Source organism: Spea bombifrons, chromosome 8 (genome assembly GCF_027358695.1).
Source record: "Spea bombifrons isolate aSpeBom1 chromosome 8, aSpeBom1.2.pri, whole genome shotgun sequence".
NCBI lineage: Eukaryota > Metazoa > Chordata > Amphibia > Anura > Pelobatidae > Spea > Spea bombifrons.
Window position 1 is genome coordinate 21880505 of NC_071094.1, and position 72089 is coordinate 21952593.

General features: G+C 38.7%; 1 protein-coding gene and 1 long non-coding RNA gene across 3 annotated transcripts; one reads left to right on the forward strand and one right to left on the reverse strand.

Annotated features, from left to right (window-relative positions):
* Positions 1-30410: 30410 nt before the first annotated feature.
* LOC128502901 (TSC22 domain family protein 3-like) lies at positions 30411-59263 on the reverse strand. 2 transcript variants are annotated; one of them, XM_053472849.1, is made up of 3 exons: positions 58736-59263; positions 32966-33017; positions 30411-31674 (listed from the first exon to the last, which is right to left on the reverse strand). In XM_053472849.1, exons 1-3 carry the CDS (start codon positions 59053-59055, stop codon positions 31426-31428), a joined length of 621 nt encoding a protein of 206 aa, XP_053328824.1. In that variant the 5' UTR covers positions 59056-59263; the 3' UTR covers positions 30411-31425. The 2 variants fall into 2 exon arrangements, with proteins under 2 accessions (XP_053328824.1, XP_053328826.1); XM_053472851.1 differs by lacking the exon at positions 58736-59263 and adding an exon at positions 33891-34179.
* Positions 44315-46096, forward strand: LOC128502902 (uncharacterized). The gene is made up of 3 exons (XR_008355180.1): positions 44315-44481; positions 45770-45855; positions 45995-46096. It is a non-coding gene; the product is annotated as an uncharacterized LOC128502902 (long non-coding RNA).
* Positions 59264-72089: the final 12826 nt, after the last annotated feature.

Sequence of the window (72089 nt, forward strand, 5' to 3'; positions counted from 1 at the left end):
CATCTCTGAACACACAACACGTCGAACCATGAAGCAGATGGGCTACAGCAGCAGAAGACCGCATCCGGTGCCGCTCCTGTCAGCTAAGAACAGAAAACTGCGGCTACAATTGGCACAAGCTCACCAAAATTGGACAATGAAAGACTGGAAGAACATGCCTGATCTGATGTGTCTTGATTCCAGCTGTGACATTCAGATGGCAAGGTCAGACTTTGGCGTAAACAACATGAAAGCATAGATTCATCTTGCCTTGTATCAATGGTTCAGTCTGATGGTGGTGTAATGGTGTGGGGGACACTTTCTTGGCACACTTTGGGACTGAACATAGTAACCTGTGTAAGCCAGTCTTAATTTAAGCACAAAATTCCCAATAGTGATGATATCAGAGGAGTGTTGGAATATTAAAAACATTCTTTTATTTCAGGTGTAAGAGGTCACGGAGGACAGTTTAAAATAATTTCCTGTGAGACCTTTGCCAGAAAACTCTTAAAAAATTACACTTTTCTTCCCTGATAGTGGAGAAGTCAACGTGCCATAATTTCGAAATGTTAAAAACGATTGTGTTAATAAAGATAGTGTATCATGTAAAACGAGGACTACAATATTAAAAATAGAATCTAATAATTATTTTATAATCTGATAACCATAAATATACTTAAGAATATATTGGTTAGTAAGGTCAACATATTACCTTTGTTAAATCAGTTGCCAGAACATTATCATATTTTCAAAATAATTTCTTCAATCATAAGTTTCACATTAAAGATGGTTTAAAAAAAAGCATTACCAAAATAATACAAAAATTACATTTGTGAAGATTGGGTTGTTGAACCACAATAATGGCATGCATTTTCTTTGCTTATCCCCTGCAAAGGTTTCATTCTCTACATATTTTCTCACATTCTGCGTAAAATGTAAAACAGGAGCCTTCAGTCCTACCAAATGGAGATACCAAATATCACCTATGTTGATAAACAGGACTGGAGGGGGAATAAAAAATAGCCCTGGAAATATTAAGAGACCAGCCCCATATATTTTATTGTGTGGTCGAGGTCATGTGCCCACACACTACACCAGGGATGTAAGTAGAAACAACAGGGCCCCAGTGCGAAAATTGCTCTGGGCCACCCCAACAAGTAACATGCCACACAGTGCCACATTTGCCCCAAACAGCTTGTATATGTCACCTTTGCACCCAAACATCTTGTTTGCGCCCCAAGCAGCTTGTCTGTGGCATCTTTGTCCCCAAACAGCATGTCTGTGCCACCTCTGCCACCTAAAAAGCTTGCCTGTGACATATCTGCCCCTTAACAGCCTTCCTGCGCCACCTCTGCTCCTATCCACTTATTTATTCATTCAGATGTAAGCTGTGTGACCATGTTAGACAGCCATCAGGCGCATAGACATCAGGGCAGTCCCACACCAGTAAAGTCAGTAGCAATTTTAAAGGATATTGTGCTGGTATAATCTATTTGTAATTTATTTGCCATAACCGAAAAGGAGCTCTTTAATTAGCTGATGTGTGCTTATCTCCTTCAATTTCCAAATATCCGGCATCATGTGAACACAGTAACTCCTTTCACTGATCGCCAATTAAATTGCAGGGACCCCTTACATAGTGATGTGCAGTAAAATCACACCATGTGTAATGTCAATATGGTCATTAAATTATATTAAAATAAAGATACAGACACAGAGGCATGGCGATAAAAGGCCTTAGTAGTTGAACATTGTGAATTTTAAGGTCAATATGCCATAATAAAATATAGAAAGAAACTTGACAAAATGTATAGCATGAACTTGCTAACAAGATATGTTCAATACATAAAACTTTCCTCAACTGGGAGATAAAGTGTGTGCCACAGTGTAATACTATTTGTTCCGTAATCCCCTGGAAAAGAACAGTTGAATTTATGAATATCAATGTTACCTCTGGAACAGTGGGAATTTTGGCAGAGGTAAAAAAAATGGTATAGCTTCCAGAATCCGCCAAGATAACCTTAGAGGAATGCTGGGTAGATTGACCATAAAATATGTAGAGGCATGAATCCAAGGTTTGGTAGGAACTGGTAGAGTGTGGAGTATACCAGAGGTTCTAATTAACCTCATAATGGGTACAGTCAGACCAGGTTTAAAGAAACCATCTTACTAAAAGGGTGAGAGTGGCCAACCAGAATGGAAATGGCTGACATGCATGGCCATTGGACATGGAGAAACTTCCATATCCAGTGACAGGAGAAGCGTGCCTCTAATGCAGAATGTTGGAGCGCAGATAGGGAGGTATGCATGTCAATAAAAGGCATTAGTTGAAGTTGCTAACAAGATATGTTCAAGGTTTGGTAGGAACTGGTAGAGGGTGGAGTATGCCAGAGGTTCTAATTAACCTCATAATGGCTGCATTTAGAAAAGGCTTAAAGAGACCGTCTTACTTAGGAAGCGAGAGTGGGCAGCCAGAATGGGTGGGATGTATGGACACAGGACATGGAGATACCTCCATAGCCAGTGACAGGAGAAGTGTGGCTCTAATGCGGGATGTTGGAACGCCGATATGGAGGTATGCATCATTTATTTATACAAAAAACAAAAACTGTCTGCGCTTCTTACCCTAATAAAGTTGGCAACTTTATTAGGGTAAGAAGCGCAGACAGTTTTTGTTTTTTTATACATTGTACAGCCAATACACTGTTTTTGCAGCATGCTTACACCTGTTTGGTAGGCCTCGTATTATACATTTGTATTATTTGAGCCTGTGACTAGCTTAGCGCACCAACATTTTTTCTTTTCCCTGTTTGCACATATTTGAGGTTGTTGGCTCCTCATCAGTCTGGTTGCAGCTTGCTGTCCAGGGGTTAATAGGGAGGAGGTTTAATTGCACCTCCCCCAACACATTAATAAGGTTTTGGTAGCAGTATAAACTGCTTTGTGTGTCCACTACGTAGGAGGTGAGAGTAGGTTCTCACCCTATTGAGAGTGTGCCTTGACGTGGCGGGTGAGCTTAATTATGCTTTGGCCAATTCGTATAACCAAAACCTCTCATTTATATTATGTTTATATATTTGTTGCCAACTTTATTAGGGTAAGAAGCGCAGACAGTTTTTGTTTTTTGTATACATTGTACAGCCAATACACTGTTTTTGCAGCATGCTTACACCTGTTTGGTAGGCCTCGTATTATACATTTGTATTATTTGAGCCTGTGACTAGCTTAGCGCGCCGACATTTTTTCTTTTCCATCATTTATTTATAATTCAGTATCATTAGGGAAAATCCAAAACCACACCGAATTTGTCTGGGTCCATTGTTAAGCACTGAGGTAGAAATTACGTGCTATAGGAACATTTTTCAAAATCACATTTCTCAGCCTTGGCATAAACAAGATGATGATCTCTAAGCCTCTGTTGAATGGCCTTAATGTGTTCTCAGTGCTCGGTTAAAGACCTGAAGTGAATGAGAATGTCATCAAGACAGACGATAACATGAGACAAAAGCATGTCCCTAAAAATATCTTTAACCAAGGCCTGGAAAATAGCAGGTGCATTGCACAAACCAAAGGACCTGGACTTAGCTGGACAAACCACAGCGATGTAACTCTTCAGGCCACAAAGGTCTAGATATGTTCTCCTGACCTTAGCATCAAAAAAACAGTAGGCTTAACCCATCTCCATAGGCTCCTTAGCAGATGGTTCATCAGAAGAAACCAAGAGGAGGTAAACACATTTTCTGGGGCTAGATGAAACACAAGGAAAGACCAAAGAAAGTTGAACGCAAATTGATTTGGTTTTCAATGTGTCTCATTAATTACAGTCCCTGATACCACTGCATTTTGCCCCCCTCACTTTAGCAGCATCCCTGTGGATTTGACATTATTAAGATCTCCCACAATTTTCTTACACTTTTCCAGTATGTGGCTGCACATCGAAGCATTCGATTGGCCACACCCATTACAAAAATAGTAAACTAGGTAAACTCCCAGGAAAAGAGCAATAGTGTGGAAAGTTTAGATCCAGAACTGTTCCAAAATGAGGTGTATCTTAGGACACCTGTCTTATGTCTCTTGCAAAAATGTGCTGCCAAGGCACTTCTCAGAACAATAATACAAGTGTTTGTGTAACAATGAACTTTACTAGAAAACATGATTTCATACTCTGCCAAGATATCATGTGTTCACTGGCAGCCTAGAGATGTTCTCAGGCATTTATTTTATTGCTGCCGAGTTTAAAAGAAGATTGTGTTGCATATGTACGACTGATATATATATCAACAATCAAAGATTGCCTTGGAAAGAACAGCTCACCTCTTCCTTTATAAAAGATGTTACACTAATGAGAGCTCAGGACTTTTACTTTTGCAAACAGCAAGGAGATAAATAGATTGGTTTCTAGATAAAGATAATCTGATATGCAGGTTATAAATTGTCCTGTAAAATTAAACCTATGATTGTAAACACACCTATTTATTTGATAAGTGGTTCAGTTTTTACGTGTTTTTAGACACATTTCAGACGTTGTGCATACACACTATATAAGCTGTAAGAGCTGTAACTCTAACTGTTTTAATTTAAAAGAGGAAAATATACTTCTTAAAACTACATATAGCGTCTCCTTTTTGTTTGTCAGTGTAGCTGTTTATTGTACATATATTTTAAACGTTCACCTCATGAAGAATGAGAAAAGCAGCGCCTTCTGACAAAGTTAATATTATCTAGTTAATTTTCTGTCCTAAAGTTCTCTTCATTCTCCTTCCCCAACCTTACAAAGGCTGCCTGAACCAATTTACAATAATCGGAAACTTAACAATATGAAAAAGGTAAGTTATTAGCCAGAAATTATCTTACAGATAATTCCCATCTTTCCTGTGGTATACATTAAAAGGTGAGTTTTAAATGCATATAGTGATCATTTTATTCTGTAAACCATATTATTATGTTAATATATAAAAATGCATGTTTTGGGAAAACCGACACATCTGCTTCAGATCTTTGGGAAGAAGGCTCCTAGTAATAGAGAGGGTAGTAATAAGGCAAGGCCAATGGAGTATTCTGGCTGATGTTGCCCTAGGACTGACCCAAGTGCCCAAGCATCTCCTTACCACTTAACCCACATCTCTCATACATTAATATGCATTCAGAGGAGAGGCATTAAACTTTGTTTAAGTGAACAGCACAAAAATATTTCCAATGTACATTGTTAATCCTCTTTCTAGTCCATGGGATGTTTGTGGACTTGCTTTAAATCAAATAGTTAATCCTTCCAGTTAATACAGGGCATGTTCCTGTAAAATAACTTGTGTTTATCACAGGGTGGCTGTTGTTCAGTGTCTAACAGACAGTGCCTGAAGCAGTGTTCCAAGTCATATACACAAAGAAAAGGCTTCCAGGAACTTATGAGCTCTGTTCATTGTAATGTATCTGCAAATACAGAGACTTCATAGCAAACGACCGTTCATATATAGAAGGAAAGTGGCCTATTCACTATTAAGTACTGTATCGTATTATAAACATACCTGAGATCTCTCCAGGATTCGCTGGGAAACTTTAGATGAAGTGCAGCTTCTCCAGGTCATGGTGCTCAATCTCCAGGTAACATGAGCATTGTTCCCCCAATCTTACTACCTACCTCAAGCCCCCCCTTTTGTGTTTTTGCCCCCGTTGTATATTTATCCCACTACCCAACCCCACTTTAGTATTTATTTATTGTCACCTTTCGCCGGCGGGTCTATCCGGGGGGCTCCGCTGCTGCCGTGCGTCCATCTCGCGTCCCGCTCCCTCAGGTGGGGGCGTCCTCAATGGTGCCCGCCGTCGGGTCCTCCAGCACTGCTCGCGCTGGGGATCACCCACTTCGCCGTCCTCGGCCGTCGTGGCGTCTGTCTCTCCTGCCGGAGGTCTGCGGCGGGGGTCCTGGAGAGGTTCTTCTTCCGTCCTTGGTGTGCTGGAAGTGCGCACACGTGCACACTGTCATGGTGGCCAGGAATCCCATACCCGGCAACTGTGTATGTCCCGCTTTTTATCTGATTGGCTAATTATTTGCTGGAGCTGTTTGGCACCAAATTTAAACCCCCTGCTCACTCTAATCTGAGCCCTTGTGTGGTACATACGTTATCACTGTCTCAGTGTGTTATATTCTGATTTACTGGTTTCCTGACTTCTGCTTTGTTCCTGACTATTCTCTGATCGCCGCCTGGATTAACTTCGGATTACTTTCCTGTTGTTGCCCCACTATACCTACTACTACTACCCGTCCTGATTGCTCACCATTCTGCAAACAGGACCCGTCTCTCGTCGGATTGTTACATTTATGTGATGCCCCCAGCCAGCACCCCCTTGTGAATAAAATACCCCCCTTAGCACCCTGATTGCATTCGCAGGATCTGCCCAACACCCACATTAGAAGCATAGGACTTGCCACCGTTGCCCCCAAACAACCTGTGGTATCCTCAAACAGCCTCCCTATGCAGTGCTTTTCCCCCACTTACACATCCATGCAATCACACACATATTAATTCATTTTCTCAATCACAAACATTCATTCACTCATTCATATATTCATTCCCTCATTCACAGATACCAATCATTTAGATATACTCAGCATTAACTCATTGACAGATATTCATTCATTTCCTCAATCACGCATACTCATTCATACATCCACCTCCACCCCCTTACCTGAACTTCAGATCTCGGAAGCCGGAACGCAGTGGAGTCATGTGACGTGACATGAAGTCACGTGACTCCGCTGGGTTCCTGCTTGTCCTGGACGGAACAAGAGACGTTGCTCGCACACGCTGTGGTGAGCAGCAGGGCCCCTGTGGAAGTGCAACGCTTGTGATCATGGCTGCAGGCTTTTGTCCCGCATTAAAGATGGCTAAGGCGGCCAGCCCGTTTTATTTACATTTAGGGTGGCCTGGGGGCAATTGCCCCCCTGCCCTCGGCCCTGCACATAAACCTCCACTTTTTTTTACTGTAGGTGCTGTGGAATGCACATCTCATGATTCCTAGCCATCCATTTAGTTGGGTGAACATTGTGACAAAAGTTACAACAAACAAAAGTCCTTTTTTTCCTTCCCTGTAAATGTGACACTTTAAATGTTACACTACACAACATAACATTAACTTTCCGTGACTGTAATTCCCATTATGTTGAGCCACCAATAGCAGGAATAGTAGCTGGTAACTGTAGATTGTGATGGGGGGCTAAAACAAGACTGTTCTTTGATCACTTTCTAAGCCCCATTAACCCCATAACATGGCAGGCAGGCAATTGTTATTAAGGGGATGCAGTTTCGTGACAAAATAAACTCTATAGTAAAGACACCAGATGTCTCCACTTTCAGAGGATTGTCCCATTACTGAAAATCCTACCTCTGGTTATTGTTTCACCTTTGCAGCCTGTGTATCCAGCAGGTGGCCTCATGCATGTCATTTATGGGACGCTGCCTTTAGTTTCTTATGGACCATAAGTGATTATTGGTAATTCCTTCAAAAGGTGGCTTAAAAGGTCATTATGCAAGGTCACAATCAGAGTACCATTAGATTGCTAATGCTTCAGTGCCACTAAATACAAATAACAACTTGTACATTTCTGGCAGAACTGCACAGGGATGCAGGTGAGTCCCCCAGCATGGAACACTGGATTATTCCATGTCCTGATTGTATTCCCTGTGTATAAACATACCCAATGACTGAAAAACCTGTACAAGCCTGATTTGACAAGATTTTCCAAAGAAAGCAATCAGGTTTAGACCAGCTGGAGACAATTCCTTTCATTTAAAAAGTTTTGTAAAGCTGCAGTATGAAGGATTGTCTAAACACAGGAAAGGTCACTAGTGACAAAGAATCTCTTTTCTTTTATATTAGTGTGTAAACAGTCACATGTTTTAATATAGATAATAACATGAAAACACAGGAAGACAAAACACATACTTAAAAGATATCTAAATCAGATAACAGATACATTTAAATGCATGTGCCTTCCACATATCATGACATTATATGTCTTTATGAATAGATGTGTATTAACACCTTCAAGCACAGCATGGAGGGGAGAGTGCTGTTGATTGGTCAGTGACCATTGACCAAAAATAAAAAAAAAAATACTCAAATTGCAACTTAAAGGCTAGCTACCATTCCATCCAGAATACAACAAGATAAATAAATAAAAATATACTTTATGATCAGCTGGCTTGCAGGCTAGATATAAATTCTGATTCATGCTGTTATGAAGATCCCATCCCGTACTTGGCAAAACCCTTCCAATAAAAAATAAATAAAAACACAAACAGATATTTTTATATAAAAGCTTTTGTTGTTTTCTAAGATTACCATTCAACATATGCACAACAAATATGCACAAAAAATTCATACCATAAATCATACCATAACAAGCATATTAATACAAATGTTGGGATGCTGCTGAAACATCCAATATGCACACGCAATAAAACAGGAGTCAACACACATCCAGTAAATACATATTATACCATATTTCAAAATGGGTATCTGAAACATAAATATTGGGGATGGTTATAATCTGCCATATTCAATAAATATTTTTATATAGGTGCTATATATATATATATATATATATATATATATATATATATATGTGTGTGTGTGTGTTTGTGATTGAGATTCATGCTATGCCTTTTACAACTTTTTTTAGGCCTTAAAAGTTGTGTCTGTGGGTTTACATTAGTTATACATGGGTGGCCTACTTGTTTCTATAACAAACATGTTAACCTCGACAGAAAGCTTCCCAAACATGAGTTAATACCCCAGCCATGACCTTGAGTTATGACACTTATACTAGTCCTCTCTACCTGCTACACTCCCCCCATTTGCTGCCAAGACAAATGGTTCTGGCAGGAATATGAGCATCTCCCACTTCCAAGGGCATCGAGAACGTCAGTTGGTAACTGGTTAATGTTTGACTGTAGATGCATGTTTGGTTTCCCAGTTGAGAAATACCAGGTAATCAGATGAATACTTGTTTGTTAACTTTCAGAATTCACGTACAACCAAAAACACTCGCAATGAACATTTGAATAACAGTTGTTGCAAATCCCGATTAATCACATTTTATGTCATATAATTGTATTTGTTTCAAAGCTATCATAGAAACATAGAGTTTAAGGAGGAATAGAAGGACCAATCGTACCATCTACCCAGTCCCTTTTTTCAGATGCAGAGATCATAGGTAATGAAGGACTCCATTGAGTTTCCACAGAGAGCTATGGTAAATTTCAAATGTGTTGTGCATTGCGATACCTTGCCCCAATGATGTCATCAATGCCCCGGCTGGCCCCTGTGTGTTAAGATGTGATTAGAGGCAGAAACGCTGGATACGTAAAACTAACGAGAAAAGATTACATCTACCCCTGCCTCAATTGGTTCCTTCCATGGGCATTCCCAGTCTGGAGTGTGTGTTGTGAGCTTTCTGTGATGGAGTCTGTGTGTGTCTGTCTGTATTAGAGGGACTGACCATTTTTGTTTCAATTCAAGTAAGTAAGGGTAGCACACTGTGAGTAAATTCCAAGCATGCCTAGGAACTTTCCGAGTGTCACTCGGACTCGGTAAGAGATTGTCGAAAAAGGAAGCGGTAGATGCTAGTGAGAAAGGGGAGAGCTAAAGAGAAAATAGAGAGAAATGTGAAGGAGAGATTAAAAGAAAGGAGAGAAACAGTGAGAAAGAGAGGATATAATAAAAAACAAGAGAGATGTATGGGCAGGCTTTTGTAAGGACAGTGTAAATGTGTGTATATGGGTTGTGTATATGTGTGTGTAAGGGCAGTGTATATGTTTGGATATGGGCAGTGTATATGTGTGTTTATAGGCAGGCGTTTGTAAGGGCAGTGTATATGTGTGTATTGTGAAAATCTATCCATTACTATTGCTATTTGGGCCCTAAAGGGAATAGAAGGATTTACTCTAACATGCGTTTAATCCAGTGAAATAATTTAGTATTGTTTTATTTTTTTAAAATACTTTTTATTCAAAGAGGATATGGTACATGTTATATACACATTATACACAGAAAGAAAGGTTGGAATGCAGCACTCAATACTGAAATGGTGCACGAGCCAGGGTACCACCAAGTCCTTATATAGAGAAAGACCTGTGTGTCAAAACGTTGCCTGCGTGAAATAAACTCACCTTATCATTTGAGTGCTGAGCCTCTGCTTCTTTATTTTGGATTTATATACACATTGTAGGCAAACCAAGAGAATGCACGTAAATGTATAGAAAGAACAGAAAATGTTTTCAAAATAAATTGTGTAAATAAAGTACATTATTCTTATTTTAAGTGTAAATTTCTATTATTAAGTCACAAAGCCACATTATCCCCAGTAAAGCCCTGCCCGTAGCCAAACCCCCTAAAACAAAACTTGGTCTCTTGGTCCATTTCTAATGTTGGCGGGTATGGTACAATGACATAAAGAACATCACATAGAATGTGTGAATTAAAGTAGATGTATGGATTTATTCTTACCAACAAATATTACATCTTAGCATAGCCCTTACATAGTCATGGTTGCTATTAAACATGTGTACAGATAATTATTCTTACTCATGGTGCATCTCATCGTCTTGTTTCTTAAACTGGACTTATTTCCATCTTACGTCTTAAAAAATAAAGAAATTATAAATAAAGTTTGCTAAAACAATTATTCAAAACTATAAAAGACATTGCAGTAATTGCTCTCCCTGGTTGCTCAGCTTCTTCCACAAAATTAAGCTTCAAACATTTTTTTATTCTGTTTTTACATATACTAACGCACCATGTGCCAACATAATCACATCCCTTGTGCTCTAATTTGCTCACAAACCCAAAACAGAATTACAGTAATAAGCAACAAAAGGGAATTTAAAAACTGGGTCAGTTGTTCCTAGAGCCAAAGCAAGATGATGACCATCAGCAGACTCAGATTTACTTGCTCCGTGTCAGCAAGGCCAATTGTCTCAAATGTATTTCCCTCAGTGTCAGGGGTGTAGCAGTTTTAAAGGGACATTCCAGCCATCATACACACTTTAGGCATTAAAACGAGCGTCCTATTTAAATGATAATTTTCAAACATATCTCCTGCTCGCCAAAGCCCATGCATTGTGTACTCATCGCTAGTCTGCTCCAGTGCTAGAGGAAATCTAATAAGACATCTCATGTTCATGCATGGAAAACGGTGTTGCTTCAAGCAGCCAAAAATTGTATGAAAATGGGTTTATGGAGGGGGCATTTTGCTGCAGCTTCTCTTAAAGGTAAACACTTAGAAGTACTAGGTACTTTGTTGGCCTATAAAAGCCATCAACTTCAACAAAAGTTGCAAAGGAAATACATGGGGTAAAAGTCAAGAAATCGAACACATGGTGAGAATGAAACAAAATACTGAAAAATGTTCAATAAAGAGTGGTAAATTTCCACAGTATACACCTAGAAGTACTAAGTACTTTGTTGGCCTACAAAAGCCATCAACTTCAACAAAAGTTGCAAAGGAAATACATGGGGTAAAAGTCAAGAAATCGAACACATGGTGAGAATGAAACAAAATACTGAAAAATGTTCAATAAAGAGTGGTACATTTCCACAGTATAGCTCTCCTCCACAGCTCCTTTAGCCACGCTTTATTCAGCGGGCAAAGTGGGCATTTGCCCAGTGGTCACTAACCTTCAAGGGCCCACTGGCAGCAGTCATACTTCTAGAAGGTAAGTGAACTACAAAGGGGGGGTAGATTGTGAGGAGGGAGAGGGGGTAGATTGTGAGGAGGGAGAGGGGGTAGATTGTGAGAAGGGAGAGGGGATAGATTTTGAGGAGGGAGAGGGGGTAGATTTTGAGGAGGGATGGAGGGAGAGGGGGTAGATTTTGAGGAGGGAGAGACGGAGAGGGGGTAGATTTTGAGGAGGGAGGGACGGAGAGGGGGTAGATTGTTTAGGGAGAGGGGGTAGATTTTGAGGAGGGAGGGAGAGGGGGATAGATTGTGAGGAGGGAGAGGGGGTAGATTGTGAGGAGGGAGAGGGGGGTAGATTGTGAGGAGGGAGAGGGGGGTAGATTGTGAGGAGGGAGAGGGGGTAGATTGTGAGGAGGGAGGGAGAGGGGTAGATTGTGAGGAGGGAGAGGGGGGTAGATTGTGAGGAGGGAGGGAGGGAGAGGGGGTAGATTGTGAGGAGGGAGAGGGGGGTAGATTGTGAGGAGGGAGGGAGGGAGAGGGAGTAGATTGTGAGGAGGGAGGGAGGGAGAGGGGTTAGATTGTGGGGAGGGAGGGAGAGGGGGTAGATTGTGAGGAGGGAGAATGAGGGGGTAAACTGTGAGGAGGGAGGGAGAGGGGGTAGACTGTGAGGAGGGAGGGAAGGAGAGGGGGTAGATTGTGAGGAGGGAGAGGGGGTAGATTGTGAGGAGGGAGAGGGGGTAGATTGTGAGGAAGGAGAGGGGGGTAGATTGTGAGGAAGGAGAGGGGGTAGATTGTGAGAAGGGAGAGGGGATAGATTTTGAGGAGGGAGAGGGGGTAGATTTTGAGGAGGGATGGAGGGAGAGGGGGTAGATTTTGAGGAGGGAGAGACGGAGAGGGGGTAGATTTTGAGGAGGGAGGGACGGAGAGGGGGTAGATTGTTTAGGGAGAGGGGGTAGATTTTGAGGAGGGAGGGAGAGGGGGATAGATTGTGAGGAGGGAGAGGGGGTAGATTGTGAGGAGGGAGAGGGGGTAGATTGTGAGGAGGGAGGGAGAGGGGTAGATTGTGAGGAGGGAGAGGGGGTAGATTGTGAGGAGGGAGGGAGAGGGGGTAGATTGTGAGGAGGGAGGGAGGGAGAGGGGTTAGATTGTGGGGAGGGAGGGAGAGGGGGTAGATTGTGAGGAGGGAGAATGAGGGGGTAAACTGTGAGGAGGGAGGGAGAGGGGGTAGACTGTGAGGAGGGAGGGAAGGAGAGGGGGTAGATTATGAGGAGGGAGAGGGGGTAGATTGTGAGGAGGGAGAGGGGGGTAGATTGTGAGGAGGGAGAGGGGGGTCGATTGTGAGGAGGGAGGGAGAGGGGGTAGATTGTGAGGAGGGAGGGAGAGAGGGGGTAGATTGTGATTTCTGATTTTCAATTAATATATACATGCAAAGCTGGGTTTGTTTGTTAAAGAAACTGAGCAGTTCAGTTGTTATTTTGAAATCATATTTCAATCATATTCTTTACTTCAAATAGATAAGTATATATTTAGTTAAAAATGCAGTCTGACATATATATCTGTGTGTGTGATCTCATGGGCTTCATAGTGTGGCCCGGAGTGGCAGAAATAAAATGTGGTCACCCTAGGTCAGCGGTAATGGAATTCGAAGATGGCCGCACGTCCAGCGGCCATCTGACTGTAGGGGCTCCCCTCCCCTCTTCCTCTTCTGACCACCTGAGGGCTTGCGGTGGCGTGGCGGACTAGGACGATGATTTCAAAAGATGGCCGCATACTCTGCGGCCATCTTTAATTCTATAGAGATTGAGTGCTCGCCTCCACGCGGCCCCAGCGGCACCTCTCAGCTCTGGTGTTTAGAGCTTGCTGTGGGTTACCACAGCAATGTTCTAAACACTAGAGCTGAAACGTGCAAAATAAGAATCCAGCCAAGAGCACATTGGACCTCCATTGCATAAGTATTCCCCTCCCTGCTGCCCAAGGTAAGCCAAGGGAGGGGGAATAACTACAAGCCCCTGTACTCCCCAGTTTTTGCATTTGATGGGAAGGCAGAAGGATGGGAGGGTGGCTCACTATTATATTGTTTGCCCAGGGCCCACCAGAGCCTTGAATCGGTCCTGTAAACACCCATTACTATTCTGCCATTCATGCCCCCTTGCACTTTCCTAGTTCCCATTTTGAATATTGAAATACAATTTCCCTTATCTATCAGAAATGTGTATTACAACCACAAGGCCAGGGCACCTCCAAGTCACTCCCCACCATCATCCCTATTAACACCACAGCCTATGTCTCAATGCCCATTTTCCATCTTTTTTTGTTCCTCCATATCTGTCATCCAGCCTCTCATCATATCTTTGGGAGGATGGAAGGCAGATTATATCAAAACAGTCCTGAAAAACGATTATTAAAAATGCAGGATTTAGCTGGAGTTAGTGGAAGCATTTTGGTACAAATTTAGTTAATGCAATTTACTCTTCAAACCTTATGAACCCTTTCACCTTTAAGTTATAAAAATATGTATTTTTCTACTCATGAGCTTTTCACCCACTTTCCAGATATAGCAATAGTAGATAAGATTGTTATGCTTGACTTAAAGGTATATGGTGCAATCATTTTGTGATATTAAGTTTGCGATACCAGTGTAAACATAGGTCTGGCTGGTCAGGGTCAGGGCTTCTTAGTTTCTAAATCAAACAGAAGGGACAGAAGATGGGCTAGTGCTACAGAATCTATTTGCTCACAATGAGAAAAAACATGATTGGATTAAAGGGAAACCCCTTCATCCCTTGAAGTCCCCTAAATAAACAATGGATATGACATTAATTTTATATGCATTGTACAAAGTTTAAAAAAAACATACCTAAAGAGGAAGCTGCAGCTTTACACCACTTGTATTGACTGCTTTAATATACCTAATACCCTCATACATTTTCAAGAGTGGTGCCATAAAAATTTTAAAGAGACCCCACCTATCATATGCATTTAATTGAATGTGGTGGTAGATTAAGGTAAGTAGAAATTGATTTACGTCCATTATTCATTTAATTTTATATTTGTTGGGTGTTGACTGTTCATGTGAAAAACCTGATTAGTAAAGATGCAGTCCCACCAGTGTCTCAAGCTTGCATTTAAAACCCAGACACCTACGAATTTTACATGCTGTAGTACAGCTGCAGCTGAGACTGTAGGGTTGATATACAGATAATGTTAATGGAAGTTAGTGTGGAAGTTTACCTTTGCACTTTTAACTACAGGTAGGTTTTATAGCCAGTGCATGCTCACATTTAAAATATTCTGCTGACAGATGTGTAACTTATCTGCGTCAATCTGTTCAATTTTTGTTATTTTTTTCTCTGTTCATTTATGATTATTTATGTCACCAATATCTCTAATAAAGCAACTATTTTCCTTATCATCCCTACAGAAATGGCTTTTTTATGATGTATGAACCCTATCACCTGAGAAAGTAAGCTATCTTTTTTATTATCTACTCATTTCATTTACACACTAAAGTATGTGAAGCAAACAGCGTTTACCTCACTGAAATCCTTCATTTAGCAAAACAAGTAGTGTTTCAACCATTTATTGTTTTACTTAGGCACACGTGATGCTGAGTGCACTTGCACAGGTATTGAGGCACACACTTTACTTCCATACATCATTTTTTTAGCAGTAGGACTCTGAATTGAACCCTGTAAAAAGCCTTCTAACCCAAGTGTTGGTCCAACCAAACAAAATAAGGTGAAAATGAATATTATGTGAAAAGTAACTGACTTGTGCATTTGGATTCAGACAAAGTTCGTCAAATTGTGCAAATCTCAAAAAAATGAGGTGGGGCCCCCAATAAAAATGAAAATGAAGCTAAGAGCTCTTTTATTGTTTTTTTCACTCACCCTCATTCACTTTCCCATGCTCTTTCACACTCACTCACACGCTGTCTGTATGTCTTCCTACCTTCCCTGCCGACCACTTCTGTGTCTCTGTCTCCTTGTCATGCAGGTCCATGCACACATGATGCTGAATTGACCAAAAACGAAACAAAAAATGCATTCAGATCATTTTGGTCCATTTGCACAAGTCTAAAAAGTAATAAAATATTGTTATCAGTTGATATTTATTATTCAGGAATGCATTATTTAACACTGAAACAAATCGATTTTTAAGCACTTTGTTAAATCTTTGTGGAATTGTCATTTATAGGAATATCCTCTTTACACACCTTGTGTTGTGTTGTGACACTACATATTGAATTCAAAGAGTAACATCCAGGCACACATGAGTTTTATTTGAGTTTTAATTGATATTGATTCTATTAGTGTGGTCCTGCTAAGGGTTTTGTACTCCTGTTGGGGCCTTTGAGAAGGACATCAATTAAAATGTTTTCTAATCATGAGAAAGGAGCTAAGTGAAGCGTTTCAAGGACAGGTTGTTCTCCTGAGTGCTGAAAAACTATTTCGGGCATTCGCAAATAGATTTTTTTAAACCAAATCATTTTCATCCAAAACAAGACCAGACAGATCTAAAGTTACCAGAAGAGCAGTATATCAAGCTAATATAAATACAGAATAGAACAGCATCAACATCTATAATTTTAAACCCAGTTGAAAGACGACTAGCAATGTGCAGCCTTGGATTCTCTGAGATGCTCTGAAAAAGCATTAGAATAATGTGGATTGTTAAATTCTGCACCTACTTGTAGAATTAGTACCAGACAGAGTTAACGCAGTCTTTACGACAAATGGTCACGGTCATATCAAATATGTTTGGGGGGGTAGTGCATGTGCTGAATTAAGTGTTTATTTTGAGCAGGGACATTTTAGGTTGATGACTAAGTTCCATTTAGTGTCAGTTTTTCACAGATAACATACCTAAAATTACAGGCATTACACTCTTCTATCAACAAGGCAATGTATCAGCAAACCCTCTGCAAAAATACGTAAAAGTATAAACACAATCCCTTTGGAATTTCCTGGGTTTCTGTATATATTGATCATTAAACTACATCACAGCAATATACAAACATAGTCTTCTCAAACTAATAGCACTCAAACAATGTAAGTGTTTATTGAACGCGCTGTGTAAATATTCACATTGCAAGGTTGAAAAATCATATGAATTCAGATTAAATAACTGGATGATCCTCCAGCAATAACCCCAATTAAATGTTTCCTTTAGTTGTGGATAAGGACCGTTCCCTTTTACAAACTGTTTCAGTTCAGCAATATCCATGCGATGTCTGGTGTGAATCGCTCTCTTGAGGTCATGCTACATCATCTCAATTGGGTTAAGTCAGGGGTCCTCAAACTGCGGCCCTCCAGCTGCTGCAGGACTACATCTCCCATAATGCTCCTTCAGCTAAGGGGCTGGCTGAGGAGTATGGGAGATGTAGTCCTGCAGCAGCTGGAGGGCCGCAGTTTGAGGACCCCTGGGTTAAGTTAAGGATTGGGTCGCTCCAGAAGTTGCATTTCCTTCTGTTGAACCCATTCTGTTGTTGTATTACTCCTGTGCTTTGGATTGTTGTCACCCACCTTTGGTGGATAGATGGCCTTACATTCCCCTGCAAAATGTCTTCATAAACTTAAGAATTCATTTTTCTATCAATGATATCATCAGCAAAGCAGCCTCAAACCATGATGCCGCATTCACTATGCTTTACAGTTGAGATGAGGTTATTATATTGTTGTGCTCTGCTTTTTTCCTACAAATAGATTTTGTGTTCTTCTCGGACTACTCACATGTGGTTTCTTCTGTCTATATGATGCTATGCCAAGTAGTGCTGTTTAATACCTATGCTGAAATGTCTCTATTTAGGGGCAACTTGTCTATGGGCTGATGAACATCAAGGCTCTTAAAGATAATTTTTTAACCATTTCTACCTTTGTGCATATTAACAATTATTAGTCTTAAGTATTTAGAGATCTCTTTTATTCAAGGCTAGGTTTAAAACAGACAAGGCTTCTTGTGAATATCAAAATGTGTAGGTTTTTATAGCACTCGCGTAACTACAGGTTGCAACTGCTGTGACCGGGCCTGTGCCTCCAGGGGGCCCGGTGTGGCCCCTGCGACCCCTGTTCTTCGGTGTGTGTGTGAGCTTGCATGTGTTCTTGTGTGAGTGTATGAGCATGGATGTGTAATTGTATAAGTGGGGTGAGATGGAGTGTGTGTTAGTGAGTATGAGTAAGTCCGTGTAATTTGTGTGTTTAAATATGTTGTATGTTGGAAAGGGGGCAAGGCACAGACTAGCTGTTGAAGTTGGGGGGCCCGGGGAAATTTTCACACCAGGGCCCCGTGGTTTCTAGTTATACCCCTGTTCAAAAGCAGCATTGCAAAGTGTGTTTGAGATTATTTATGTACTTAATATAAAAGAATGAAAACATATAAATTTCGCCTTTATTCAGGAAATTAATCATTCTGCAAGGTCACAGGGCGAGGTGATACCAGGAGTACAGCTGCTACACTTATCAAGAGACTGCCTTTCTTCAGTTCAAAGTTCGCATGCAAAAAAAAAAATACATACATAAAAAACACATTCCATAGAATAGTAAATTTCTTATCAGCTGGCATATCAAAAACTATGACGCATTCTCCAGGTTTATAGGTCCAGTCAAATACTATTATTTTGGATTTGTATTAATTTTAGATTAATTGCATATCTCAATATGTATACATATGTGTGTATATACGGTATTAGGAATCATGAAGTGGCATTCCTTGTGTCCTTATGTAAGCTCGTTTGAGCAGGGAACTCCTCACCTGTTGTCTCTGTAAGTCAAATTGTTATGTTACATACTACTTGTTTTGTCCTGTCCACCCATTGTACAGTGCAACAGAATTTAATGGCGCTATATAAAACAATAAATAATAATAATGATACACACTTCCTTAGGCTTCCTTAGGTTGGACTGACACTTATGTATACAGAGGAGATGCCACTTAAACAGTCTCCTTTGGTATAAGGAAGTAATGTAATATTTACAAGTATAATATATGACCAAAAGTATGTAGATACCCGCTCTAATTATTGAGTTTATGTGTTAGCTGCATTCATTGCTAACCGGTATATAAAATGAAGCGTATAGGTTTGCCATCTCTATAGACAAACATTTCCAGTAGAATACTACTGAATACTGAAGAGCTCAGTGACTGTAAATGTGGCACTGTCTTAGGATACCACAGGTGAGTTCATGTAATTTCTGACCTGCTCGAATGTAGTTGCTATTATTGTTAGATAGAAGCATCTAGATAGAGTATCAACAGCTCAGTCATGAAGCGGTTGACCATGCACACTCACTTAGCAGGGCCACAGAGTTCATCTTTCTCTTGTAGCATCACTTACTACAGAGTTCCAAGCTGCCTCTGGAAGCAACCTCAGCACAAGCACTGTTGGGAGGTACATGAAATAGGTTTTCATGGCTGAGCAACTGCATACAAGCTAAAGATCACTTTGTACAATACCAAGGGTCAGCTGGAGTGGTGTAAACCACCAACCACTGCGCTCTGGAGCATTGCAAATGTGTGCCCCGGAGTGATGAATTACACTTTATCTCAAACTCTGATGGCCGAATCTAAGTTTGGCAGTTGCCAGGAGAACACTGCCTACCAGAATGTGTAGTGCTTACTTTGAAGTTTGGTGGAGGACGGATAATGGCCTTAAGCTATTTTTCATGGTTTAGGTTAGGCCCCTTAGTTCCAGTAAAGGGTAATGTATACACATACATTTTTGTTAGCAGTGAACCACTATATGATCACAAGTATGTGGACACCTAACCATCATATCTATATGACCTTGTTGTTCCAAAACCATGGGCATCAATATGGAGTCCGGGCCTTCCTTTGAGGCTATAACAGCCTCCACCCTGTCTGGAAGGCTTTCCATCAGATTTTGGAATGTGTCTGTGGGAACTTGTGCCCATTCAGCAAAAAATAAATATTTGTGAGGTCAGGTACTGATGTTAGAAGAGAAGGCCTGACTCACAACTGGTGTTCTATTTCATCCCACAGGTGTTCAATGGGGTTAAGGTCAGGGCTTTGTGCAGTTCACTCAAGTTCCTCCACACCAAACACATTAATCCCTGTTTTAATGGACCTTGCCTTGTGCACAGTGACACATTCATTCTGGAACTGGTACCACAAAGTTGGAAGCATACAGTTGTCTAATTAAAAATTGTTATATATATTAAAGATTCCCCACTGCCTTCTGAATGTCTGATTAAGTGTGGTACATAATTGTTGTCCGTAGCAATCTGCCAGTCTAAATGGAACAATAACAAAACTAACAATTCCCCAAATTAACTGATTATCGTATTATTTAATGAACCCCCCCCCACACATTTTCCCTTGCAAACGCATGGATGAATTGTGAGAATCTCCCTAAAGCATTTGCTTTTTTCCTCACCAGTTTCTTCACTGGCATAAGAAGTGGGATTTTTAAGCTCTGGAGTAGGAAGTTTCTCCATAAGGTGTTTTTTTTTTTTAAAGAATAATGCATTTTAAACTACTCTTTGTTGATGGGACTGCATAGGATGTTAAGCTGTCTCTGTAACTATGACAATGTGGGTGTTAATAATCTCTGTCTCAACTAAGGCTTATATAAGTAGTTACATAAGGAAGCAGTCTGCCACCAGATATGTGCTTACATAACAATCTAGTAACATAACCTTACAGAGTTCTACTTTTCCTGAAACTGAGTTTCCAGCCACTGCATGCAAAATGCGTTCTTGCCTTAAGGACAATACATATTTGTGTAACAAAAATAGTTTTCTTACTACAATTTCCAATGTACTGTAGGAGGTTTGGTAGCTGACTAGAACATGAGAGTAATCTTTCCAAACCATCACTGTGTGTATTTATTAAGTCAAGAAGTTACAGTCTCTGGACTTTGCCAAATTATTAGTTCTTGACATTTCATTCTCCACTTGAGTAGCTGCCAAGTAAGAGCTGTTTGGTGCAAAGTCAGTGGCACGGACAGACAGATGGATGGATGAGATATACACTTAAAGTAGAACATCTGTCATACTGCATGATGAGTTTAGTTTTTTTTATGGGATTTTGTTAGACTTCACTGGAGATTTTGAAGAAAAGAGTGGGTAAACATGATGGACTATGTAATAGACCGCTCATACTAGATCTAGTTTGAAAGGCATCAGATCTCTTCAAATTTACTCTAATCAAGAATAATAAGGAAAAACACTGTACACACCTGAAGTACATCTATTGAAGTAAGCATTTTTTACTGTGATATAATGTAAACATTACTTATTGAAGGTCCATTTGTTTCTTTAAATGCTGTATGCAGAGATGTATTTATGTGGGGTACCCTCCCAGTATTTTATGTTTGGATTGTTATTCTTCCTCACATTATGTGTGCCCTATTATAGACATTGGGACATTAATTTGTGTCCACAGGGGGTGGTGACAAGTTAGCTTATGCTGCAATCCTCCAAATATATCACCATTATCTCTATCTATAAAATAATTCACATATCATCATTAACACTGTGGAAAAAAGGGTCATGGAAAACATTCAAAAACCTTAAAGCAGTCATGCAGTAGCTTTTTTGAAATTCTTTGATGGGACTGTACTGTTTTAGTAGTTATAGCAATGGAAGCAAAGTGTTCTAATGGTTAATCTTTTCTGTAACCAAGTTATATTCATGGCAGTTTAATACTTAGATGACCAGAGTATTTAAAGACCAAATTTCACCTTCTAAGGAAGGACTTCGGCAATACTGGTGCATAATATGTGGAGAGTGTCCAGATCAGCCTTTCCAAAGTTTCCTGTTTTGTTTTAGGCAAGAACAGTCTGTACTTCCCTCTCATATAGAAGCTCTGCCAATTCTTACAAACACTTTCCAAGAGAAAATCTGCCAGACGATAAAGCAGGCAAAATTAACACAATACAATTGCTTTCTCTGCTCTGATCCGCCACAAGTAGCATCTTCAATACAGGAAATATTTAAAGTTTGCCCCCATGCACCACCTGCCTTTCAGCTAGAAATCTATTTGGTCATTAAAAATCTCATGTATTATACGCTTTACAAGGGTGCATGTGTGCGTCATCCATTTTGTTTTTGTAAGTCACTGCAAGGAAGCAGTTACAAAGGACACTTGGATTAATTTCACTTGAGTCAAATGAGGATAGATCCAGTAAGGAGGAGTGGTTAAAAGCTGTTGGTGCAAATAAAAGCAATACATGTTCGAGCTCCATTTTATGTTTACCATGTTTCTTTATCTTTCAGATATATTTGTATCTTGTCATTAACCCCTTAATGACAAGACCGTTTCTTACTCGCAGTACATTTTTGGGACAAAGGCTCTTTTAACATTTTTCAGTGTTGCTGTTTAGCTGTAATTTTCTTCTTTCTCTTTTTGTGCATCCACACACATTATATATTGTTTTTTTCAGGACAAACAGGGCTTTCTTTAGAAACCATTATTTTTATATCATCTAATTTACTATAAAAAAAATGATAAAATATGGTGATTTTTTGTTAAAAAAAATGACTTTTTCTCTCTTATTTGTTTAAAAAAATATATTACTCATCTGCAAAAACTAATGAAAAAACCTGCTAAATAGATTCTACTATTTGTCCTGAGTTTAGAAATACCCAATGTTTTTTAGGTGTTTTTTGCTTTTTTTCTGCACGTTACGGGGCAATAAGTAGCAGTAGTGTTTTGCTATTTAAAAACCATTTTTCCCCCAAAGCTGGTCATTCTGCGCCATGTGCTATTTCGGGTATCTTTGAAGCCGGCCAATTAAATTTACCCCATCAAACCATATATTTTTGAAAACTAGACACCCCAAGGTATTTCAAATGCTGATATTTTAACCCTTTCCATGCACTAATTCTATTACCAGCCTTTGTCAAACTTTATAGTAGTAAATATTTTTTGCATTTTTTTCATACACGTTGTACTTCAAGTATGTATTTACCGCTCCTGGTATATGTCACCGCCAAACACCCCAATATGTGTTCACAAACATTTCCTGAGCGCAGTGATACCCCACATCCATGGATTTGTTGGATTATTTGGGAGGTAAAAGGCCACAATTGTGAGGTGTGTATTTTTTTGCCATTTAGACATCTGGTCACTGTGCCCACGTCCCATATTTGGGACATCTTTGAAGCCAGCCAATTCAATTTACCCCATCAAATCATACATTTTTTAAAACTAGGCACCCTATGGGCATTTATAATGCCAATATTGTAATTGTATATTGTATAATATGTTTATTGAAACTAAATATCGTATAAAAACAACAAAATTAACCATGTGTCCACATTTCACAATCTATCTCTAAATATTCAGCTACGCAGAGAAAACAACACAAAAACTGTTATTTACCGTTTAATGCAAATAGATGTTTCTGTCACAGCATATTTTACTTACATAGTATAGGTGTCATGTGGCTAACTTTTAATGACTATGGATCTTTATGTACTTATACAGCTGCTAAGGGATGCTAATTATTTGTTTTGTGTGATGTCAGATACTACAATTGGCAAGACATAATTACCATGTTAAACAGACGAAAGATAAATCATTGTCACATTTTCCAAGCTATATGTTAATTTTGTATTGTAATATGTATTTTGGATGAGAGCTGTCCTATATGTGAGTACCAGGAGTACCATGATATCCTATAGTGTATATGGACAATGGAGCTCCATGGAACATTGCAATGCTGGCTGGCCGATCTGCCCTCCAATTAAGCAGCAGAGGGCTCTCGCCCTCCTGGAACTGCTGCCCTAGGCCTAGTGGCCTAGGTCAGAATATGCCACTAGTTTGTGGGCGTCCAACCTGCCGCCCTCCAGCTGCTGCAGGACTACATCTCTCATCCTCCTCAGCCAGCCCCTTAGCTGAAAGAGCATTATGAGAGATGTAGTCCTGCACCCACTGGAGGGCCGCAGGTTGGACGCCCCTGCCCTAGTTAATATTCATTGAGCCCATACCTCACAGTGACATAATGCAATACTATTATACAAAAAGTAACAGTCCTGGAATTAGAACTACAGGCCTGGGGTGGAGATTTTTTTTCACTGCCCATAATACAAAATAATTACATCTTTTTCTAAATGCTTTTTCCTTAGATAACTTTGGTGGAGGGAGGTTCTCTTCATATCTTGCCTCAAGCAACAAAATAACAAGTGTTAACTATACTTTACATAATTACTTTGTGTGCAATTGTTTTTGGTTACATTATTATAGCTGTCTGTCATTACATTATTCTTCTTGACACATTTAGGACAAGTTGAGAAAAGGAATCATGAATGCCCTGAGTAGGTGTAGTGTGTTGTGTTATCATTATCCAGAAAACCTGTCTATTTTATCTCAGTTTTACACAAAATAAGCTCATGAAAAACCACAAACCTCAAAAGTGGATTGAAGACATTCTGTTCCGGAAATCTCTGTCCGCATGATGCAAACAAAGGCAGTCTTCGGCAACTCATATTACTACCCCTGTAGTGCCATCCTCACCCAAGCAGTCACTCATCTTATCTCTCAATCCCCCTGAATCACCTACTAGACTTTAAACTCACAAGAGCAAGGCCCCCTTCTCCTTTTTAACAGTATGTCTTATGTTTGTTCATATTATATATTATATTATACCCTACCTAATATATTGATTTCACACTACTACTCTTTGCAGCCCCTTCTTTAGTGTTTATTTATCAAACTTTGCTTATAGACCAATGGATTACTCCCATCACTGACGTATCTAGTCTCAACCTGGGGTTTGCTGTACTCCCGATTGACTAACTTCCCAAACTGTTCAACCTAAACTAGCCGGCTGTTCTCTCCTCCAGCCCACCAATACCCCACACCTGCTCTTCACAAAAAACAACCAAGGAGGGTAGGTGGAAATGTTCACTGGTTGCTCCCAAAATGAAAAGAGGGTATAATTCCCTTCCCCCCTACATTATTAACTCCCTCCCTATACTGCATGTGCATATACCACACCTCCTCCATTCTATTTGTGGAGAAGTGGAGGACCGTTTGCAACCTTCTCTTACAGAACAACTAGATACTTATTGAATATAGGCAAATGTTTGTTTCCGGAATATTTGAAATGTGGGAGGGCCCCACCATTAAAGAATAAATCTTAAAGGTTCAGGAGATTAGGGTGTTGGAGGAGCAGGTCACGGCAACTGTCAGTGGGTGGGATAAATTAGGCTAAATTAGTAAGCATTTCATCCTCAAAGTTGATGTGTTAGAAGCAGTAAATATGGGCAAGACAATAGATGAGCTACTGTAGCTCAAATTGCTGAAAAAGGTTGTCATGCCCCTCTCACCCTTACCTGCTCTCCCCAGCTGTCCTCCGTTACTGCATGTCATCCAAAAGCTCTGCTTTTTGGAGTAGGTCGAAGCCTGTAGTAGCGGCGTCTACCCGCGATAGTGCAGGAGGCCAAAACCATGGCCTAGAGTTTCAGCAAACCCCAGGTGTTGCCCAAGCATCAACACAATGCAGTATACCTGTAGAAGGGAGGTAACACCTGTAATCCCATTACCTCTGGATTTACCTCTGCCTGTTAACCAATCCAGTAAGGATCTTATTCAGCACAGGGGAGGAGTAGATACCTACAGCACTATAAAAACCCCTCCAACTGTGAACACTTTACTCCAGTGTTCCAGAACTTTGGTTCCTGTTTGTCCGTGGACTTCAGCTTCCTGTTCTCCTCTGCTCGCTCTGCTACAGACCCTCTATTGGATTCTTCGTTACCTGACTTTTAGCTTCCCTATTGGACTACCCCGTTTGCCTGTTACCTGACCCTTGCCTGGACTAACGTTTATTCTGATCGCCGCCTGCCCTTGACCTACTGCTTGATTACTGACACCGCTTTGAACTATCCTCTGCTCTTATGCTCCCAGCTCAATCCTGACAAAAGTAATGCTGGTTCTGATAGAAAGCTTTCAGAGCAGTTTTTTGCATATGAGGTGCATTGCAGACTAGTCAGAGTGCCCATGCTGACCCCTGTCCACTGCCTATAATGGGCACGTGAGCATAAGGGCAATGGAAGAAGGTGGCCTGGTCTGATGAATCACATTTTCTTTGACATAAGGTGGATGGCCAGGTGCGTGTGCGTCGCTTACCTGGAGAACACATGGCACCAGGATGCATCAATGGAGGCCCCACTTAGTGGAGTCCATGCCTCAATAGGCCAGGGCTGTTTTGGCAGCAAACGGAAATATTAGGTAGGTGATCATAATGTTATTGCTGATCTGTGTATGTGTATATATATATATATATATATATATATATATATATATATATATATATATATACTTGCATACATTGTTCTATAACCAAACCTGCCAAGCCTTTTCACATATTATCTTAAAATAATATGTTACATCACAGGATGCAATTTATTGTAATCATGGGCCAATATTTCAGTTCAAATTTTCTGTTGAAAACACAGATGCCTCTTAACCAAATGTGATAATAACAAGGAATTAGACGTAAAACTAGTTGGCAGGGATATAAAGACATGTGAAAGCAGCAGTCTAATGTGCAGAATAGGGAAATCATTTTCTATAGAGATACTGATCTGTTGATTTTGTCCCTTAGTAACTGCCATAATAGGCCTGGCTTTAGTTTAATATGACACTAATCCTACGTTTAGTCACACAATAGGCAACTACAGGAAACACATTTGCTGATGCACTTCCTGTTTCATGACCATTATGACATTATCTGGGCGTTAATGACATATATGTGTGTGTAGGATCATGGTGATTGAACTGTGGTTCTTCTATTTGTGGTTCCTGAATGAATACCTTGGAATATGTTATTGATATACTAAGAATATTCATTTATTTATCTTAATCATTTTAAGATTAATCTCTGGATGGATTCATACAAGAAACAATTTAATGCAACAAACTCAAAAGCAAAGCTGAAAAGTAGAAAGAACATTTTCCTCGATACTACAGTATATTACTTAATATTATATTAAATTCAATTAATCTTGCAGCCTTAGAAAGAAAAACAAAAAGGAGGGAGGCCACTTCATGACATAGAGATAATTAGATATTCAGTGCTTGCTCACATGGTAAAGAATGTATGTTCTTTTCCTATGTTATTTAATTGTTTTAACGTGTCTCTTTTAAAATGAAAGAATATTGTTGCAACCTTTTTTTCTTTTTTAAGAAGATAAACTCTGGACTGTAAGCTCATTTGAGTAGGGCCCTCCTCATTTGGTTTTTTGTGTATGTCATCTTGTTATGTTATATTCTAATTTTTATGTCTAATTTTTATATTCTAACCTTTTGTACAGAGCTGCGGAATCTGATGCCGCTATATAAAACAATAAATAATAATATTAATGAACATGCACAGTAACAGTGTAGCATGGGTAGCTAAGCAGGATTCCTTGTGCATAAGTAGATGGCAGTAACTGAGTACCTTGAGGCTTTACATCAGGTGAAGGTGAGGCCACTGCAGGTGAAGACCTTACCATATGCACCCAGATTATGGGTCTGACTTCAAACAGTACTACATTACTACAGCATGTGTCGCTCCCTGGCACACCTTCCTGAGTACTGCTAAGCTGGACTGGACACATGATAAAATGGCTCATAAACCTTTACCGCTGGCACCTACATTTTGTGGAATTTTATACTGATCTGTGTAGATAACTACCTCCCCAGCTCATGAGAAAATAAGGCTGGCTCATAAAAATGTTACATGAATTTGTCTGGCATGTATCTACTATGTCCCAATTTTTATTCTTGCAAGCGGCAAGAGCAGATGAAATGACTAATTTCTACATGAAGCATAAATATATATTAATATTTTTGATGATTAATGTTATGATGTTACTCAATCAGTTATAAAACAAATAATTGCACATGCCAAATAGACATCAAAATATTACACTGGCATTGTGATGAAGAGGAAAATTCCAACACAGAAGAGCAGATAATCTGTGTATCTGAACTTCTGGATGAGGGATACAGATAGAATGATACAAATCTGGAAGTATTTGTCTGTCAGTCTGTCCCACCCCGCAGGAGGTTGAGACGGAACACTGTGTTCAGTTTGGCTGCCCAGACTCCCGATCTGGCAGAGAGAGAAGGGCGGGGTACAAGAAAAGACTAGAACAGCCGGCTAACCACAGCAGATAAAAAAACTTAGCAAAAACAGATGTTTATGGGGCAATGACAGAACATGTAGACGAGTTAGCTGTAGCACAGAAGCAGTGCTAATGTTACTGAAATTCATCACTGTAGTTTAGCCGCAATGGTATGGTAAGAGTATGCAGGTAATGCAAGAGGGGTATGGTGCAGTTATTTAGACACAAAATACGGTACATCTCCCAGCCCCCGACCACAAGCTTGTCATGGTCTTTAGCAATAGAATAAAAGGCCAGGCCTGGAAAAAGAAAGGAGACCAGAAAACCACATTATTTAGTAACCATGGAAATTCAATCATAAACAAGATATATAGAAAGATCATTATTATACTGCCTGACTCATAGTCTGCTTCCTACACTTCTTAGTATGACATGATGCAGACGCAATATGATCCTAAAGGACAGTAATGTAACTTGTAACGTGCTACCCTTGTCACAATTATCAATTCACTTCAATAATACTTTGTTAGCATGTTTCCAAAGAAGCATTCACAACAATAAACATTCTGCAAACAATCCTGTCAACTCTGTCAACCTTTATTGAATAGATCCCAATGAATATTTATTGGTATCTATCTATTATCTGTCTGTCTATCTATGTATCTATGTATCTATCTATGTATCTATCTATCTATCTATCTAGTAAGTGGTATGGGATCAGGCATTATCCAGATATTGTCACTATTGTGATGATCTTTCATGGCTGGAGGGCTTTCACATCATCTTGGCCTGCATGTTGCAAACACAACTGATCGTTTAAGAAAACTCTAAATAGATTGCGATTAAACCTGTTTATACACATTCTGATTGTAATCATTTTCTTTTTAATTAAGAGGGAATCCTACTTTGTCTGGGCCTTATTAGTCCATACAAACCCAACAAGTTCATCTGGATTTATAGGTACATAAACTATGTCCTTTCTCAGAGAAATGAGATTCACTTTGAACGAAAGTGTTAGTAAATATGTTTAAACTGTGGTCTCCTCTACCATTTTCTCTTTTAAGCATTCAACTTTTACCTTATATTTAGTAGATTAGCCAAATAAGTCTAAAAATAATTGCTTGGATTGCTTTGCAATGCTCACAAGATATCGCTTGTTTAAATCTTGCATTTCAAAAGTAAGAGAAAAGCAATAATTTAATTTAGCAGGAAATTTCACAGGTTTGAAAACTGTTGTGTTGGTCGCAATCCCAATATATCACAGGTATTTACAGCAACACTTCCTATAATGTCATTTGTGTTTAATGTATAGTATGTGTGCATAAAAAAAAGTATATTTTCCTTGTTAATGACAAAAAATGTACATCTCTTATTTATACCGAGTGCACCAAAGTTCCAGATAAGTGCAGGACATCATGAAACCATAGACATCTCATACAACAAAAATATATAATATGCAAGTGTGTATTGCTTAAATGTTGAACATTATTTAATTATGTAATAAAAGCTTTATTTAAACCTACTCAAATCCTTAATTTGCTCAGATTGTTCTCTGTTGTTGTGTCCAGCTAGGTTTCTGAACTGATAATCGACATTTCCGAAAGAGGTCAAAGTCCCATTTGGAGCGTGCTTGTTTGCGTGTCTGCCTAAATGCTGGTGTTAACTCCAGTTCACTTGGTAACAAAGATACAAACAGACTTTACGATAACATCTGACATCTCTGGAAGGCTGGAGTTAGTAATACTGGTTTCCCCTTGCAGCCACACCCCACGTCATCTCTCTCATACTGGCGTTGCTAGAAGAGCAACCTAATTTTGAACGTATTTTTCAAGAAACTAGATGCAGCCCTCTTAAGTGTATTACTCACCAGTTCTCTCTGCTATGGAAAAATATCTACTGTCTTCATGAAGAAATTGTTCTGTCTTATGCCAGATAAAAAGAGCTTGTGTAAATATTTATTTTTGTAAATTGTTTTTGGGAATCTGTGATCATGTTGGGGCACTGATGATGTTAAATATGATTATTCCAGTCATTCACCTGAGTTAACATTGACATAGCGGAGATAATTCAGAGGAAGGCTACTAAAATAGTAAACGGTTTGCAGGATAAAAGGAAAGACTGAGGGATCTCAATATGTATGGCTTGGAGGAAATAAGAACGAGGCGATATGTAATATAAAGATTTAAATACTTGAAGTGGTCATAATCTAAAATTAGAAGGTCAAAGGTTTGGATGTAATTTAATGAAGTCTCACTTTACTAACAGGATGGTGGATAAATGGAGATGCCTCCCATCCAAATTGGTAGAAGCTAAGGATAGGATATCCTATAGGATAGGCATAAAGCTATCTTTAATCTAAGACAAGACCAAGGACTGATTAAAGCCCAAGTCTTTTCAACAAAAGACATGGGCAGACTAAATGGGGCAAATGGTTGTTATCTGCTGACATATTTAATGTTTCTATAAATTCATTAAAAAACTTATTGAAATATTAGTTTTTGCAATACACTGGTATTTAAATGTGAATATTTAGGGTTTAAGAGAAATAAGCACTGGATACATTGATTACAAATGTTGTTTTTGTTAGAATATTGTCTATATACAGGTTCAAATTTGATAGCTAATAAAAGCAAGTTTGCTTGTAAGGGGCTACAAAGAGATAAATCCAGGAATGCCATGTATACTTTGTAAAAAATCGTTTATTGCAGGTTCAGTTAAATGATGTACATTGCAGTTATCCCTCTGGTATTAAAATGAAACAGCAGGAGATATTAATCCAGTGAACCTTGTAAGGTAATCATTTGGAACCTTAGTCCTAAAGTCATTAATATTGCAGCAAAGTCCAAAGTCTATTAGTTTTCCCGGAGTTTAAAGTGTCTTGTGTGAGTTTATCAAGAGGCCAATTGTCAGCCATTGTGCTCTGGCATGGAGACAGATGAAAACCAGAAAGACAAAGAGATACATTCTAAACTAGACATGTATAAAAACACAGAAATGAATACAGAAGAAAATATTGTCCATGTTGACAAGCAAGTCTTCAAAATAACTTCTTGGTAACTGCTTAATCAACATAATTAATAACTGTATAAACCTATACTATAAAGTCCTCACACGTATGGGGGTTTTAAAATTCTACCACCCATCATTACTCAGGAAAGCAATTGTCAGATCTCCATTTCAAAGCCCTGATCAAGCCATGCTTTGTAACGCAACCAAGAACAGAGCAACTGTTCTTCACCAGTCCCTTGTTTTGAAGGTCACGTCTCTCCGCTTTCAACAGTGGAACAGTCCATGTTGGTCCACAGAGACCCTTGTATTGACTTAGTATTCCATGGCTGATGAACTCTGGCTAAAGCACTCCGTGGTCTTCTTCAGAATCTGACGCTATCATCTTGGCTTCACATAGAAAGCCTTGCACCAGGAAAGGCCAGTTCCATAATGAACAAGCTCTCTCTGGCTAGAACTCTTAACGAGTTCAAGAATGGCTTCTCTTACTTTTCTGTTTAAGAAAAGACTTCTGAGAAGACCCACGCTAGCCCTGATACAGTGCTTAGTGCCAGTTTAGGCTAGTCAATGACCCTCCAGGCCATAATGACACTTTAAAGAGGGGGGAAAAAAATTACATTTTTTTCTCATTGATCAAAGGAGGCAAGTAGGAAAGTTCAGTGGCTCTGCCCACTCCAAAGACAGAGCCACTTAAACTGCAGAGCCGGCTGAGCGTGGTTGGGATGATGTATGTAGGAAATCCCGATTTGACATTCCTGTTGTTTCATCAGAAGGCAGTTTGCTTTGGAACTTCTTCATCTGTTCTGGGCTGGCCAAGTTCTTGAGTAGACAATTCTCTTTTTCAAGCTGAGAATTCTTCTCTACCAGTTCCTTAATCTGTTCTTTGAGGACCTCTACCTCTTCACGTACAGCATACATAAGATGGTTTTTAACCAGATCCTGCAAAAGACATAGGACATACATCAGAAGAAAGGCAGACTTTAAGTTATCTTCACAATTCAACCAATTACTTTAAGAAGGAATACTGAGTACCAAACATTAATACAATTGTAAAACATGAAGAGTTTGCTGTTGACTTTAGCTTTCTAAAAACAAGAAAACCTCTGGACATCTCGCAGTGCAATTTATTTTGTTTACCAGCCATTCACTGTCTTGAACAATAACATCACATCAAATGCATTCATGTCTTTGCTACAGGTGCACTGTGTAATATATTCTAATCAAGAATATATTCCATCAAGAATGACAAGGCACCTCCGATACAGCTCAGTACTCTTCATCATGTATATTCTTAGTTTTTCTCAGTTAAATGTGTTTTTAAAAACATTGTATAAAAAAATTATTCCAAAAATTAAAATCTCATAAGGTTTAAATTAATTCATAATGAAACTGTTTCTACTGTGTAACACTGACCTGCCTGAGTAATCAGACACTTGTACATTAAACCCATTCAATGGAATTCGTCTCCAGTGGGTTGTTTTTTGGAATTACCACTTGCCAATAATTTTAATGCATGTGGAAATATGTATTAAGTTTTTAATGCAAGTACAGGGGTTGGCTACAAACCATGCTATTGTTTGATACAAAGCAAATTTTCATCTGATGGAATGGGGTTCCCTCATCCTTAGCATGGCACTCTGCAGTTTATACTGCAGTCCCTTTTCATCCAATGAGGTCTCAGTGTTTCGACGGGGAAATCTGCTCAGCAACAACAGGCCAGCCACAGGATACATCCATAAGGAAAGGGGAGGGACCAAGACCCCAGTCTGCACACATGCTATGCAGTCTATGGGTTGTTTGTGCACTGCCTGTATTCTTATACAAAGACCTTGCCACGTTCCTATGGATGTAGTTCATTTAATACCGTTTGACCTGGTTGTTTTTTCTCATTTTCCTTGCAATATTCATGTAAACAATTGTATTTAATATTTATAAATTATAGCGCTCATTAATCCAGAAACATTAGCCTTTGATTTTACTATTATTAACAGCAGTTATTTTCTGCATGTTTCTGCTGTTGCAGAAAAAGCAGATATGTTATTATCTACCAAGGTAGAGGCCTCTGAGGTCCAGGAAGCTTATGTGACTTTAGATCTTTTGCTGTGTTGGCCCAATAAAAGGTATCAACATTGACTAAGGACTCTCGGTTCTCTTGGGCTAATACGACAATAATCGTTATACTAGATCTACCAAGCGGGTTATCTATATGGGTGTAAGTGGCGATACTCACCATGGCTTGCTCAATTTTGTTATCTATCGCAACCACACTGGCACCCGATGCACTGCAAAAAGAGAACAAGTTTTCGTTAAAATCAACAATAATTTCACTAGGTTATAAAAACATTACCATTGTTTTGATGGAGCGAGTCTCATTTATTATTTGTATTACTTAATATAGTAACCGTCTTTGAAATGCAACCTGGGTATGACTGTTGCATGTATAGTGCCCTGAGGGGAAGGGAGGGGGGGTTATACTGTCTTAGCAGCACAGACAAAGCAACAGTCGCCTACAATTCTGTAACAAACAAGGAGGAGGAAGCAGACCAGGCTGTTCCAGCACAAACCAGGATTATCCTGCTCAAACCGACCAGGAAACATCACCCTGAACAAGCTCTGAAGCCGCGCTATATCACCCAAATGGATTTAAACAAATACAATGTATATAGCATAACTTTGTTATTTAAATAACCATTTCAACTTTAAACACAGACATATCAAAAATCCATAAAATTATACTTGTATATAGTGACACAATAAACAAAAAAACATTGCACATGCCTACAGCATATAAAATGCACATATATATATATATATATATATTTTTTTTTTCCTAAGATAAGGTAAAGATGAAAATTAATAAAAATGTAAGGCTTCATTTATCACAGACATTTGCAAGTGTCTTAAATTGGTTATTCTGCTGTTATATGTTACACAAAACCTATTATGTCAAGGAATGGATTTGGTCCACAATGAGCTGACTATGCAGGTGTAACTGCTGTCCTAGAAATAATCAATTATTTTAAACAGATGCAACATCTATACTTGCATATTATTTTTATGGCACATAAACTCAACGCTTTGTGAACTATGCTTGTGTATACATCGTAAAGAATAAATTAAAAATAATAAAAAATAAAATATTCTAAAATATGTACCTGTTATCCAGCTTAACAGACACGACGTCTGCTCCCAGAAGGGAAGAGAAAAATGAAATAGAAAAATTGTGCAGCTCATACACAGCTACCTCCATTGGAACTTTGTACATCTCTGTGCTCATGTTTGCTGGAGAGTTTTTTTTTTAATTCCACGGAAAGAAAATATCCTTTTAGGTGATATAAATCCTACAGTGGATGCTTCGGTGTTTGTGTGGAACTGCTTTGCTTCGCTAAGGTTCGTGCAGCTGCTGATGCAATTCGCCACAGACTGACTGCTATTTCTGAGCTCCACCTCTTTAAATAGTTTCTGCTGACATCATATGGTGTCACCCCTGATATGCAAAATCAGTTGACATCGTGATCGCCCCCCCCTTCCCTAAACCTCAAAGCCAACAAACAACCTCAGTTGCTGCGCCACTCTCTACGTTTGGAACATGCAATTGCAAAATATGAATCAGGGTTGTTATGGAAAGTTTTGGGTGTTTTGCATGCTTGTTTTTCCATTAGCTTTTTAGATAGACCTGAATCTGATTTCAGCCAGTGCATTATTCCATGCTTGCTATGAAATATTTTTTGCCTGTTATATTCCACCAAAGCATCCCCAGTGACCCCATGTATGTCCCTCCTCACCTGTATTACTTGAAAAGTGTAATAATAGGCAGTGAAACCCTCAGTGTTCGTGTAGGGGAATTTTTTGAGGCTCCAAGAATAATGTAGATACATTGGAGTATTTCTTTTAGTAAATCAATCGATTTGTGTATTCTGCCTTTCTGTGTTAAAATTCAAATTATGCCCCAAATTCTGGGTGTGTACGTGTTACTGCATTGATGTTATTGATTAATTTGTTTACATAGCTACATCACCAAAAAGGACATTTACAAAATACAGGTGCTGTTTATACTACAAATTTAGACATACCTGAAGAAAAGGTGGAGGCAGCGCTGCTTGAATTCTGCAGTACTGAGAATTGCTATAATTTTGAACACTGCACACATTCTATAAAGGTGTGCATGGTGAGAAGCATGCAAAAGATAGCTGCACTTATGAAATGTTTATTCATTTGCATTGTAACCACCAGGTCTGCTTTAATTGTCGTCTGAAAATAAGACACAAAAACTTTGTGTAGTGTCCTTTGGGGCATTATTATCATTATTATTATTATTATTATTATTATAGATTCCTAGATCTTTGCCATCTGTACTCTCAATAATTTTATGGTTTATGCCGCCCTCTGCTGGCAGGTCACCGCTATTATAGCTACGCTTAACACCATGTCATGTTTACACTGGGTTGAAAGAACACAGTGTCCTCTTGTGATATGGTATAGCCAAAACATTATCAGACTCAAAGAGTTTGTAATTTTCCAAACAAACAATACATTTTGTTTTCACGCGTATCTTTAGTTACTTTAAAGGAGTGTCCCCTTCTAATGTGAACTCAGCATTATCTAGTCTAAGATTTAAATAAGCTATTTATCTTGCTTTTATTATTATTTTAAAATTTTCCATTGAGGATTCATTACTAGCATGTTGAAGGCTTTACGTGTCCGATATATAACCAAATCCCTGACACTGGTGTAAAATGTTGTGTTTCTACTGTGCTGAAAAAGTAGTCTTCTCTGAAAGGGTGGTGGACAACTAGAATAACTTCCAAGTAGAGTGGTAGAGTTTAATACATTGAAAGCATTTAAGAAACCATTGGAAAGATGTCCTCCTCAACATGCTTATCATATGCGGTTGTCAAAAATTGTCTAGTATCCTCTGCATTTCTTGTAGTGTTTTATGTTGGGTTCATATTAAAGTATGTAAAGTCCCCCCGATTTAAGTGCAAAGTGTCCATACTTAATAACTGAGAGCTTTCTTGGCAAACCTCACTGGAACACTGAAAGAGGGGTCAACAGCGGGGATAACATAATTTATATACAAGAACTAGATTTTTTTTTCTGTCCAAACCAGATCCACTGTGTGCAGGACCCCACCAGATCCACCTAGTGCAGGACTCTACCAGATCCTCAAAGAGAGGGACCACTGTTAGATCTGATAACGGCTTTTTACTCATAAATGTAATAGTAGAAACAGTAGTATTAGTTTTTACTTATATTCTAAAATATCTAATTACAAGTGAAGATTTAAATTCTAGTATGCAAACCTTATCTAGAGTGAAACGAGGGAAAGTTCTCTAAATTGAGTCACTGTTTTAGCTCCAGAAGCTTGAACAATAGCACCTGCATTATAAAACACCAGGCTAGACATTATGCAACCGTTTGAGAAGTATATATTTTTCAAAAGTAATTATAATTGGAAATCGACCACAAACTGTGAAGAATTAGACATGTGTTGAGGTGCCTTCTATATCTTTATCTGACACCAGCTGGTAAAGATTGGCAATGCACTATTTTACAATGTACATACAGTATGTGAGTATGAATTACATATAGCAACAACGGAACTCTTCTTTTTGGAACACAATCTTCAAAAAAGCGTATTTCTACATTATAAATAAAAACAAATATTTTGATTTGCATTCTGCTTAATTGTTGATTTTTCAACAATACACATTATGAATGATGACTGGCTGAAACTATTGGCTATCTCTGATTTGAAGAATCTCTTGTCATTTGTATACTGGAAATATGTCTAAAAAATTCTCTTCTGGCCAAAATTAGCATGTGCTTAAAAAGGTTTTCTTTTTGGCCTTTATCTGGATCCGTTAGTCTCAAGTAAGTGAACTCATTAGATTTATGTTTTTTCAAACCTACTATGCAACTGATACAGGCTCTTTTCTGGGATTAAGCTATCGTGTGGACATATTCAGGACTTTACAAGAACTTCCTTAGATGTAAACAAATAGAGGTCATCAGACTGTTAGTGGAGGACAAAAACATTTTCTTCCCTGTGTGAAGATGTTATAAATAGTAAGCACAGAGTGCAAACAGCAGCAGCAGGAAGGGAAACTCGCTTTACCACTGTGGGTGCATTCCAGGAATTTCCTTACATCCACCCGACTGCTCCATTTAATGTGTACATGCACACATAGTGAGGGGCTATGTCATGTCATGAAAAATTGAGGGTGCAGCAAAAACTCTGAAACTGTTAACCTATCATAAACAAACACAACTTCAAATATGCCAGAAGCAAGAAGACGAAGTTACAATCACAGTGCCCCAAGTAACATCCATGGAGATGTTTCAAATGCGCTTGAATTTTTCATTTTAGTATTGGCACATCATTATCAATGTGTTACGTTGAATGATTTTAGAATGTGAGAGACTCACCTACTTTGCCGGATTTTACACTTTTACAGTTAGCATAAGAAACACTATTCCTTGTACTGATAAAAAGCCTCAGTTGGAGTTACTGATCCGCACTTCCCATCACTGAGTTAATGCAAAAATAGGCCCACTGACATCACATGGTATCCAAAGATACATGCAAGCTGACATCAGAACTGGTTACGTGATGTTGCATACAATATGACTTAATATAAAGCAACCAAATACAATGCTTCATTCCTTGACAGTTGCTGCAACATGTCTTGTATTTTAAATGAACAGTATGGCAGTAGCGTACCAAAAGGGGGGCGGTTCGCCCCAGGTACCACTCATCAGGGGGTGCCCGATGGCCGCTTAACACTGGCCTGCAGCTTACTGCTGCCGCCCACGCACTGTATGAGGAAACTCTTTTCCCGCACAGGGGGAGCAAGAAAGTGTCTACATAGACGTCTGCACCCCCCCCCCCAGTGAGGTGCAGCCGGCCTCCAGGCCAGTGAAATCTGCAAGAGAAGTAAGGGGGTACGGTAGAGTGAATGGGTGAGTGAGTGAGTGAGTGAGTGAGTGAGTGAGTGAGTGGGTGAATAAATGTTAGTAAAAGTTGGTAGTGAGTAAGTTAGTGTTTAGGGGCAGAAATGGCACAGGCAGGCTGCTTTGGGCGGCAGAGATGGCACAGGCAGATTGGGGGGCAGAGGTGGCACAGGCAGGCTGATTAGGAGGCAGAAGTAGCATAGGCAGGCTGCTAAAGGTGCAAAGTTGACACAGGCAGGCTGTTTCAGGGGCAGAGGTGGCACAGGCAAGCTGTTTCAAGGGCAGAGGTGGCGCAGGCAGGCTGCTTTAAGGGCAGAGGTGGCGCAGGCAGGCTGCTTCAGGGGCAGCAGTGGCACAAGCAGGCTGCTTCAGGGCAGACTTGGCACAGGCAGGCTGTTTCAGGGCAGACTTGGTACTGGCAGGCTGTTTCCAGGGCAGCAATGGCACAGTTAGGCTGCTAAAGGGGCAGCGTTGGCACAGGCAGGCTACTAAAGGAGCAGTGGTGGCACTGGCAGGCTGTTTTAGGGGCAGAGACATACCACGTCAATGTCTGGCTTAGTATATAGTAATAGGAGTTATGCTTCACTACCGTCAACGTCTGGCTCAGTGTATAGCGGTGGGAATTACGCTGTACCATATCAGTTCAGTAAATGTTATTTATTTAAATTAATAATGTAATTAATTTATTTTTCCAGATTTAGATTTTTTTCCAGTTTTATACAGTTAAATATTTGTGAAATAAATATTATTTTTTTTATGCCTGTGTGTGTGTGGGGGGGTGCCACATACAGGATCCGCCCCGTGTGCCCAATACTCTAGGTACGCCCTTGACAGTATGTCCTGTCTGAATAAACTCAATTGAGCCTCATTCCTTGACAGTGAAATATAATGGCTCCCTTTCATAAAGAATATGACTTTGTGCCACAATAAAACCCGATTGCATATGTCCAGTTTAACCTATATGAACATACATTAAATTATGAAATTACATCATATCTCAGAGTTGAGACTCAATGGGCTTGGTGGTGTCTCTGATACATTAGTGGTTACAGTTGGTAAAGTACATGCAGTATAGTTACACAAATGAAAGGGATCACGTCGCAAGTAGTGATTTTTTGATGACACTTACGTTTTCTATACTAATTAATTGATTACACACTGCTCACCTTCTAGACTGGAATATTAGACTCCCTTACCTGTATTGATCCACACATTTTCCTGAAATCTTGGCAACAAAAAGTCAAACTGCTGTTTGGAATTAAGTACATTCATTATCAGATCTTTCTCTATTCAAAATGTAGTCCATTCCTCCCTCTGACCTATTTTAAAAGCATTAATGTATTTGGAAGATTGCATCATATTTCTTTTTGCCCTCTCTCCAGGTTAAAACATGTTAGTATAGTGATGCCCTGATGAATGATGTTATATGTTTGCCATTATTCAGTACCAAAGTTGGAAGGGTTGCTGATTTCTGACAGGTATATTAGAAACAAAGACTGCTTACATAGTGATTGGCAATAATAACAGTGCATTGTGCTTTCTGCTTCTAACTATTAAAAAGCCATTAATCATAAATCTACGTATTAAATTTTTTTATTTTATTATCTAGATTCTTTTTGCTTTTTTCCAGGTAATCCATAATAAACCTTACACGGTAACTAGAATTTAGATATAGTGTAGAAAAAGTTTTGATAATTTTTGTGTTTCACAGTTACATACCTGTCGTGAATTAGTCTAGACATGGACATGTCAAGCTTTGCTAGAAGGTGTCTGTGTTGATTTAGAGGGAGACAAAAACCTATTATCTCTTATTATGTAAGTCGCCGTGTAAAATTAGTGTTTGTGCTCAAACACGAGATTAAAACCCTTTGAAGGTCAAAAGGCTGAGTAATTCATTGCAAAGCAACATGTTACAAACTTGATTGACAGAAGGATTACACCAACATACCTTCCAAAATATGGAGTATACTGATGTTGTTCATGCATACAACAACAGGGTTAGAGATGGTAAGGCCCGGAAAAAAATGGAAAAACAGGTTTTTTCCAAAGCTGTTTTTTTCTTAAAAAAGCCCAGTTGGGTAGAGTAGGTTAGAGTAGACTTTGAGATATCTTTTAACTCTTAACCCCTTAAGGACAATGGGCGGCCCCTAAACCCATTGAAAACAATGCATTTTGAGCCCGTACATGTACGGGCTTTGTCATTAAGGGGTTAAATAAATCTGCAGCTCTATGAGAGCACTTTCGCATTTTGGAAAAATATTTTTATATACTTTAAAAGTGAATATATGTTATTTATTGACCCTTATCTGCCTTCATTGAACACACATCCATCTTAAGGAACTGGATCCAGAAAAGGAAGAGCACAGCTACCCTGAAGGTCTCATTTCCATGTGAAACATATGAGCAGTACACTGCTCAACAAAGAGTGAATTGCCATTGCCCACATTTAATTATAATTTTTTTTGTTGTTGACTATATTAAACTACCTTATTTGCTCGATTGTAAGACAAGGTTTAATAACCATCGTCTTATATTCGAGGTCATCTTCTACAAGACTAAGATCCAGATCCCCCGCAGTGCTGTCTAGGGACAAGTCTAGGGAAGCACTGGTAAGTCGGGGGAGGGTAAGAGTGGCATATGGGGGTATAAAGGCTTTCTGGAGGCAGAGTGGCATATAGGGGTTAAAATGAATATCAGGGAGGCAGAGTGGCATATATGGGGTTAAAAGCTATATCAGGGAGGTAGAGTGGCATATAGGGGGTCGAAATGAATATCAGGCAGGCAGAGTGGTATATAGGGGTGTATAAGTCATATCTGGGAGGCAGAGTGGAATATAGGGGTATAAGGCATTTCTGGGGGCAGATGTGCATAAGTGGGGGCAGGTTGGTAAATAAGAGGAAATAAAAAATACATTTTTCTCAATCATAGATTTTATTAAATATGAAAAAGTAGTTTACATGTGAATTAATATTTACAAGTAAAACTTTTCCGTTATAGGGTAGTCTTATGTTTAGGCTTTTTCTTTTTTATTCTAAATTAATATTCACATTTTTGGGGGGGTCGTCTTATAATCGAGCAAATACGGTATATTGTGTTTTCTATTTTTAATATTTTAAATATATACATATATATGTTTTATGCTTGGAATTTTTAAGGTGTCACCTTTTTCATTTTTAACACTTGATGCGCATATCCTAAATTGATTTAATATACTTTTTTATATTTCTGGTTGAGACAACTGGAGGGAAGGGGCAGCTGGTGTGGTGAAAGGTGCAGTGCACACAACACTGTTCAAATGTAATAATATATTTATGCCATGGTATTAAGCTACACCACATGGACTAAAGTAATGGGACACCTGACTATTACGACATAAATACATAGGCTTTCCGCAAGATTTTAGAGTGTTTCTGTGGGAATTTTTGCCCATTCATCCAGTAGAGCATTTGATTGTGGATGAGAAGGCCTGCCTATTAATTTCCATTTCAGTTCATCCCAGTTCCAGTTCGTTTGATGTGGTCGAGGTCAGTCAGGTTTTTCCACACCAAACCTATCCAACCATGTTTTTATGGACCTTGCTTTGTGCACTGGGTCATGGCCATGCTGGAACAGGAAAGGGCCTTCCTCAAACTGTTGCCACAAAGTTGGAAGCACAGCAATGTCTAACATGTCTTGGTATGTCCCCTTCAGCATTCCGAGACATTTTGGACAATGCTATGCTTCCAACTTTTGTGGTAACAATTTAGGGAAGGCATTTGAACCTTTATCTAAATGATTCCGATTAATGTTCTCCCCCATCACAGTGTAATGTTTATCCATAGTCTGAGTCTGGCCAGTAAATTGTATTTTCTTTTCTTCCTCTCAGTAAAATAGCAAGACCAACATCCTCATGTATAGTTGAAATGTTTTAAAGCAAATATTTACTGAATAAGTTGTACTTTTATTTCAAGCATAATATGTTTATATACACTATATTTCATGTTCCCAGTGTTACAAAATTAGTTTTCATTTGTAAAAAGCTACTCCACTCTGCACTTTTTTATGTTTTCAAAAATTTCCACATTTTCTCTGGAAAAAAACGGGGAAAATTCATTTTCCCCCCCATGGTTTCTATATGTCCGGATCTCTAACCTGGGTCCCAAAGGACAGCTGCTGTGGACTCCTAAGGGAAGTCTAAGGCCCAGACGACCATTGTCAAAGATGCCTGGGTATAAGTGTACCACAGTTGTTCTAACAGCCTTAATTGTTTCGAAAATGTGCATAGAAACCATAAAATAATTATAAATTAAATTGTGCATAACAAATGCAACATTCTAATTTTAAATGCATACATCAATAGCTATCAGTAAGTCACAGTAACATAGGCAGTCTTGGTAAATGCTCCCTAACCACACCTAGTGCCTAGAAAAGTGCACCCTGGAAATGTTTGAAGAAGTACACCAATGTGAAGTCTTCTGCAATTCACTTCCCCTAATTATATGTGAATCTGGAAACAAAGTACTTTCTATTTTTCTATTACTTTTGCCTTATATCAGGGGCGTCCAACATGCGGCCCGCGGAACCTCGAGGTGCGGCCACGTGAGATCAGCAGCCAGGATCACAAGAGCCCTGCTGCTTACTTGTGGGAAGGTCTATTCTCTGCTCCAGTCCTGCTTCCTCTGTGGGGAGAACGAGGGAGGCCGCGCCCCCTGCTGAAGTCTGTGAGCGGCATCGAGAGCTGTAGAGCAGGTAAGGAGGTGGGGTAGGTTGTGTGAATGAGTATGTCTGATTGAGTCTGTGAATCAATGAATTTGTGTGTGTGTGATAGCATGGATGTGTAAGTGCTGGAACCTAGGCATGATGGGACTGTGATTGCTGTTAGCAATCACACTCCTATCATGCCAAGTCAGCCAGTACATGCTGAAACCTGGCTAGCTGCCCCCCTTGTGCATTGATGCTGCCAGCAGTATGGGGTCTGCACTTACACCCACCCTGTACCAGCATGTATTGGCTGACCTGGGATGATAGGAGTGTGATTACTAACAGCAATCACAGTCCCATCATGCCTAGGTTCCAGCATTCACTGGTTGCCTGGGTATAAAAAGAGTGTGTTTGCTGTTAGCAATCACACTGCTATCATGCCAAGTTATATTGTTAATTTTTTTTGTCCAATTGTGGTGTGTTACTTTTAATAAAAGTGTGGACAAAAAATACAATGCCCAGCCAACCAGTACATGCTGGAATCTGGGTATGCCTGAGATTGCTGTTAACAATCATAACATATAATTTTTTTGTACAATTTTGGTGTGTAACTTACTTTTATTAAAAGTGTGTGGGGGGTCACTTTCAGTTTCGGCTAAGTGAACCCTGAATTTTCAGTTTTGGTCCAGAATTTTCATTTTAGTGCATCCCTAAAATAAATAGAACTATTTTATTTCTACTTATCCAGAATCCTGAATTTGTAGGCCCAGAAATCAGTGAGAGGAAAAGTAAAGGTTTTGTGTCATTTACTTTATTTGAATCTGCATATCTTATTAAAGGCCATATTTTCTCTCAGTGAAAAATGAGTGCGGCCCTCGCCCGTGTACAATTCTGATGAAGTGGCCCACTGCAGAAAAAACTTGGACACCCCTGCCTTATATAGTCCAATGCAAGTTAAAAAATAAATAAATTTAGGGCAAAAAGTTCCCTAAATGAAAAATTGCTGTGTTTAGCAAGGCACACAGGACTTTTGTAGTGCAAATCATATCAGTCAATTAATTGTTCTCTTTTCCTACATGATAAAAATAAGTGTTGAAATATTTGTATAGTTGTCCTGACATTTTCATTCTACATGTTTTTGCCCAGTTATATACACTTACATAATCAACATTCATTATTAGAGGAAACAGGAAGTTGTGTTAACGCCACAGCTCCATAGTCTGTAAATTTTACTTCTGTTGTAGAAAGCAACTCGTGCGATGACCCACGACTAACCAAGTCATCTTGCCTACTGTATTTATATACATTATACGCAGCTGCACACACATGTGACTCAATGTAAAACCATTTTATTCGCAGGTGTTAAAAATAAGACAACAAATGATAAAAATGAATGTAATTTATTCTTACGTCACCTTTGGCAGATATAAAGTTACTTCATTACAGACAAATCTGTCCTAAAAACTAATATCACTAACACTTTTATTACCAGGGGACAATACACTTAGAGGATGTAGTTATTAAGAATTTGCTTTTGATCCAAAGGAGTAACACCAGCAAAATGAGGTTATTTATGTACTGTGAACAAAAAAAAACAGAGAGGGACAGCAAAATAGGGACACCGAAAAATGAGTATTGTGTCTAGGGAGAGAATTGATTATATGAAAGCAGGGCATGCAAAAGAAAAAGAATATGGATAGTATGTATAAAGTGAATGAACAAAAGAAAAGAAAGAAAATATTTAAAAAATAAGAGTCAGAGAGAAAGAGAGGCAGCTGGCAAGCTCCCATCTCCAGCTGTCGGCCGATCTGCTTCCTTTGATAAAGCCCTTGGCAGAACTCCCAGTTCTTAATGTCTGGCATCCCAATTACGCCCCAGACAAGAACAACCCTTGTCCAAAGCACTCCCCTCCTCCCCATGGGCCTTTGTACAGTGTGAAGACAACGCAAATAAACAGAGGCACAGAGATACAGAATCATACAGGTCCGGTTTAAAAAATCGCAGTAGAAAGTCCCATTTGTTTGCTATCTCATGGCTGGCTATGAAGAAGAGATGTTTTGGAATTGGCTAAACAATAAGACTTTTGTGAGAATGTGAGGGGTGTGTATATAGGTAGGGCTCAATATCTATTATGTAAATAGGAAATGGGGTGATTTAGGGTTGACCTATTAAAATTGCGTTGTCAGCAAGTTAATTTATACCAGCTTGGACATTCTAGTACAAGTAGGTCAATGTCGCTAATGAATTTGATTTATTATGTACTTGTATATACCTGTACATTTTTTCAAAAGCAATTTTTTTAATAAAATGCAAAATGTGCTTTCTGTTATAGAGTTATAGTTTTAGAGGCAATATTAAAATTGCAGGTGTCAGCAAGTCAATGTCCACCTAAATAATAAAGGATAATGTCATATTATATTTTACTTATACAGTGCAAACAGTTGCTCAAGAACTTGACATTGCGAATCGTATAATAGCACATCTAAATATATACACATACAAATACAGGACACATACAGATTGTGAGAAGAGCACTGTTTCCTGGAGCTTACAATCTATAGAAGAAACAGGTTCTTAAAGTGAAAGCAAAGTCAAATGTATCATCAAAACATTGTTATATCCACAGTCTAGCTCCTTTTTTACTTATTTTTTGTATTCAATGTATTATGTTCTTGTGTAACATTGCATACTTTTTTTTAAATGTTTGTAATTTGTATATTCTCACCCCTCTCTATAAAGGCTGCCTTTTGTTTATATAGATAGTTGTGTTATGGGAAGGCTGGGCAAGTTGCCAGGACGGCATTGCCATAAGCTCTAAACAGTTGACAGCTGATTGCAGTGATAGATGGCTCCTTTCCTTGAAAATAGCTAAGTGACCTCAAACTTTTGAACGGTAGTTATATACACATTACATATATGCATTGTACTATGGAGTGTACGGTAAGATTTTTGGTGCCTTGTTTACCACCGGAGAGACCCAATTTTCAGACACTGTCCCATTTTTGTGGGCAGTGGGGATCATGGTGGTGGTTCTCTGATCTCCCCTGACTGTCCCAAGGAGCTATAAAATCAATTGCATCACTCCCGTGACACCTTGCAATGCTCTGTATGCGTATGCATGTAAAGATATAATCAATGAAATATTTTTATACAGATAATATATGAACGAATAAAATTTAAATGTTTAATTAATACTATTCACGAGAGAAACTTCTACATTATTAGCCATTCCTAATAATTCAACAGGCTCTCTGTATGTGTGCTTTTCTGATAGCATTGAATAATTTCATAATGCAGCCAAAACATTGTATGGCTACAACAGCACAATAGTGCAGATCTGGGCACGTTGATGACTGTTTTGAATTATGTTATATAAACTGGGTCTTTCTAACTGTTTCAGAGTTACTATGAGAAGATGGCCTGTCAGTCAGAGAACCAGAAAGGGACATTCTACAATGTGATGAGTGTAATGGCTTCCAGTTGCAGGTGAATAGTTATATAATGTTTGATACAATTCATGGGTGTCTGCCAAGACACTCTGCTATGGGTGATAAAGACCTCAGCAGCTGCTGGGGTTTGCAGAGAGTGATTTACTGATAATAACTCTGAGTGTTTATTACTGCAGATTGGTGACTGCTAGAGGTCAAAATGGCTGTGTGACCTTGAAATAAAGGAAATGTCACTAGTAGCAGGAAATGAAAGCACAAAAATAAATTCATATTAATGAGTGTCTCATTCTGTCTTATCTTTTTGCACTGTGTGCTTCTTTTGCTTCCCATACAATTCTCACCCAGGACTGGCTTTTTACTACAGTACAAAAGGGGTAGCATACCATGCCAAACCATTCCACAATGGCTGTGTGTGCCCTTGTGTCCCAGCTGGTGCTGAGTTTTTGTCCACCCCATACCCTATCAGTGGTAAGGGAACAACACTGCTATAACATGAGTACTAAGGAGCACCTGGACAATTTTATGGTTGCCGCACCGGGAACTCTGATCTCTGACAGCCGGGGAAGGTCTGCGCGATGGACGCAGACAACCCCCGCTGCTAGCCACACCTCCTTCCGGCTGCAGCGTAAGTTGTCTACGCGAATCGCATAGACATCTACACGCTGCCCCGGCTACACACGGGACTCAGAAGCACCGTTAAGTGGGGCGAGGTGGGGGGAGACGGGAGGATCCAGGTCCCCTGCACCTGTGGGGGATCTGGATCTTAGTCGTCTCATAGTCAGACCTATTTGAGGTCTGATTATAAAACAACCCCGATTATAAGACGAGGGGTATTTTTCTTATAATCGTCTTATAATCGAGCAAATACGGTACTTTCCATTTAAATGTCATGTTTTATGTAAAATAAAATACGCTTATGCCAATATAGGCACACAAGGTATGTGACTTTTTGATTCTTTAATACAATATTACATGTGCTCACTCATCTGCATATACATGCTGCTTCAGACACAGCTTAGAATAAAAAAGTGTGGACTTGATCGTTCCACCTACACCTGTTTTGATCTTTTTAACTATTCTGGTTAATGCTAATAATACTGAGAACGGCATATAGCCACTTATTCTGTGTGCTTATGGTGAGCAAAAAAGGATAAAAGACTGCCAGTATAGATACTACAGCAAGAAAAGAAAATAAACTTATGCTAATATGGACAAGTCCAGGTTTCTATGAGGAGAGGTATCTACATCATGGGAAATTAAAGTGTATTAATTTAAGGAGTCTCAGGGTCAGCTCATTTAGCAAGTTCCCAGGTATGGAATTACTCCCACACCACATTATACCTACTGGTTTCTCATACACTGTCCATCATTACAGGTATCCAAATTGAGACGTTTTGTTGGAGGGCTAGGACAGTGCCAGGGAGGGACCATGGCCTCCTTTACCCAGCGACCATGTGGCAATAAGTTTCAAGATGTTGCAATGTGGCGATATGGGAGCTGCAATAGAGGTTTGTGCTTTAACATACATTTCACAGTTTGTTGGGCCAGCCCAAGATCCCAGCTACATTGGGCCAGCTCAATTTAACAGAAAGGCAAAACGGCCCCATCAAATAAGGAATTCCTAAGCGTTTTGCTGGGAACTATATTCTGCGTATATCACTGTATCCTGCTGTATTTTTGCATATATTTCTATTTTGTGTCAGCTAAAAGTCAACTGAGGACCCCCTTCTAATATTCTGGCAAGGATTGTGTCCCTCAATGGCATGTTAACCTTTGAAGTGCAGCAGGGGGCATAGACTCAGCGAATTAGGTCTATTTATAATCTGCCGTGGCATTTGAAGAGATGCCTAGTTTATTTATTACTATATATTTCATGCATTATATCTTCCTGTCACTGAGTTGCTAAAAAGAAATGTTCCAATTTCCAGTGGGAAGTTTTGCATCTGCTTGTCATCTAGAGATGTCTCTCTGTCCTTAAATGAATTAATTCAGAGTGTGTCTGTATTCTAATAACTTTAATTATTTTTAGAGTGGGATGTGGGACAAGGCCTCCTCTGCTCGACTTTCTTCCTTTCAAGTATGTACTTAGCTTTCAACCAAAAACTTGAGTTGGAGAAATGTTAGTCATATTATGGTCATTTTATTAATCATACAATACCAATATATAAAGGTACCCATTACATATAATAATGTTAGGGACAGTTCATTTAGTGTACTAAAGTGTAAGAATTTTGATCTGCATCTTGTAAGCATACAACTCTTCAACGGTGCTTACAAACTTTACATCTATGGAAAGAAGTTGAAAACAATGCCACAATCACATATGTAAAGTAAATTTAAAACATTAGCAGGCTCCATTTTGGTTGCAGCAGTGTTGCTATGAAATATATGGATGTATCATTAATTTAGTCCTTTTTAAAGGATAGTGTTCCCTTTACTAGATAAGTAAAATTCAAACTGGAAAAACAACTTTGAAACATAACTCCAATGACAATTTCAAACTACAAAACCCTACACGGTTTGTTTTGCACAGTTAATAAAAAAAATAAGCTTATTTCCCCCTCTTGTCAATCCGCAGGCTTGAAGCAATTACAATATTTTCTATTTTTTTTGTATTTTATCAATTACACAATAATTGTAAAAACAGCATAGTTCATATATAATTAGATTCCAAACACCCCTTGTTATGCTGTTGCATTGTTATGACACATACTGTTTTTCATTGGTATAATTATCTTGAGTACATTCTCAGGCATGTGGGAGATGGAATCTGACACCCACTCTCCCCATATTAAAGTCTTGTTTACAGATATACCCACTTCAAAAGGAATTCCCTTGACTATTGAAAGAAATGTCTACTGAGTTTCTCTTTTACATGAACAAAATGTACTAAGTTTAACAAAGCTTATTTTTAAAGTTGCCGACCCAAGGGGAAATACATTTTCCCGATAAATACATAAAGTGGTAAATTCTTATTTGAAGAAGGTGCGCTTATACGCGATAAAAGGGAAAAAATTAAAGCTCCGTTTTTCCCTAAATACATTACTGAGCAAAACACGATCAGACTGGGCTCATGACTGATTCAATGAGCCTTCTCCATTTTAATGGTACTAAATGTGGTTAAATGTGTGGTTTGTAATGTGTTAAATGAGTGGCTTGCAATTCAACTACATGTTTAAAAGAATTTTGCAGTTGTAGAATCGAGACCACGATCAGTGAAAAAACCTGAAAGCAATAAGAAGCAACTTAACTTTAGTGATTCAATGAGAAAACAATTGGAAGTTAAATGAATAAATGTGAAATATACATTATAGAATTTTAATCCACCATATAAAGCTGAAACAAACACCCAACACTTGCAGAGAAGTCTTGAGAATGTAATAATAGTTATGTATTATATGGAAAATATAACCCTTTTGATGCCATATTAAAGATATTAAATATATACAAGCATTGAGGTATGTATGGCCTATGACTAATTGATCGCAGCCACACATTATGTGACATATAAGTATGCGCCACCAGATGGCAAGTCCAGGCCTAATAGAAATGGATCAAGTGTTGTGGCAGAAACCCATGTTCTTTTCCTGTGCAAGTGAGAGTTCACCATTTAAGGGGTGAAATGCTACTGTAAAGCATAGAGGCAACATCATACTGTTGTGTTTAGTGTCCATTGCTACATTTGGCCTTATTAATGGTGAATCCAAACAGGCGTGCCTGTTTTTAGTGATGCAACAATTGAAGGTTGTTTCTCTCTTGAGATCACAAAGGTCTGAGTCAAATAGGGTATATTTCATTACATGCCAAAGGTATATTTCCATATAATTAGAAATAAAATCTAAACAATTATCATTGTCAGTGCTGACTATCACAACTTATACAGTGAAACAATCTACTGACTTCAAACCACCAGAATCAATTGTAACATTCATGATGGATGCCTAATACCGTAAAATTCCACTAATTTGTCCTCATCCTATTCCTCAAGAACTACTGGTTTCCCATATAACTACAGCTCTTAATACATTATTAATGTATATAAGGCAGCTTGGTTTGTAGAAGAGTTATCAAACTCCAGGCCTTGAGCACCAGGAACAAAACAGAATTCTGCATAAACTTTCTTATGAAAATGTGATTTACCGGTAATACATTTTCACATTACAGAATGAGCTGAATGTGCCCACGCTGGAATATCTAAAACTTAGGGAATGTCTCACAGCCTTGGGTTATTGAACCCGACACAGCAAGGTATTTGGTGTAAAACACACACATATTATTTTTTTTTGTACCCTGCCATTGCCTCACCTAGACCAGGCGCATGGCAAGAGCTGACCCTGGCACCAGACTTGCCTGCAAGATATGGAAGGTCTTTGCAAGTATCTGTACAGATGCTGAGGACCAAAACCCTTAATGAAAGGAGTGTGAGGGAACTTTTACTATGGCCATCTTCGTGAGCTTGCTCCCCAAGAAATATTAGCAGTGTAGCATGAAGTGTACAGCCGCATGCTCCATGTACGATTCCACATCATTTTCACTAAACTAGAACCAATAGACAACCCTAGAAGCCGTCTAGCGTTACTTGACTAATATTGAACGCAAATCATTTTATGGATGGACATTTTATTCACTAATATGAAATCAGACTGATAATGTCTTTGAGGATGCAGGTTACTAACATCTATTAACTATTTTGTTAATGGATTGGGTAACTGGCATCTCTTGAGCAGTTTTGTAACATAGTAATATAACTTCCTTGGAAATAAACCATCTGTGGTGACTTTAACAGTATGAGGCAAATGTAACTATGTGCCCTGTGTTAGTGTTTTGCACTTATTAGGGTTATGAGCTATAATGCTCAGGTTTTGTAATTATACCTACAGAGGGTGTGGAGATGCCTGGAAAACAAGATTTATGAGGCGTTGAAAACTGATACATGGTATGTAATGTTCTGTAACATGATGCTGGAATCAGACACAACACATCACAAAGCATACCTAGTTTTAATTGCCCTGCTTAGAATGTCTGCCTAACTGCACCGCTGGATTCGCCGATATCATATACAGAGCCATACCCTTAACACCCCCTCCCACATGAACTTGTTTGCTAACATAGAAGAGATCTTCACAGAGGCACCCTCATACGCAGCCGTCTAAGCCACCTGTATGGTACAGCAGGCCCTGATATATGGTTTAATGTGCATGAGTGTGTTGCAGTGCATATAGTGGGCAGCGGCAAGATTTAAGATGTAGTATAATTAATCAATGAACATATTACTCTATGTTACGCAACAGTAACCAAACCAGCCCTTTCCTAAAGGGATCTGTCTTTTTAGTTTGTACAGCAGTAAAAAGCTGACATCACAACTATCCAGAGGAAACTGCTTATATTACATGTTAGCCCTGTATGAGTATGAGTCCTATTCCCCACTGTATAGCCTTGAATATCTCTTGTGATCATCCTGAATCTCTGTTCATCCTCGAGAGCAACCTGCTTCACAAGTCTCATCTGCAATAAACCTTTAATACTAGATTTATTTTAATACACTTCTTAGAATACAAATATCCAAGGGGTATGATAAAACAGACTCTAAGGCAAACCCATACATTAGGTAATGAGGGATCTGCTCGCAAGCTTACACTCTAGAGGGAATGAGGTGAAGAGAAACAAATGGTATACTATATCTAAAAACACCCAAACAAGGTCAGAAGTGGCAAGATTTGAAGGTGGCATCCCAGAATGGTCAAAAAATGCATAAGATGCTAAACCTAAGCAATAAAATGGTGGTTACACTCCTAACATGTGCACCAGGAGTACAGTTGTGTACTATTCACATGTATATATATATATATATATATATATTTACACTGTTACTATATAATGTACAGTCGCTTCATTTTACTACTGAAGAAAAGATTTTTAATAAACTAAAAAATATTTGTAGTACAAGACACTCAGTGTTTGATCACACTGCGTTCAGTATAGGTAGCAGATAGGTATGTCATTTTTGCAGAACAAATCACATCGATGCAGCGTCTTGGCTTCATGGCATGACAAGAAGCAGGCGTCAACTTCTCAGATGATGATTCTGAATATTAAACTGGCTAAACGGCATACTCTAAATAGTGTTCTGCAAATTCCGTTTGAATATATTTTTTTCTTTAGGCAAATACCTAGAAATGCCCCCTCCCATTCTAATACCCACGCACGCTATGTTTTAACATCTTTTTTGTTCAGGTGAGTGTGTGAAAGTATGCGCACCAATGTGTTGTTATTGTATGTTTTAACTGTATTACTTTGACCATAAAGGTGTTATGGTAAGCATTTCTGTGTATGTTTCTATGAGAAATACCAACAACCAAAGTTATGGTGGGTAAAGGTGATGGAAAACTCTTCTACTTACAATTAAGGGGGTAGTAGAAGCATTATTAAACACTCATCTACAGACACCAGACAAGCCAGGAGGCTTGTTTTTTCCCTCAGAAATCTCATGGTGCTGCCCCAACCACAAGGAATTCTGGGTAGGCGCATGCAAATAACATCAACAAACAAAAGTAGTTATGTCTGCCTGAAACCATACAGACACTTTTTATTTGCAGACACGCAAACATTGTCATGTGTCTGCACTCTCTATATGCTTTATGAATCACAGAAATAATAACTCACCATCAAAAATGTGATTGGAGTTTCAGCTGTATTGGTCCCATAGGTGGTTGGTTAAACTATGCATGAACTGGTTCTCTTGCAACAGGTAATAACATTCACTGTCACACATATAATACCCTTCAAAATTCTATATGTTAAGATAAACACAAATTATATAAATTAAACTGAGGGTTTAAATTCCCTGACTCCTTCGTGGATTTTTATGACCAACTCCAATAAGCCTCACCTGCAAGAAGGGCTGAGTAGTACAACATATTGTAGAGATAAAGCAGTGAGATGACAGCATGTTAACTTTGAATTATCAAGTAACACCCAAACTCTTCTTGCAGATGCTCACAGGATGTGAAGGTTCCTGGGTTCACCAGCTCGTTTACATTGTGGAGGATTGTGCCAAGCCACCAAACGCTCCATAAAATTAAGATGTGCTTCATGGCTTTAAGACACTGAACTCTGGGATATGACATCATATCACAGAGCTAGCAGTAAGGACAGCAGCCATGCAGGGGTGCCTTGGGGTGCCTGCCTGGGGACAGGCCTAGGACAGCTCCCAAGGTGAATACAAGTGTAGCTGGCAAGTAGATAAAATAGTAAAAATGTATAAGGAGGATGTCACTTTTATCTTGATATAGTATAGTCATTTGGCTTAGTGATACAACTGAGTTAAAGTGGTTCCATTATGTTCTTTCAGAATGCCTGTAACCTGTGTTTTAACAGTTATGTTTTTTACAGATAACAATATGTACATATTGTAGGTGAGGTCTAATGTTTGAGAAATTCAAGGGAAGGCAAGAACAGCAAGAACCGCAGTAGTGTACAAGGGTAGACACCAACATTGCTTATGGTGGACATTTACCGAGGTCTGCGGTGGACAATTTCATAGTATTCTATTGAATGTGTGTGATTGCCCAATTGGGCAGCTGACCCACATTTATTAGGCAGAGGGGCTTTTATACCACTTAGCCTGCCTTCTTTAAGATACAGTGCAACCAGCATATTTTAGCCCCTTGTTGTATGGTATTAGAGTGGCTGTGTATGTATGTATGTGTAAGTCTATGTTGTAAGACTGTGTATGTACATGTATTTGTAAGGTGTTAGAGTGGATGTGTTAATGTACTTATGTATGTATGGGTTTTGTATGGGCGTTTGGGTGGCTTGGTGTGTATATATATATATATATATGTAAGGTGTTAAAAAGCAAGCACATGTGTATGTATGTGTAAATGTAAAGCTGCCCCTGACAATCATCATACCACCACATCATAATTTATTCACAGCTCCCACCACAAACATTATCCCCCAACCCCCAAAAGTTCCATCCCCTACCATTATCACCCCATACTGCATGATAATCATCTCTCTCCCCCTAACTTCTAATCTTCACACCTACTCAGCATTATTTCCCCATGATCTTCAAACCCTTCCCAATGGACCCAATGTCATTCCAAAAGGTCATGTCACTGGGCATAAGGTGAGGGAACTCAGTCCCCTGGATACTGTATAGTTTTTCACCTCTTTCTAGAGTTTTTTAAATCGCTGGACGCTCCCAAAAACAGTGTTATAGGGAAGCTCAATTTTGAGCAATTATCTTCAGGCCCATATAAACCTGTTGTTTCGGAGACCAATATGCTACCTGGGCAATTTTATGACCATATTGAACTGAAAGTAAAGGGTGTTTTTAGTAAAAGCCTTTTAGCAGATCCATTGGAGAAGAAAGAGAGAGTTTCTCTACCCATAGCCTGACACCTGACTAGATATGGTCGTCTCCGGTGAGTACCTACGCAGTATATTTTAATTAATTATTGCAGAATGTTAAGATATGGCGTAGAGGAAGAAGACCCTGTGAAGGAGAAGATCCAATACAGCTCAGGGGGTCTGAGAGTGGCTGGGGGTGTTGCCCTGGGTCACATATATTACATCAACCCATGTAAATATGGCACTACACTGACATCAGTGCAGCATCCAGGAGTGAACCTAACACACACACACACACTATAACACCATACACTCACACACACTACAACACCATACACTCACACACACTCTTACACCACACACTGAAACTCACCAAATCAAAGTAACACCATACACTTACACCACACACAAACACTATATACTAACATACCTTACACTAACACACACATATACTAACACCATGACAACATACACTCTATTTTAAAACCATACACCTATACCCTCATTCTAACACATACACTAATACACACAGTCTAAAACCAAATGCATGGTGGGCTGATGTCTGACAGCATCTCCAACGTACCTTTATTGCCCATTGTGCAGCAAATCCCGCTGTGTGCAGCTTCTAGCTGGATATACACAGCGGCATGCTGGAAAAGTGCATAGCGTGCAGATATGTGTTATTATTAACACATTAAAATGCACATGACTAATAGATCTGTTTATTTTAATGAAACTTTTGTTTAGCTAGAGAGATGTGTATATTTTTTATTCTGGCAATAGTGCCCATTACTAACCACAACATGCAAAGTGCTGGCCTGGTGTGTAAAAACCACAGAAAGGAATTGGTTTCACAGACCACATACCACAGGGTAGCATTTTACAAGTGCTGATCAGTAACATGTTAAATACGTCCTACAGAAAATGGCTGATGTATTCACCCTAGCCTTGAGAGACATCAGGCATCTGGCTAACATTGCTCCATACTCACTGTATAGAATGTCAGTATTGATGTACACAGTGTTGGAGCAATACTTGCTTAGTATTAATTTTATGTTACAGTCAAATCTTAATGTAATTTTGTCCTCTTTCTATAACTGGTAGGTATAATGTGTCATATAAAGTAAGGAAATAATTAATAACTAAATTAATTATTAATTAGTGACGCAGGTTTTCATACAAAAGCCTCATAAATGTTTGTTGTGTAAAATATTTGTTCAATTAACATTTAATAGCTTAACAATTGCACTGAACTGAAATACAAAGCACAAGTTATAGGTATTTTAATAAGTTCATTTAATACCATCAATATGGACCTGTCATTCTCAAATGTTTGGATGACAGCCGACTGAAATGAACATGCTACCAACATGTATATGGAGAATGTTGTATGGTAATGGTATATCAATGTTCCTCTAGTGACGTCTGACACAAAGACGTTGTGTGGGTATTTGTACACAATGCATGCTGTCACAGGACATAAGGGATTGTGGGTGTGTGCAATATGCAATTAACTTTATGTTGTCTATGGTGAAAAGAAGGTGTTGGACAATGGGTCTACCAACACCTTCAATATCATGGTTTTATAAAACTTTATTTTATTATGTCATCACAAAAATAGCTAGGTTTTGGCAAAAAGGGAAGCGTTGGGAATTCAAAGTTAACTTCAAAGGTCTACTCCCGCCATAATGCATATTTTGATATGTATTTTACACTTGCAGTAAATTGTATGCAGTACATACAGTCATGGAGGTGGTAGAATATTACATGACCCTGTGGTAAAAGTAGAAAGAAGACTTCAAAAAAGGTAAATGGGTAAGTGAGTGAGGGCAGGAGTAGGAAGGTGAGAGGGTAGTGTGAGTAAATATATGTTTTGTGTATGTTGGTTATTGGGGGATAAGGGGCTGATGGGGCCACCTGGCTTTACCTGCCCACTGGGCCAGAATACACCAGCTCTCCCCTTGCTACCATATTCATTAAAATGCATTAAAGCTGGAGTGCCCCTTTAAGTTGGTAAGATACTACAATATTTTTTTATTTAAATTACCTCCATCAGAGCCGGCCTTAAGTGTTCTGGCGCCCTGTGCGGACTACTCCTCTGGCGCCCCCCATCATTTCCCAAAAGAAAGGAAAAAAATCTCCCACCTCGGCCCCTTCTCACTGCCTGCCCCCCCTTGCCCCTTCTCATTATCTACCCCCTCTCCCTATCCTTACTTACCTTGTTGCCGGAGTCCTGCGGTGGGAGCGGGAGGCGTCCGTCTTCCCGATCTGCCGTGGTGCGCGCTTCACAGCTGAGCGCCAGAATAATTCCAGCGCTCAGCATGAAACGCTGGCACCGCGACAGAGTCACGGAGAGTGAGGGGCGCCGAGTGGTTGGTGAAAACTTCACGAGCGACCGCACGGCGCCCCTGCCCAGGACTTAAAAAACGTTATTTAACATGGAAGATGTTAAATAAAGTAAAAAAAAAAACAAACACCCCCCCCCCGATTTTTTCATTTAAGTCCCCCTGTTGCCATGGCGCCCTGTGCGGCCGCATAGGTCGCGCACCCCTAAGGCCGGCCCTGACCTCCATCCATTCACACCAATAGTCAGTCACACCCCCACAAACCCTCCCAATAGCCATAATAATAAGAAGACCTCTCAACATATACGGGATGTATCTAAATATGTATATAAGTATAGGATGTGATTTGCATGGTATTTCTTAGTTTAAATGCATATTGCAGATTCTCAGTATCATGTCAACAGAGCGTAGAAAGATACAAGGCTACATAGACCTTCTATGGTATTTCCAAGTATGGCCCCTACCTGCTGTTTGACAGTTATTACATTGGAAGGCTAATCATTTACCTTTGTGGAATTATGTTATCTGTTATTGGAGGTATGTTTATGTCATAAAATATTAAATGAGCTAGAAACCATGGACTTTAAAATCTATATTTATATAACTGTATTGCAGTGTAAAGCACTTAGCTGTCATAATATAGTTTTACAGCAAGATGTATTGAAGTGATAAGTTAGAAATAACCACACTACTTTGTTACATTATGACCTCATATCAAACTGTGTAAAATGTCACTAACCTTCAAAACAAGCTTGAATACAATATAATATATGTATTAGAGACCTTTCACTGCATAGAAAGTTTATCAAGCTGATCAATGCTTACTGTTGACCTGTTACCCGAAAGCAACTTTATATTATTCAAAGCTCTTTATCATTGTGTACGCAGTAGCCTGCTACTGCAACCTATTTGCTCTTCATAAAAAAATGAATTAAAAAGAGCTTGTACCTTTTTTACCACAAAATTTCTTTACTAGTCCAGCCGCATCTGCAATTTGGTGTAAATTTGCTCCCAAGGCAATCATATTGAGACAACTCCGCTGTCTTGGTAATACATGGACTTCAATTAAAATTAAAACATCTCATTAGATTGTACTTGTTTATGTTTTCTATTTGCAGTATCTTTTTGTAAAACCAGTAGTCATCCAATGTGGAGCTGGCTTGTTATTAATAATGGCTAGTACAGTGCAACCAGTACAGGCCACATTATGTGCACTAAAAGCCTAATAACTAATATAATTTTGATAGCATATTTGAAGCAGTTCCTTTCAACTGTTGACAATTATTAATATTACTGGAGCTCTAGGGACAAGAGCAGTAAATGCTGTGACCATACTTAGAATGCCATGAATGACAGTGAAGACTAGGTGATGAATTCCATAACTGTTTAGTGATTCAATGGTATATATTGTACTTAAATTCAGTGAACATGAAGGACATACATACTGATTTAATACTGGGACCATCCATTCTGCACTGATTTCAGCAACCAAGTATTTAAGTATCTCACTGATCCAAGATATGCAGCAATTTATTCTTATCAAAGTGATGATCTGACCTATAGCTAAAAATGTGTGTTGTCCATGAGAGGACTTTGCCTGCATTAAGAACAAGTAACATGCAGTATGTTGGGGGAAACCCTCAGCAGGAACTGGAAACCACCTGCTAAAGGGTACATCATGTTAATGTTCCTTTTTGGGCCCTTATGACATCATTGTTGCTGTATACATTTCTCTGTTGCTATTTTATGCCTTGTTGTGATGTTTCATAACTTCTGATATATACATTATGACACAAATAAATAGAAAAGTATTACCAGATCAGACAAAACAGTATCAGATCAGGGGGTACTGGTATATTAGATGTACAAATGCCCTTTTGATCCTCATACATACATAGAGTTAATAAATTCCATAAAATAGCATATAGCATTGAAATATTTTAAAAAATTGTTATTGAGTTTTATTCCAGATGGTATATACCTGCTTTCTAGTTTAACATCATTATATTGTGGTAAAAAAAACACCATGCTTCTCAAGAACATTCTCCAAATTCATTACTTATATTTTAAGAATATATCCTCTACCTTTTACACCACTTTTCATTGATATGGTACACTAGAAGTCTGTCTACGCTATTTAAAGAAAATCAGAACGTTAGAACAGTTTTCTGTTTCCACATAGCCTATTCTATCACACATATTTTGTTTCTGACCCACCTGTGGAAGAACAAGAGGATGGACAGCATTGTCTGGTCAATGTTGCTGTTGCAAATGCCTTCATTCAAAAGGTAACAGGGATCCTTCACCACTGGCTCCAGCGAGTCCTGCCTCATGATGGTGTTCAGCTTATCTGCATTAAGGTTCTCAAAGACCAACTTTTCCCTCAACTGACGAAAGTTGCTTACAGTTGGGCTTCCTGGGTTGCTGTTGTGTCCATTCCCTTCTTCCATCTCACTTTTGTTGGCCAGGTCAAGACAGCAGCTGCAACAGTCTAGGCCAATAGGTGAGCGGCATTCGTCTTCCTCTGAAATGCTCATGTTGATCTCTTAGATCCTTAAAAATCAAGTAAACGTTCCAGGGACAGAACTAGTGCAGTGACACAAACTTAGAACTTCACTGCTTTCTAGAATACAAACGTGTCCTGCCTGGTTTGGCTCCTAACAGAGCAGATGAAGAATGAAGCACTATCTGTAGAGCAGTGTATTGTGCAAACACACCTCTCGACACAAACCTCTGCCTCTCTTCTAGGCACATCCCAGTTCTGAGAGGCTGGAGTGCAGTCCTCTTACTGCCCCAGAGGCTGCGCTACTGTGTAAGAGTTTACGTAGGAAGACTTAAGTGAGCGCAGGAGGGGACAGGAGATCAGCAACTGTGTATTGCACTGCAGCAAAGAACAAATGCATGTGTTGTGATCTCAGGGAGCAAGATCAGCGCTGTGCAGTGTTTAGTAGAAGGGTTACTTTCAGTAGGAAACCCCTCCCAAGGCACGTGCAGATAATTTCTGTTTGTGCTGACTGTAAACAAGATTGCAAGCACAGAAGTGACGCTTCCTGTGTATACCTGTAAAATACAGCTAAGATATTATTTTATTTTAATTGTTTGTTTAACAACCATTTGCTTCTACAACAAGCTACACACTACCATCATTAATACACACAAGGGGCATAATCAACTCAAAGTCTTATTTTCATGAGGATTGTATTTGGGGAGCTTTAGAATCATATATAGATTCAATGAATTTTATATTTCGGTGTATTTTTCCTCTCTACTAGGACTGCAAGAGGTTTAAAGGGGAGATAAATAGTAAAGGGGTCCTGCATGCTTTGTGATATTCTTACTAAGATTAGAAAAGTATCACAAACTGGTTATTGGTATAAGAGTTGTCTGATATTAACAGTTAATTCCTTTATTTGGACTGGGAGTTTTTACAGCGTTTTAGTTTACGTTTTTACCATATGTATCTGTTTTATCTGAGTACTGAGGTATATTTTTCTTTTTGCTATATGTAATGATGATCCTTGAAGGGGCGCTCATACCAAAAATAGAATATTATATTGTACAATATATAGTGTTTGCCTGTGTTTATGCTAATCATGTGTTTCATAGTATAGCGTTTGCCTGTATATACTTTCTGCATCATTGAATTTTTAGCCATCGAGATTGGGACTAATTGACATAAATGCTTCCATTATGTAGACATTTGCAATCATATAGTGTTTTTCCTTTAATAAGTTCCTTAAATTTTCACTTGAGGACAAAATGTTCCTGGACAGTTTCATAATTAAGTGTGTGACTAGACGAATTAAGGCACAATTGCATAATTCCTTTGCCTCAGAGCAAGTTAGTTAGCTGTGTAAGCAAACCATGCCTGGTGTAGCAATTATTTGGTATTATCATAATAGTTTAAAGTGGCTACAATGGGGTACAATGTCTACTCTTTAATATCCGCTAAGTGAATTCCTGAAATGCTTCAAAAGGGTACTTTACATATCTCAGGTGTTACCTCCTACAATCCCTACATGTCTTTTATATTGCCTCAGACCTGTCTGTCACTAACTTCCTATTCTCCGGGCCTTCACTGAGGCCATTCTTTGTCTTGTATCGTTCCTTGAGAAAGCATGGAAGTATATTTCTTAGGGAAATAAATTTCATAATGGCAATTACTTGAATATTACACAACTCCAGCTGATGCTTGGCATGGCAAATGGAAATCGATTTCATAAAGCTCCTGATGCATAATGCTTGTGCTGCTATTACTACCAAAGGCAATTTGAAACTCTGTAGTGAGTATGCAACAGATGACAGGCGATGTTATGGCACATAGCATGCTCTAGTGCTCAGCAGCCCTGCTCTGAGTTTACGTGATGTGCTGCTCCGTGGCTTAGCTTTTTTTACTCCTAGACATTTCCACTTCTCAATAAAAGGATTTACAGTGGATCAGTGCAGATCTAGCAGGGTAGAAATTCCATGAACTGACTTGTGGCAAAGATGGCTTCCTATGACAGTGCCATATTAAAGTCACTGAGCTCAACAGTACGACCTATTCTACTGCCAGTGTTTGTCCGCGCTATGTGTAAATATGGCAGTATGTAGCTTGTAAGAGGATATCCCATGCATGTTTAAATTCCCTTACTGTTTTAACCTCTACGACTTGTGCTGGGAGAATGTTCTACTTCCTGTGTTTTTTACAGAGGAATGTCGAGGAAAGAGGTTTCAGTTAGAAAGAGAAAACAGGGAAATATGTATCTTTGCAGTGGGAAAGTTCTACCTGAACTCTCTAGAGAAAAAAAAGGTAAATCAATGGTATACTGTACACCCAAGGTTATTAAATGAGCTTTGGACTGTCCAATTTAATAAGACCTATTTAACCATACCCTATTGACAGGAGTAGTTCCAGAAGATTGGAAGTTGGAAATTGTATTACCAATTACAGTAACTACAGACCTGTAAGTCTTATGTTAGCTGGGAAGTTCATGGAAACCATGCTAAAGGAAGGGTTATATCCTCATATAAATGGTTTCCAAGATAAAAAACAACATGTATTTACTGCAGAGATATCTTGTCAAGCTAACTGTTTTTTTTGACTGTGTAACTCATAATAGTAGACCAGGGAGGAGCAGTAGTTATAGCCTATCTAGATTTCAGTAAGTCATTTGACACTATCCCTCATAAAAAAACCCATAAAAATAAATGTTTAGTTTGGATGTTAAAATTCAGTTGAATGGACAGGAAACAGCAGGTTGTAGTTAATAGTGTATATTTAAATGAAGCTCTTGTTACTAATGGGGTACCTCAGGAATCAGTACCGGGATCCATATATCATTTTAGAAATTTTTTATTACCGGTATTACCAAAGGCCTTTATCTTAAGGTATGTCTTTTTTTGCAGGTAATACAAAGATCTACAACATGGCAGACATCCCTGGTGGAACAAGCCAAATGACAAGTGACCATCATTACTTTCTTCCTTTGACAGAACAGTGCTTGAAATAATGCATCTGCTTTGGTATTTTTATGTGCCTAGTATAAGACTTTACATTCATCAACAATAAACTGCAGCTGGAACACTAAAACTTTCTTCTAATTAACTTAAAACCATTTGCCTTTTGGCTTGTTCCACCAGGAATGTCTACCCTGTTGCAGACCATTGATAAAAAGAAGTATGTTACAACTTCGTATCATGCAATCTTTACTAAATGATCATGGGAAAAGAAGGTGATAGTTCTATGAAATGCCCCATCTGTATTTAGGCAAATGATGCCAGAGCTAGATAATGTAAATAGGGCATAAATGAAACAATAATGTATTCAATGATGGAAATCAGGCTGTCGGAAGACTTGGCATTCTCTTCCAGCAGGTGTAAATGCTGAAAAGATCACTCTGCTGGCTGACCACAGTTGCTGTGCCAAAAATACATAAAATAGAACATAAAAAAATGTATATTGAGCCAAATGGTATAAGCATTACATCACTGGCCTCAGCAAAGAATACGAGCCCAAGTGGATCTCTATCCATGTTGCATTGGATAGAGACAGTGTCAAAAAACCCTTATATAAATGTATTCTAATACCCTTTATACCTACCACTAGAAGCAGAAAATGATGTTAAAACATGCTTGCTACACCCAGGGATCAATACAGACCTGTCGGACATAAAAAAACATATGACTTTAAGTGAAATGTTGCTGAACATAAATTGGGTTATTTTTCAGCAGCAGCACCTACTCTGTTGAAGATTTTTTAAACCAAAATGATAGCAAATATTGTGCATATTAGTACAACAAATTATCACATTTTATTTATGTGGTTTCAAAAGAAGGTGGGTATACTACAAATGAAAAAGGGGAATCATGGCCCTGAAGGGCTTAATAACTCAGATATATCAGATAGTTTAATACTATTAATATACATTTATGTAAGCATTTTTGTACCTGTCTAAACCTTACTGAGTTATTATATTTGAACCAAATGCCTACAAAATTGTTACCCGTGTCTTCAAGTTATAGTACACGTTGGACAAGGAGTTTTAAAGATTGCTCAGCCCAAGATATTATAACTGGTTACATAATATGCCCGTAAATTAACTACAGAGGCCTAGATTACTAACCATAACCATTTTATGTGATACCTCACATGGCAGTGGCAGTTTTATTAGGGAAGTCACTCCTAACTGTTAGGAGCACAATACAATACACTAACAACACATATAGGGCCAGGTCTTCAGCTCATTGTAATTCAGAAAAAGATCTTCATCTCTTATTAGAGATAACATTGACGTATAAAAAATGTACAGAATTTTGCATCTTTCTTGCAACGATAGGACAAATATTAAAGGTATACAGTGTATTCATGTTTTAAAGCCATTAATTGCATTATTTTTACAGGTAGTATGCTGGTTTGTAACGATAATCATGAACAAAAATAACCCATGAATAACCCACAAAGTATATATTTATGGAAAGCAGACAACTCAAGGTAATTCAGGGTAGGCGCATTTAGGCACTTGACATTTGGTCACCAATATCTGCCAAAGTTAGCCATTATATGAAATTTCTGTGTTTTTTCAAAACCACTTTAATGTTGGTTAGCAATTTTCATACATACATACATACATGCCAGTACAGAGCAATTCACTAAACGTATTCAGCTGCATATAAAACCCCACATGTATAGGTTTTGTAAGCTACAGCGAGCTCATCTTACTACATGACAGTATACAACACACCATGGACTAGCCGACTATGGGGAGCTCTACATGGCCAAAATCCCTTCACGCGTCTGACTAGGACCTAGCCTCAAATCCATGGCTGTACGGCGTCTGGAACTGAGTCGCTATGGATGTCTATTGCCCTATCATGTTGCTCTTTTGGGGTTATACTGGGCACGTGGTAGGTCACAATCAGAGGTGGTTACAGAGAGGCATCTCATTTGAGAAACCTGGTTTTATCACCCATCCTTAGAACCGGGGTTCTGGAACTCTGGCACAGCTACTGCGTGGACTATTCCCCCTGGGATTGATGCCTCTTCCTCGTGATCACCCGAAATAGCGAAGTAGGTTAAAAATATGATATACAAGCAAGAAACACCTACATTAACATAAACTATTGTCACCGGTCCCATGGGGTTGGCAATGGAGGCATCAATGATCTGTCACGGGAAGACAGGGGTGGTTAGTGCTGTGGTGGTGAAGGTAGTGGTCCTGGCAATGCAGCTTTTGCATGTTCAGAAATAGAAGGTTGTTCTCTCAGCAATCTCTTCATTTTACCAGTTGGATCAGTTGTATGGATAGATGACAAAACATATGTATTAGAAACTAGGATATTGACTAGATCATTTTAAACATTTTTTTATATTTCTATGGCCACTCCTTGAAGATGGCAACTGCACAGACTAATGCAATAATAAAATATAAAAATCTATTTTCTTTTATTATTGCAGAGATATAACTACCTTAAAAAAAAAATAGAGGGGTGGTAGGTAATATGCACCAATGTACAAAGTTGTTATGAAGACTTTCACATCCTTCGATAGGGTATTGAATATTTATACCAGTCATCAAACCTTTTTTTGTTCTAAAAAGTGGCCATTTCATCCAATAACTGACCTGTTCAACTATTACTCTGGCAAGAATAAGCTTATTTATCCAACTCAGAGAAAGAACATCGCCTATGGCTGAATTAAACCTTAAGCCATCTGCTCACCCTATACTACACACACACACTTTTTCTGTTCGCTTCTGCCTCTCCATCAGCAATCAATAACCTTTCACAATTATATTTTTAATCTCATGATCATTATAAAGATGTAAGGACTTAGTTGCCACTATGATAGCCCTCTTTTTTTTGCATATTTTCCAATCCTAAAGAGGAACCAGTCTTTTAAGGTCAACGTGATGTACCTTGAGCCTAAACAAACAGACACAGGGAAGCAGATTAAAACATTAAACAATTAGCAGATTAACTTGGTGTGAAGTAAACATGCTTTGCGGATTTGGCTTGGGTGTGTGGATCCCGCTTCACATAATGCTGTTCATCTGGAACATGCATATGAATTATGTTGCAGTAGGCTTCACACCTCTAATCAGTATGGGATGGGCTGGGGTGTGCTGTGTAAGAACACGCGTGAATACTTCATGATCACATTAGAACACCATTATTTACTTACCATCTTGTTACACCTCTTATATAATTGGAAACTATACACATTTATTGCCTTGTATCAGCAAACTAAAATCCTGCAGTTCACAATACCGGTATATGCTCTGACAGTTTCATTTTATCTTCTTACACACATGTACATTAGTTACAAAAACTGCATAAATAGCACTAGTAAACCAGAACACAGACTATTAAAAAAACAAAAAACAAAAGGTCTATCAGTCGTCAAGTCTATCTTGCACATACAAAAACAAACCTGTGTATCTACTGGCACCAAATCTCTTCACACTCTTTTCTCCATTTTTGTTTTTCAAAACCAGAGTATAACCACCCTTACATATTGTGGCAGATTGGGGGTTAAACTTTTCCCTGCCACTGCTTTATCCGGGGTCCAGGTTTTTGCAGTTGTTTGGGAGGCATACGTTATATACTAGTCTACACTATATTTGCTAAAGTGAACTTTAGCAAATGTATGTTTTGGGACTCATAAAAAGCAGAGCAATGTGAAGTTAAATGTAAACAAAAGGACCCTCTGCTGCAGGAAGCGCTTGATGACCCTGCATAATGTATAGTTAATTGTAGGGGCGTAACTAGAAACCACACGGCCCCCCGACTTCACAAGCCACAGTTGGGAGTGCCAGCTATTCCCCATGTTATGCCCGGAACCTGTCCCCAAACATCTTGTCCTTGCCCTCTAATACCCTGCCAGTTTCATCTTTGCAACAGCTTATAATGCCCCCAAACAGCCAAAATGTGTCATCTTTCTCACCAAACAGCCTGCCTGTGCCATCTTTGCCTCATACACATATTCATTCATATTAACACACACACACTTATACATACAATCTCATTCTAACATACATTCATACACACTCCTTCCCTCTCGCACCCCTTACCTCAGCCACAGCTTTCTCTCCAGGGGAACAATTTTGGACAGGCAAGGGGAGACATAGAATGATCACGGTAAGTGACCCCATGGTAAAAGTGAGGCTGCTTGCACTGTGTGGTAAGTTACGGCCCTTGGCGAGCATGCAGGGCAGCTTCAAAGATGGCAAGTGGTCAAAAGTGGGTCACTTTGGTCCCCTAGAATCGCGGGCCCAGTAGCAGTTGCAACCTCTGTGACCGTAGTTATTATGCCATTGATAAAGTGAGAGAGTGAAACCAGAAGTCTCTTTTAGTAAATCCCTCTGCTTTCCACACTATGAAAGAAAACATAAATAGGTACATAAATATATATAAGCTAAAATAAAGTTCAGTCTAGCCACATTATAAAAAAAGCACAATTTAGCCATAACAGCGACTTAAAACGCTCGTTGCCATAAATAGGCTTTGGTCTTCAGACAAGCATTGAGTCAACATTATCAAGCATTATTCTTTATCAGCCATGTTTTGTTTGTATGTTTGCTTTTCCAACAAGTTACTGTATAGTATGGTTATTTTTAGCTTCATTTAGGGCATTGGAGAGCAGTGCAGAATGATAACCCTACAAATTGTGCCACATCCTACAAAGTATGGGACAAATAGCCTCTTAAGTCTTACTTGGCTATGCAACAGAAACACCATTTTGACCCTGGTATGCCATCTGAACATTGCAACAGAACATCCACTTCTACACATTTCCATTTATTATAAAATCAACCAGTAACTATTAATGAGCAAATGATCAAGATTTATTATTACCGTATTACTGCTAAAAAGATTATTTATCAAAAATAAAATATAAAAACGTACATGTCCTCACCTAAAACTTGTAAATGAAAGACACAACTACCCCAAAACTCAGGACTGAAGGCCCCCTAAACAAGTTAGAGCTAAAGATAACTCCATTTCTCCCCACACAAACTTTTGGGGAATAATAAAATGAACCTCAAAGAGGGTATAATTCTCAAGTGCCAGGAGGGTAAAAAGTAATTCCCAATCCCATGGCATTTAAAGGGTGCATGTAATGGGAAAAATCATGGTCACTTACTTTTTAAGGTCCTATCAATAATGCCCTCGACTCCTCATGTTCCACCCAGAAAAAGGCTCATTCTATATACTGTTGTCATCAAGTGCCCGGAGGATACATCGCCATTATTGACTTGCTTTGGTTCCACAGACTCTGATGGGGACCATATAAGTGAATCTTCCAACTATGACTTCCAACTACTAGTATCTTCCAACTACAATGGACTGAAATATTGCATAGGTGGCTATTTCAGGCTAATTAGTTTTAGACTTGCCTTAGCACTGTGTATCTCAGATTGGAATGTGAGCTTCCTTGTTGTTTTGCACGTAATTATAACATATTACAGCATTTATTATGTTTCAGTGTTATCTTGGTTGTAAAAAAAATTATGAAGTGATAGATTAATATCTGTTTTAATTGTAGTGGACTTTGTGACATCACATTGAAACCTGGACATACAGTACTAATTTACAAACATGCTAAAACCTAAATATCTGTTATATGCCTTTTAAATAATAAGACATTATGCCTTTGCAAAACAGAAACATGTATCATTCTCACATCTCAACCCTTTGTTCGTTTTAATACAGAATTCTGCTGAAAAAAACACTTGTGCACAACCATGGATAAATGAACAACTTGTTCTGAACATTGAAAAAGAAAAAGATAGAAATCCCCAGGGATGTTGTGGAAGATAAGTGAACTAAAAAAAAATTGGCGTTGCTATGGAAATCCAGTAATTTCTCTACTCTGAGAGAGCAGGGGTTCAGAAACAGAGAGGCTTCAATGAGTTTCTGTAACGAAGTGTTCCTTTGTTAATAAGCTTTTGGTAGCATGAATGGAAAGTCGTGATGGAGAGGGTCCTTATTTATCCATGCTAAAATAAATAAGTCCTCCAGAGATTTAGACAAAAATGATTAGAGGAATCTCATCTTCTCTCATTTATAAACTGCTTCCCATGGTGCTCCTTTTCTTTGCCTCATTTTCTAAGACTCTGGTCTACTTGTACTATTTTTTTTGCTTTATCATCCAAAACCCACCAGTTCACAGAAGCATACAATCAATCCTCTAAATACCAACAATCTGCATGATGAAGGAAACCCGCAACCTCCCCACTTACTTGAGACCACAAATTTCTCCACCTGACCTTTGCTGCAATCAAATTAAACTTATCCTAGCAGTGCTTCTCCTCATCTCATCACCTCTTAACCTCCTAATAGACCAAAAGCGTGTGTGTTCTTCGAACACCACTATTAAATCTGCTTGTCCTCTATAAACAAAATATAATAATAAAATAATAGGCAAAGTGAGGCCTTGACAGCTTCAAGGAATGTCCAGTGATCTAACTCGGAAAGGCGATGGTGGAGTTCTTTATTAGGAGGTTAAAAAAATGTCCAGAACACTGGCAGACTCAAAAAAGAACAGTTTTTGCGGAATTTGATTAAAGCTTCCAAGGAGAATACTGAGCATTCAAATAAACATCACGTTGCTTTACTTACATAATGTACTAGTATACTGGGTTCAGGCTCCCTATAACACCACTACTCAATGGGCAGGTTAAAAGGGAGTGCTCCCAATCTCAGCGTGTTACCTGTATAAAAGACACCTGTTCACAGAAGCAATCAATCAGATTTCGAACTCTCCACCATAGCCAAGACCAAAGAGCTGTCCAAGGATGTCAGGGACAAGATTGTAGATTCTGCTTCTGCCATCTTGGATAGTGAAACACATGCGGATTCATGCGTTCCACCATCCAAGATGGAGTCTTCATACAACAGCTCCTCCTCCTATCCCCCTGGCAATGGAGGCATGCCTTGGATACCAGGAAGTATAAAAACCCTCTGCACCATGCCTTCGGTGCTAGGTTATTGAGCCTTTGTGCATAGATATCCCGGCATTATTACACCAGTTCCTGGTTGCTGTTTCCTGTTCCTGCTCCTGTGCCACTCCTGCTCCCGCTCCTGATTCCAAATTGTTCTATATGGCTTACTCGGTACCTGACCTCAGCTATCCTTTTTGATATTGCTACCTGCTGTCAGCCATGACCTTGGTTCTGTCCACGAGTACGGCTTGTCTACTCCTCCTGTTTTGGGTCCTTGCCATTGGGTTCCATCCTGAAACACCACAAACTTATCCTCCGGGTGTGACATAATAACCTAGCATCCATGGAACCCGCAGGACCTAGGGACCCTCTTGTCGCTATCGTACAACAGCTGGCTTCCCTGGCTACTATGATACAGAATCTACAGGCCGGGCAGGATGCTGTGCTGCAGAGAGAAAGAGAGAGAGAAACAACAGGCTGTGGCCACACCTTTGCCATCTTCTCCTCCTACAACCAGTGTTCCTGTAATGGCCACGTAGCTTCAGAACCCGTAGTTGCCTTGTTGACAAATTCTCTGGGAAAAGGGCCTCCTATAGAGCCTTTATCTCCTCCTGTGAACTATTGTTTTCCCTCAGATCTCGGACCTAAGCTACCAACTACATCAATGTCAGAGCGGCCATTTTCCTCATGACCGGCCCTCCTCAGAAATGGGCTCATCAGTAGCTCCATGATAACAGCCCCGTTTCAGAGATCAGTCGATGAATCCATTGTATGATGACTCGCCCCAATCCTCCTTGGCCCACTTCGTTCCCCAAAAAGATCACTCTACGTCACATGGATAACACTCAATCCTACACAGCATTGTCAGTAATACAGATCACACTTTACTACACACAGCAATTTCAGCCCTAGTTTCAGGCCAGTTTTAGCCAGACACACATCTGTCACATTATATTATATACTGCCACATTTGTTATGTTTCAAACATTTAAAAACATGTTAGAATAAAAAGTGAGTAGTGCGCAATAGAATTATATAAATAATATAAGATGCAAATATACAAGCAAAAAAATGTAATAAATAAATAAATGTGAATGTGCTGCTGGTACACCTCAGAACAAATCCCCACTTTGTTAAAGAAAAACTACAAAAACATATATAGGTGACCGCGCCCCTCACACCAAGTGAGTATAAATAATGCAAATGATACCAATTCAATGTAGCTTCAAGGAAATCCGAGCAGTATGTAAAATTCAATCATAAAACAAAGAGAAAAGAAAAAAACATCATAGTGTAATTCATCAAAATAGTTGTGTGTATATATCTAACAGGCAAAATGGACCCTTACGTTTGGTGGGGCTTATTCAAGCCCATAAACCGCGTAGGGGGGTGAGCGGGAGGGATTGTTCGTCTCCCGAAAAAATTTCAGTCTCCACCGTAGAATTATTCAAAACTTCGTGATCTCGGAAAAAGAGCGAGAAATCGAGGTAACTACTCCCAAATTCTTCAAAGCACAGATCCGGAGGCGAGGGTGAGATAAAGATGAATACTTTAATATATAAAATAAATAAATAATCGGACTAGCGGCAGTTTTCAAAATCACGGCGTCCCGCGTTCATCCACTGCTGCACAGCCGAATGTATATCCGCAAATAAAAGTCACGTCCTCCTTCTCCTCTGTCACAACGTGCAACGTACGACGCGTTTCGTGCTATACTTCCTCAGGTACGTTGGTGGATCCCTTTCTGTGCTCCTTTATAGCCGTCTTTAATTGATTAGATCAATGGTAAATTGTCCACATAGATTTGTCAATTGTCCATAATTGGGTTCTTCATTATAGTTAAAGTATATGCATTTAATAAATTAATTAAACAGGATCACAATATAGAATCATATTAAAATAGTCCTTAGATATATTCAAAACAATCCTTAATTATATTTGAAACAGTTCTTAATTGTATTTTAAAATGTAGGTCTTTATCATTAATACTATAAGGGAATAAATTAGTTAATATACATTATCATAAGTAGTAAATCTATAAGATAACAACTATATAATAGATCATATGTAAATATACAGGATAAGAATATAAATGAATAAATATTCGCGTAATTCGCATATGTGGTATAAAATTATTATCACCATCCACATTAATTGACCATGTAGTTAGGGGGCTATTTAAACTTCTTGCCTTAAAAATACATTGTCTCCTGAAATGGATTTATAAAAATATAGTAAGAATTCGATAAAGAAAGTACTAATATACCGATAAAAAAACGATAAGAAAAAGGCCTCAAAATCATTTATACACTAGATAAAACAATTTTTATAAAATACATTATAAAATATATATATATATATATATATATATATATATATATATATATAAAACCAAAGTATTGATATATATATATCATAATAAATAATTAAAAAATAATAATTTAGAGAAAATGACAAAGTTCAAAGTCATTATTCAATCCATTCGGTATAAGAGTTTTTAAATTATAAATCCATTTCATTTCAGCCTTACCTAACTGGTCTAGAAGGTTGCCCCCTCTCCAAAAGCTATTTATTCTTGCAATCCCTAAAAATTCGAGACATTTTGCATCTTTATTATGATGTGTTAAAAAATGTAAGGGTACACTATGGTTTAATGCTCCTTTTTTATAAACTCTTATACCGAATGGATTGAATAATGACTTTGAACTTTGTCATTTTCTCTAAATTATTATTTTTTAATTATTTATTATGATATATATATATCAATACTTTGGTTTTATATATATATATATATATATATATATATATATATTTTATAATGTATTTTATAAAAATTGTTTTATCTAGTGTATAAATGATTTTGAGGCCTTTTTCTTATCGTTTTTTATCGGTATATTAGTACTTTCTTTATCGAATTCTTACTATATTTTTATAAATCCATTTCAGGAGACAATGTATTTTTAAGGCAAGAAGTTTAAATAGCCCCCTAACTACATGGTCAATTAATGTGGATGGTGATAATAATTTTATACCACATATGCGAATTACGCGAATATTTATTCATTTATATTCTTATCCTGTATATTTACATATGATCTATTATATAGTTGTTATCTTATAGATTTACTACTTATGATAATGTATAT

Coding starts and splice junctions, on each gene's coding strand:
- LOC128502901 (XM_053472849.1), bottom strand. CDS start 59,055: ATGAGCATTTCAGAGGAAGACGAATGCCGCTCACCTATTGGCCTAGAC. Junction 33,018..58,735: donor ATCCTCTTGTTCTTCCACAG/GTGGGTCAGAAA, acceptor CTCTTTTTGCAG/TGCATCGGGTGCCAGTGTGG. Junction 31,675..32,965: donor ACAAAATTGAGCAAGCCATG/GTGAGTATCGCC, acceptor TGTCTTTTGCAG/GATCTGGTTAAAAACCATCT.